Source organism: Zosterops lateralis (assembly GCF_965231275.1).
Source record: "Zosterops lateralis genome assembly, chromosome: 6".
Taxonomy (NCBI): domain Eukaryota; kingdom Metazoa; phylum Chordata; class Aves; order Passeriformes; family Zosteropidae; genus Zosterops; species Zosterops lateralis.
The window spans coordinates 17688275-17760363 of NC_139761.1; the positions used below are offsets into that span (position 1 = coordinate 17688275).

General features: G+C 39.0%; 1 protein-coding gene across 1 annotated transcript; it reads left to right on the plus strand.

Annotated features, from left to right (window-relative positions):
• The first annotated feature begins 4842 nt into the window (after positions 1–4842).
• On the plus strand, positions 4843–59834 carry KCNK10 (potassium two pore domain channel subfamily K member 10). Its single transcript, XM_083864238.1, has 7 exons — positions 4843–4929; positions 28076–28404; positions 37398–37515; positions 40823–40983; positions 53036–53222; positions 56373–56515; positions 58408–59834. The coding sequence occupies exons 1-7, from the start codon at positions 4878–4880 to the stop codon at positions 59017–59019; spliced, it is 1602 nt and encodes a 533-aa protein (XP_083720364.1). The 5' UTR covers positions 4843–4877; the 3' UTR covers positions 59020–59834.
• Positions 59835–72089: the final 12255 nt, after the last annotated feature.

Consider the following 72089-nt stretch of genomic DNA (forward strand, 5'->3'; position numbering starts at 1 on the left):
ACAGATTCAGTACTCTGCAGCTTTAGTTAATATTTTCTTACATGGCAAAAAAAAATCTAAAATATGCTACTACACTAATAGTGTGCATGCACTTTTTCAAATAGAACAAAAATGTGAGGGAACTACTACATTATAGTCCCTGCTGGCCATACAAAGGGACCAATATAACACGTCTGAAAGCTGGAGTCTGGCTAATGAGGAATGGGTTCTAGAAAAGAGCCAAGAATGGTGAAGATGATTACAAACTGTGAACTAGGTACCCCCCATCCTCTTCTGGCACTTAAATGATTGATGTGTTAGGATGTGAGAGGCAGGATCAGAATGTATTCTATTTAGTGTCACTGGCCAAAGGAGCTTCAGACAGGCAGTGGTGCCATCCCAGCATAGTTTATTGCTGATGTGTAGTTGCCTCAGGCAGATTCACTGTTTTCACTGAAGCCATTTTCGCCAATCAGTAATTTTTTTGTTCTGTGGATTAATCCATGAAATAAGGAAAACATGGCACTGCATGCTATAACTTAAAAAGTGATAAGAAACTCCATGAAATAGAAGACAATAAAAATAACAGGTTGCCTTTCCTTGCACAGTCGTGATTCCTAGTTAACTCTCTGATTCCTAATGACACTAAACCTTCTGAAAACTATTTGAGCAAGAAGTTTTCAGGTTATCCTAAAGAGAAGGCTTTAAATGTTCTCCTTGACAGAAAGCTTCCTAGAGAATAAGGAAGTTATAAAAGGATTCTGCACTGGATCATGTCCAAATTAGTACTACTGCGGAATGGGTCAATAGAATATAAAGAACAGGGAGCAAATCACTTGAGTTGCTCTCTTAGTCTGAGTGTAAATAACAACACTCCTGTGGCAATAAACTGAATGAAGAATAATAATCTTCACAATTAGAAATACCAGATTTCAAACAACTATATAGTTAACCATAAACTGAATAGTTGTATACACAAATGAGTACATTGTTAAGTGATGACACAAAGATTGTCTAGACTTCCATCTAGCCCTATCTTGTTTCTTCAGAGCATCTAAGAAATGGAACATACAAGTTACAGGTGATTTCTATCTACTATCAAGGATCAAGTCATTTTCTCATTCCTGCTCACTAGATTTAAGTAGATGTAAGATATATTTATGAATGTTTTTCTGTGGTTTTCTTCAAATTACATCAAATTCACTTCTAAATCATTCATGCCATATTACTAATGAACACTAAAAGGGCACTTAGCATTTTATTCTTTTTTTCAATGAGATGACTTGTATTAGAAAGTCTTTTTTCTATAGTGTTGTGACTGTCACAGGCCCTGTCCTGTAAGACACTGACTCTCAACTTCAGCTCTGAGGACATGAGGTCTGAACAATAAATGCTGAATGAGAAGTAAGAATTTAGGAAGACAGGTCAAATCCTGGAAATTCTTATCCAGGTACTAAAATAGATTTCTTTTTCTTGGTGGTCTTTCATTCAAACATTGAACGTTACTGAATCCACTTAATTTATAAAAGTTGACAGAGTAACAGCTTGAAACAGTATAGCTTCAAGGCACCAGTTCTCCCTGTCATAAGAATATGACATCACTGAGGGGTGAAAGGCCTTTTATTTGCATAAGATAATAGTTACGTTTCTATGCAGCAGCTGTGCTGTCAGTGAAAGATGCCAAATCTATCTCTGGAGTAACCTCATTGATTTTAAATGAGTTACTTTGGGAATAAATTGGCCCACTCAATAAAATTGCAGGTTTGAGGCATTGAAATAATTGAGCAAGTTTTTCATTATAATAACATGGTTAAAAAAAAAAAAGCAAGATGATTACATGATGTCATGTATTTATGTACCTGATAGACCAAAACTGATTTGCCACAAGGTTTTCCAGTCATATGGTAGAACAAGTATGTAGAGCTTACTGACGTTTTTTGGGAGTATGGGAACATTAAGGGCATATGAGAAACATGTGTTGTGTCATTATTATCTATTTAGAGTTACAGTAAGTCAAAGAAATATGAGATGTCTCCATCGTGTAATTTTCATGACAATTCCTCTTCTTTCGACAGTCAGGATGTGTTTCTGGAAATGAACCTGAAGAATTCACCTCCAGACTATAGATTTCTTGCATGTCTTAGCAGGAATTTAATACTGTCAGCTTATCAGAGGACTGTTTCAGTTAGGTGAGTTCTCAGTGGACAGGTGTCTGTGGCAGAATGCACATTTCATAACTGCTGATAGTTACGGCAGAGCGACAGGATAGTGCTTGGGTTAGGGTGACACAATTGAGTAATATTTGTCTGTATGTTAGGTTTTCCCTGGTAATGTACAAGGAAGATGCCAGTAAGGTGGAAACTTTTGCATGCTAAGGAAAAATTATTTACACCAATATATATATTATATACACGTGTGTGTGTAAATACATGAATTGTTATTTTTTGGTACATATTTGATAATTGATCTTGTTGGGGGTTCAGAAAGCTTCTGAAGCCTTTTAGGTTACTGTAACCATAATTCAAGCAATTACACAGCACAATTAGCAAAGGCTACCCTCACTTTTGTTCCCGCTCAGTTTGCAGAAGTAATGTCAACAGAAATCCCAAAGCGTGTTCAGAATGCATCATGATTTGCTTGCAAAGGAAATACCTTGTGCTCCTGATGTCATCATTGCAATCATCTCAAATTGAAGTCTGACTGAGCAGGCTCATTATCATTCTCACCATGTCCTCCCTTAGAGCAGCCTCTCCCTCCTCCTCCTGTACAGCACAAAACAAAACCCACAGGGGTGCTCAGATTAGGGGAAGGAGAAACTCCTAGCACCTCCCCTGAGAAAACTTGCTGCATTACTTCCATCTAGTTTCTTCAAACTACATGCTGCTTCTCAGGGCCCTGCACACCACCACTAAATGAAAGTGTGGGTTCCCCAGTACTGATTTCCTCTTCCTGTTTAGGGTTGAACAAAGACTGGGAAAAAGCAGGTATTTAGTTTCACAGTGTGGATATGAAGAGTGTGCCAACCTTCATAGTAAGAGTTTCCTGAGGAGAGTCACACATTTTGGACTGCTTTGAGTTGTTGTTTTTTTTTCCTTCACCAGGGCAGGTTTCTCCGTTTTGGTCTTACAGAGTTAGCTAACATTCAAGCAACAGATAGAAAAGAAAAGCAGAAAAAGAGCAGATGAGAAAAAAAGTACAGGGAAAAACACAGGGTAAAATTATCACAGGCGCCAGGGTTAGATCCCAACCATATTTCCTGAAAATTCAGAAGGTTTATGGACCTATGGACTGATTCTGGTATGAATCTCTTACCATGACATGTGAGACTTTGTGGATCTCTCCACTAAACCATCCTCTGTGGATGATCCCCTTTGCACAAAGAGTTGATTTCCACTGTGGAAGAGAATAGGCAGGACAGGGTTAACCTCACACAGTTTTCCTTCAGGCCCCCAGAGGGGCTGGGGTTTTGTTTTCCTGGCTAACGGAGGGGAGCTGGGGCATGTATTGTAACTGGGACTGGAAACCTTTCTGGTGTTACTAGCCTGTTTTATGTTTGAGGGAAAGCCTGGAGAACGAGAAAGAGGAAGGAGAATGCGGATTTGGAAAGAAGCAAGTGCCTGCTAATTGCACAAGTGTCCTCCGTTTCCCCGACGGCTCCTGAGAGCTTAGGGGAGCTTCGAGGGGCTTCCAGCCTCCTGCCCCCTCCCTGCGACTTGGCCACATCTCACAGACTGGCTGTGCCAGGCATTGCCTTGGCGCGAAGTGTCTATCCCTGTCCACAGTGCGGACTGGGGACAGAAAGGGGAGCAGGGGTCCCCTGGCTTTCGGGTACCCGGTCCTGGTCCCCAGAGCCTGAGTGGGCTCGGGCGGTCCCCCTGCCCCTCCCCTCCCCCTGCGCTGCAGAGCCTCTGGATGCTGCCGTACTCCTGCCATGTGCTGCCGCCGCCGCCGCGGCTGCTCGTAGCTTAGTAGAGCGTGTCTCCGGCTGCAAACTCCGCCAAACAAGCCTGCATCCCCCTCTGGGGAAGGATACCTCGTGAGTACAGCCGGAGCCTGCCCCCTCCCCAGGCACCCCGCCACTGCCTCCTACAAAGGGACTCGCAGGCTCTCCCCACCCCCTTTTTATGCCAGTGCAGAGAGGGGCTCCGTGAGTTCCCTCCAAAGCTATAGGGTGGCTCCCTCCTCTTCCTTCGTTTCTTCCTGCTCCAGCTCTCCTGGGCGAGCCGGGCTGCTGCTGCATTGAGCCGGGTGGTCCCCAGCCTCGCCCTGCCTCGCCCCAGCCATGCTGCTGCGGCTCACGCCCCACGGCTGACTTTTGCTCCCTCTCTAGTGCCCGGGGCTGAACTGAGGTGCGCTCATTTTTGGGGGATGGCTGAGGCTAGGGAGCTTGTGCACGTGTGGGAGGTGTCTCTAGGGGCGTGGGGGACTGGACGACTCCCCGATTCTTGCAAGCCTGCGTTCTATCCCTCCCGGGTCCCCCTCGGGTGGGCGCAGCAGAAGGGCTGCGCTGCAGCGGGGACCCCGCCACCCTGACATCTGCAGGTGGACTGGGCGAAACAGCTGCGGGAGCCTCCCCAGGAGCCGGCAGCACCCTGGACCCGCTGCCTACCTGTCTGCTCCGTTCCTGCTCCTCCAGATTCTCTCCGGTCCTCAGTCCATCCCTTATACCCCTCTCTGTGCTGGGGTGCCCGCAAACCCCTCCACTCCACTCCCCTGCCCGCCCTTCCCCACCTTCTTCGATTTATTTGTGTATTTCTTTCCCTGGCAACCACCAGTTTCCCTCTGTCAAACAGCGCAGGCTCCCTATAATTTGAAATTAATTTGTTTGACTGCAGCATCGAGACAGGAAGGTTGGGAATTTATTTAATTCTTTTTACTCCCCTTGCAAAAAGGAAGCGATGAAATTTCCAATTGAGAATCCAAGAAAACAGGTGAACTGGGATCCTCAAGGTTGGTGATTCTCTATTACTATCATACTACTGTAATAACAATTATTATTATTCCTTGTGTCTATTGACTCATAGGAGACTATGTGACTCCAAATGGGAGGAGACGTTGGATGTTTGTCTGCTTCCCGTGAGCACAGCTCAGTCTTTCTTGCTCAGTCCTATAGCAGTGCATTAGAAAATGCTACTCAGATATGGGGTTGGGTGGCTGCATGGCTAAAACCTCTTCTAGGTGTAAGTTTTACAGTTTTGTATTAGATATCTCTCTTGCTTCCCCCTCTTCCTTTTTCTTGAGTATTTTCAAGGCAAACTTGGCTGGCATGGCATCGATCTCTGGCTCACAGCATTGTTTGTTTTATCAGTGGCTCCTTTGTTGTTTCTAGTGATCATTGTCTCTGCTAAATGGGTGGTACAGGAGTGGACACAGATGTGAGTGCTTGTTTGGGGCTCCTCGATGGCACATGTTTGTTGGCAGGAGCAGAATGCCGCAGCAATATAACCTTTAGTGTGGACAGACCTTTAGTATGGATGGTATAAAATGACACTTTAAATAAGGGAGCCCACAGGGACCTCTATGCTCTTTACTGTACCCTATTAATGACTGATCAGTCCAAGTGGATAGTTTTATTAACTATATAGGTACATTTGGACTCAGTCTTAGGGAATGTGTTTGTGTGATGGTGGAATGAGATTTACGCCAGTGCAGTGGTTTTCAATAAGATGATCCAAGTAGTATTTAAAAATAAACAACAGTCAAATAATCTCTTTGCCTGACATGGGGAGGATGTTCATCTGCATCCTGCAGAAGTGACTGAAAAAGCTCTATTGATAATTTGAACACTGGTGTGTCATATTTCTGTGCATTGGTACAGGAGCAGAACAACTTGAAGCCATTGCTCAGGTTTGCAGCAGAACTGCCAGTTGCTGTACAGCAGTGCTTGCAGGAATTATAAAGTGATAACACGGGCTTTGATTATTCCTCTTTATTCCACAGGTTTGGTTTTACTGGTCAATTTGCCCATCATCCTCCATGCCCTCACATTTACAAAATGAAACATTAGAAACAGTTTCTCATGTTGTAGAAGGAATACAGCAGGACAATCTGCTGTACACACAGTTCAGGTTTAGTACATCTTTAATTAGGTGAAGGCTGAAATCAACACATCAGCCTCCTCTACCCTCATCCTCCTAATGAGCACATGGATAGTAGTGCTAACAGAGATTTGATTATTTAAATAGCAGTATATTTCTTAGCCTAGGGTCTAAATTCTTTGTGGTGAAAACTTGCTCTAACCAGGTGCTTATCTAATGTGGGTCTGATGCAGCTTAATTTAAATTCATTTAATGAATTAAAAAAAAATAAATTTAAATGTATTTTAATGCAAAAATCTCTTTCCTTCTTTTGCCTGAAAAGGCACACAGGAGGATGTACGGGTGACATTCTGTGTGTAGCTCCTTTGCTTGGCAATCAGCTTTAAGGCATATGGATCCAACAGGTGGTTGGCCACAATTTACTGATGTGACAAAACCATAGAATACTGGAGCAGTTAAAATACCCCAAGAGGTTTCCTCTCCAACAAGCTGAATGCCTGCTAAAATTTTCAGAATCCTACCAGCTATTTCCTCTCAGTGTATTGACTTTGTTAGGCAGACAGAAAAGATGCTGACGTATTGCCAAGGAGGAAGCAAAAAAAGTTATTTTCTAATTCTCCAAGAGACTCAGAAAATAGATAAAATATAGATAAAATTTGGTGGATTGAAAAAAAGGCAATTTGGCAAGGAAAAGCTGTCTAAGTCCCAATCCTTTAACCAACAGAGGAACAGTGCAGTGACATTGTGATCACATAGTCCCAGAGCAAAGAATTATGTGTGTAGAAGACAAGGTAGATCAGAGTTCTATTATTTTTGAAACAAAAATATATTTATGCAGATACAAATGTTAGCAATGATCTATGTGAAATAACTAAAAGCTCTAAAATGAATTTGATTTACAATCATATATGTAGTTGGTTCTCTGCACATACAAGAATAATATTATCCTATCATTCTATATAATATCTCTGCATCCTATATAATATCTCTGGAGTTAAGAGCTGAAGTAGCTTTTCTCAGACAAAAAGATCAATCTGTAGAAAGTTGGTGGTGAAGGAATGCAAAAAGCCCTAAGTATTAGTGCACAGCTCATGTCCAGTTAGTGTTCACACACTGATACCAGGCTCATTTCAGAGTGTATTTTATGATTGTGCACTGTTCTGGTTGTCAGCCAGAGAACATGCAGTTTCCATAGTTTTGTCTAGTAGGAATTGTGATAACTTGTTCTAACACTTCTTGGAATAGATCAACTGATGCTCCTGGCAAGCAGGCTAGCAGCCCAAGGACATAAATGAGAGCTATGGCATCTTTAAGGTTGTTTAGACCTGATTATTCCAGGCAATATTTTCTAGAAAGTATACACATTTCTAAAGGCTGGGACCCTTTTTGTGGAGATATGGCTGGCTTGGAATTGATGATATTGTTGGTTTGAACCCAGGTCAGAATTATAGTCATTGAAATGAATTAATGCTCAACTCTATAATGCTGAGTAAACTATAAATATTTACATAGATAAGTAGATTACGGGCTGCTGGTAACTTTCATCTGCAATAGAACTGGTATTAGTTCACATCAGCAAATATCAATATAGCATAGAAAGACTTTGTGGAGAGAAGATGTTTAAAGGAATAGAATTGACATGAAGAATGGTCTGACAGACAGGTAATGGGAGACTGATTTCTTAACCATTAAATTGGTACAAGCAGGTCTTGAAGCTGTGATTTTATCATGTTGTGTATTATCTTCATGTGTCTTGGGCATAAAGTATATCTCTGTGTTACATGTAAATGCTGTAGATTATCTATTTTTAGATAAAGCAAATATTTCAGAAATCTGGAAGTGTATAGGATCCAGATTCCTATGGTGAAGTCCCCATAGTACATCAGGCAATCAAACTATATGAGCCCCTTAACAAACAGATCAAACTCGATCACAAAAGTCATTGAGACTTGGCCTTAACAATCCAATGTGAAATATGCCCTAGAATTTGACATATATTGATTAAAACTCATGCAATTTATATTTAGTGAATGAATAGGGTAAGAAATGGCTACAAAAGCCCCAAGCGGGTATTTCAAGAATGTTTTAGGGACCACTGCATATGTTGTGTAGGAGTAAAGGATATCACAGTACCTGGCCTTACATTTTAAAAAACAAGATTGATACTTTGTGTTACTGGTGGAATCAGTATGTATGTACTCAATTAGAAAACATTTGATCTGCCAATCACTTCTCACGTTAGGTGCAATTCAGGAAAAGCAGTAATAACTGAAATTAGTGAAAGACCAGATTTTCAGTTTCATACTTCATACAACCTCTCATCTATACTTTCCAGAATATAAGATTGGATTTTAGCAGCATATGAAGACTTTAATTCTCATAATTGTCATCCATATCTCTCCTTTCTTGCAGTCCTCCTGCTGTTTGTTTCACCCACCTGTTTTCTGTGCTTGAATTAGCTCATAATATCTTTGAACATATATTTTTATATAGTACCTAAAACAGTGTGTTCCTCATCCTGTCTGAGACATCTGGATGTTACAGCAATATCAACTTTTTTCCTAAAAATTATCTGCCTAAAACTGATGTTACTTTGTAGAAAAAAAATAGATGAGACAGTTTCAAATAGGCTTAGAAATTATCCCCAAGTGTGACTGTCTTTTTGGATGAGGGTGAGATGTCTTTTTCAAGGGAGGGATGTCTTGTGATGCTCTTAGCAGGGAGCAAATGGAATTCAGTCTTGTTTGTTTCTTTGTGCCTGCAGTTTCTGCTGTCATTGCAGTGAGATGGATTGTCAGAGCCTTTTGGATATCCAGCTCAATGTTTACCTCAACACATAAGTTTTGGAACTCTGAAGTTTTCATTCAAGTTCCTCATCCTTTTGCAAGTGCATTGTTTGCAGTTTGAAACTCTAAAATCACATATTTATTACCATCCTCACATTTAGCATGGAAGTTAATGGTCTGTGGGAAATTCAAACTGTGGTTGAGAGTCTGGAGGTCCTCTTTAATTTTTTTTAAATACCGACACTGTTTAACCTTCAGAAAGCCACTTACCCTTGCTTGTCTTCCCTTTTTCCTAGACTAGAAAACAGGAATATTAATACTTCCCTAATGCACCAGGGTGTTGTGAAATATAATTAACTTGTTTAGAGCAATCTAAAATCTGCTATTGAAAGGAGAGCTTATGCATTGCAATTAAATGCTAAAACAATTAGGAGGGAGCAAAACAGCCTGTCATCATACACAGATCACATCAATTAAGGAATAAGGTTGTGTCTGTACTTTACAACTAGAGGAAACCAGTGTCACTTACGCTTCTTTACAGACACTGAACAGTCAATTGGGTTTCTCATTAGAAGTATCTAAACACCTTTGATATTCCTCAGTTACTGCTTCAGAGGGGCTCAAATTTTCCATAGGCCCTTTGTCACTGGCCTTGGGATTTCTCACTTCACCTGAGACATCCCAAGCAGCACTGGACAGCTCTGTGTGGGACAATGAGCTGAGTCTCAAATGCCTTCTCAGGATTGGACCATCTCTTGAGGACTGTTTGAAAAATCTTCACCCTTAGTACTCACTAGAAATTAAATTGACGCTGGTGGTGAAGTGTTACAAATTGCTGCAGTACCTGATTTATCTGTTCTGTTGTTTGAAGATACCAATGAAGATACCAAGAAGGTAAACTTGATTAGAAAGGCATAGATGAGTAGGATAAAGGTGTTGGTTTCTGTTCTCTGTTTCCAAGAAGATAGGTAAAAAGTAGTAGAATGCAACTCTGAGTTAAACAATATCTTTCTGCACTAGCAGAAGTTGTTTTTTACCAGCAGCTCAATAGATGAAGATTGTTCTGGGAAGCTGTAATGTATAAAAAAGTAGGTCTGATCCCTGCCAACGACACATGGTCAGAGGCTTCTGACCCTGTGGTAATTGTGTCACAAAGTCATATTGGCTACTTGCCCATCCATCTGATAGACTGGGACTCTGCTGTGCCTAGTAAATATGGATTGTAGAACACTGCAGGGAGTTTATTTAAATGAGATATCTGAAGGAGGATATAAATTGGACAAACAGGAGGACACTCCTAGAAGTGCATGGTGTGGGCATAATAGTGCCAAATACTGTAAGGTAGAAAATTTGAAGAGTTTGGAAAACACATAGAACACAATGAAAAAATCAGAACTTTACTAAAGGCTATGTGGAGCCTGCAGAGAAGACAGATGAGTACTGTGGGTGCCAGTGTGGTAAGAGATAGAAAGATACAATTGAGTTAGGAGGAGAGAAAGAAAGACAAGCAGACAGCTATTAGTTTTGTCATTGTTGTCTTTAGGATGCCCTGGTAATTGTGAAATGAAGGTTTCAGAAAAGTAAAATTAGTAGCAAGAAAGTGGCAGAGCAAAAGACTTGACAGCAGCTTTCTTAGAGTAGCAAAGGAAGACAAGTCTAGTCAAGGTAAGAAAAATGGAGGATAGGGTATCATTAAGACATCATCTGTGGTGTGAGGAAAAGGGAATGATAAAATCAAAGGCAATAGGAAGCTGTAAGTCTAAGATAGGAAGAGCAATAGAATTGTCATCAGTGGGAGAGGTTAGGACAGGATTATGATTTCAGTGAAGAATACCAATGCTCTTTTTAGCCATGTATGTACAAGAGTAATCCTTTAATAGCTTTTGGACAGAAAAGTCCCTTGGGCAGCTCTTGAAAAAACTGACGCTACCTGAAGTGATGGAGTTTGCCCTTGGGATGAAGATATATGATACCAGTTGTAATTGGGCAGGTTTTGGTTCAGCTTTTGGCATTTATGTGGATTTATGTAGCTAGTGTGTGGACTATATCAGCTTCAGACAGAAGAGTGCATGTTGACGGTGATACAATTAAATTCTTACCCTCCTTATTTAATCCAGAGCTAAGACTTTTACCACTCACTTCAGTGTGAGCAAAATGCAATTCTTCATTTTAAAAGAACTGTGTTGTTGCCACAGGCTTTACTGAGTTAAGAGTAAGGGAATGCCTGGAATTACTGGGAAAACAGAGGCCTTAGGTTTTGTGCTCTAAATAGGGTGAGCACCTGGAGTGAAATGGGAAGGGAAAAATGAGGAGGTCGATATAAGAAAGGGATAAGGAATACACTGGAATTCAAGGTAGAGTATTAAAGACCTCAGTGTGATGCAAGTGCCTAACCTTTATTTTGTAATAATCTCAGTGTCATAGCAAAGACCAAAGCAGAGAATATTAATGCTGAACATTGTTTTATATAGAAGTTTTATGTAGAAGTGACATTCAGAAAAAGGTTAAATAATACCCTTTAAAATACCTTTTTCAGAGGAATATCTCTGGCCTTTATTTTCTGTAGGAGTTAAAAACGTCCTGGGACCTGGCCTTTGTCAAACAGAGGCTGCCTATACCAGTTCTTGGGACATTGGTGATACTGTTGTTGTTTGTCTATAATGTAATGGAAACATGCACCAAGATTAATCTGCTGACTTTTATAAATGATGTGCATGCAGTTCTCACTGGTTACCCCAATGAGATAAAACAACAGGTGAGAACAGCATATATCCTACACCTGTGTACTTCAGGGTGGTAGTGCCAATCTTTTTTAGTCCATGGACCACTACTTTCTCCAAACATACTTTCTGGGCTGCTTTTCTCGCAATCAAGTATCAACTCTGAGTATTTAAACAAAATTGTACTTCAAAATTGAACTATATATCTCTTACCATGTTAATGAGTCACAGAATTTAGGAACTGTTTCCTTGGTTTGGGAATGCTGAAACCAAGAATTTGGATTTCATCTTCTTATTTAATTGCTAATACAATTCTTATGCTATTACAAATCTTACTGTTGGCAAAGTGTCTCAGGTACATGTGTTATTATATGTTATCCAGTTGTCCTAAAATATGAGCATAGGAGAACATTGGTGCAATTTTGAGTTTAGGGTAGAAATTTCAGTGTGGTGAAATATATATATATATGTATATATTTCATGAGATATATATATATCATTGTGTTGGAAGTTGAAATGAAAGCTAGTAAGGTGATAGAATCTGTTATCAAAACCTGTATGAAGGAATAAAAAGTGAAAGAGAATGCACAAGCCTTAATTGTATTTTTTTGCTTTTAAAATGGAAAGGGAACATCCTGCTGGAAGCTGGAGTTGTGACAAGAGATGTGAGTTACAGCATATATGAAAGGGCTTGAAACACTTAGGATATGGAGTCCTGAATTGGAGTAGTAATCAGTCACAGAATCTGGGTGTGGTTCAATTTCTTTTTTGAAATCCAGACATGCTTAGGTCTAGAATTTTGTAAGACTTTGCTATTTTAAATTTTAGAAGGCATTTGAAAAGAAATAAAGATGTAACTAAAAGAGACAAAATAAGTTGTTTCAGGAAATCTGGATTACAAAAGAGTGGGTCCAAAGTGTGACAGGATCAGATTTGCTGACAGAAGTGCAGAAAATGCAGAATGAACAGAGTGTACCTGTGGTAAGGCTGAAAATACTGTGAAAAGAAAATAAATGTGTGGACATAAAGATGAGTTTGGCTACCTTCAACTAGAATTCACTGTTTTCAAGCACATGATGTTATTTCTGACTTTTAGAAGTACGGATGTATCATAGTTCATATTTTAAAAATCCCTGAAATATCTTCGTGTTCTCTATTGGTGACTCAGGCATGTATCAAGGTGTTCCTCTGTGAGCAAAACTAAATCACATTACAACTGATCTCATGGACACATTACAAAATATTTTTATCTCATGAATTAAGTATCTGTCTTAGATGATGATCTGTTTATTTGACTAGTCTTTCATTGGAGAAACACACCTAATGTTTCTTCCATTTGTTCCTCTATTTTGTCCCCAGATGGATGCATTTAATAGATCTTTAAATTGCTTCAGTTCTTTTTCTGGTAATCTGTGTATTATGTGTGACTGTGTGCTACTCTTTTTTGCTGAAGACAATAGACTGTTTTGCTAGCAGGGGATGACAAAAGATAACACCCTAAAGAATATTCTTAGAAAGCAATAGAAGTTATTATGGTATCAGTATACAGGATCATCACAGTGCTTTAAGCACCAGGCTTTGAGCACCTAGGTTTGTTAGAGCCATATGTTCATATCTCAGCAGGACTGACTCATCTTTTCTTCCCTAGGAAGAAAAAGCGACATGCCACTGACTTTGCTGGATGAGGATTTTGGATTTTGGCATCTTACACTTGTGCCACTGAGTTTTTGAAGATTCAGTGATATGTTGTTGGAGGGTGTTTGGATAATTTCTTACTTGATACTGTAATATAACAACATTAGCATGATTTGAAAACAGAAAATACATACTGACAGCTTGTCCAGGGCTTTTAACCTCTCAAATTTCAGCTTAGAGAAACAAAAGACAGTCACTAGTTACTGTGTGTGAAAGATCTCATTGATGAAAGAGTTATGAAAGAAATGGTACTGCAGAAGTTCCCAGCTGAAATGCAGGAAATAACGGGAATATCTCAGATGTTCTTCTGGGTTAAACCAGATCTGTGAGGGCTTATTCAAATTTTAACATTGCTAAGTTTGGATTGCACAAGAAAGCATTGGGCAGAGAGGCTTTGAGTAGCAGAAATCATGATAACTGCAGAAACAACACCAGAGTCACCTCTTCATGATCCTTCAGCCTAATTTGTCTTCGTAGGAAATAGTCCGTTTATTGGGTTACAATGATATACTGACATGTAACTTTGTGACCTGAATTTCTCATTGCTACCAAACATTTTTTGTTGATTCAGTTTTCTAAAAATAGACATCTGCTGACATTTAAGGGGCTTTAAGGTAGCTGAGATATTTGTATAGGTATAATGATGATAGACTTAAGGGAGACTTCTGCCCTTCTGGAACACAGCTTAAGGCCAGTTAGGTTATCCCATAGCCTCTCACTTGGCAGTGGGATGGGCAACTGAATTACACCATTTGAGTATGACTTAGTTGGAGAATAAAACACCTAAATATAAGTGGCTATCTGAAATTCTAGGGAATTCTAAGTTTCTAAGGACCTGCTATGGTTAAGGGAGCAACAGTCAAATAATGTTATGGGAGCCAGGAGAATTTGCAGTAAATGTCTGGTTTAGGGTCAGCAGAGTCTCTCTAGGCTGTGCTGGTCGATTTGACCACATCTCTGTTGACAGATTAATGGGATGTATTCCAAGTTACAGCCAAGTAAAGAAATGAACACAACGGTTGTTTCTACTAACTTACACACTGAAAGTGTGAAAGAAAATGTGTATATTATAAAGAATTTAGAATAAGAGAATATAAAAATGCCTGTGCTGAATAAATGCTTTTCAAACAGCAGGTTCCTCTTCCTTATGAAAAATATTTTCTGCACAGATTAATTCTGTCCTACCTGCCTTATATGTATTCTTTATCATGTTCCAGAATGGGTTTTAAAGTATTTGAAAGCTTTCGTTTACTTTAACTAGGAGTACTAATGTGTACAAGAACTTAAAACAACAAAATAGATTGGATACTCAGGTTATGCAAATAGTATAGCTTCAGAACTAAAAATGAACCCAAGCAATGTGATTCTTAAAAGGTTTCTGACCATTCCTACATGGAAAAATCCACTTTTATTTCTGTTGCATAGAAAATTTGAGAAATTATCACTTAATTGAAATGGTAAATCACTAATGGGATTTAATAGAATTCAAAGTATTTTTCTATAGATCCCAATCAGTAGTCAGATGGGGGGAGACACCACTAGCCTGCTGTCCAGTCAGTGGTGCTGCTTAAGTCCCCTTCTCATGGCTGAGATAATCAGGAAATTCCTTCACTCCACTGTAAAGCTGTACCTTTGGCAGACAGCCAGCATCAATCATATTTCAAATATAGCTTAGATAGCTTCCTTCTAGGAAGGCCACCATGGCCTTTACTTTGTTGTCTCTTCCACTTCATTGCTTTATCACTAAGTTTCTTTCAATAGGAATATCCTTCCCTTTGTACACAGGCCTTCTTATACTAAATTCCAAGACTTAGGTTTCCTTGACTATTTGGTCTGGGTATGAGACAATTGGCTGAATTTATTTTCTGAATCTGTGAGATAGGATATTTGGAAGATCTCAGCCAAACCTCTGACCCTACATCATCCTGTGGGTACTTTGAAGGGGAGCACACTGAAAACTTGTGTTGGGAGATTCAGACTCTTCCTGAATGTTGCTGCAATCCTGGAACACTTCCTATTGAGGAAAACTAAACAGCTTGTTTCATACAAAGCACATAATGATGTAATGAAAAAATTTGGTTTAGTCTGTAAAGAGAAGATTATGGATAAATAGTAGCATCATTGTTCAACCTGTCTGTTGTTCACTGAAGGGTGAAATCTGCAGAGAGCCAGAGAGCAGCTGTTTATTCCTTGGTGCTTTCACCATACTGACAAAAAAAACAGGTTTTCTATATGTTACCTAATGAGGAAAAACAATGACATGGTCATTTCTTCTGACAGGAACTCTTTTTTGTCTCTACACCTCAAGATCTTGAGCTAAAAGCACTTGCTTCCTATTTGGAAGAGCAGAGACCTACATGAACTAGAACTCTCAATTTTTATCAGGAGCAAGAATTACCAATCTATTGCTAGGGAAACAGGTTTTAGCATGATCTATTGGTTTTTGTCTTATTTCAGGAAGAGAAAGGTGAGAATTTTTCACGGGTTTCTCCGTATTCAGTTTCTCTATAAATAGCCTCATAAAGCTGATGGTAGCTCTGCTGCCAATGAGTGTGTTGGAACAAACACAGTCACCAATCTTGAAGCAGGAAGGCTCCATATTTGGGACTTGCCCCTGTCAATCACTTCTAATCTCCCCTCAATACTTCCTGCTCCTCATTGTATTGCTCTTCTGCTCAATTTTTCATTCTTCTGAAGTTCATTGATGAGCCCTGTCACACATGAACCTGGGCTCAGTATTGGGGGCTATGCGAGGGGTAGTGCCGAGAAGAGGAACTGGGCAGGCAGTTCGGGATGTGCTACCTCCCATGCTGCCAGCACGGTTGGAAAGAAGTGAGGGACAAGAGCAGATGGATGGATTTGGAGGAGGGCAGGGTGGAAGAGAGGTCAGGAGAGAGAGAAAGCAAACAAGGGAAACAAAATCCAAACTGCCCTCAGCAGTGAGTGTACAATCTCACTCCAGCACAAGACAAACCTCTATCAAGTATTCGTCTGGACTTGGCAGCTCTGTAAGTAGTGCTACAAATGGTGTCAGCAGCAGTGCATCTTCATGTGAATGCCAGTGTTAGCTAGGAACCTCCCTGAGGACTGCTGTCCTGAAGCCAAACAGAAAAAACCCCTGATGCTTTCAGCTATTCCTGGAGTTCATGTCCTGCCTTAGCACATCCATTCTTTTGTCCAGTGAGCTGTCACGTATGCATTAGAATAGCGCAGTGCCTGGGAGAGGGAGGAGGGAGGAGAAAGTATCCCAGCATCCCATGACCATGACTTTTGCAGAGATTTTTTTTTTAATGTCAGTGGATAAGTCCTGGCAGATACCTGCTCAAACCAGCCTTGGGCTTGCTGTTGTTTCCCTGACATTTGCATAGTCTCAGTAGCAGGAGCTCTAAAGCTGTGTTTGCGAGAGAGTAACTCTTGTGCAGTCCATTTTGAGTTCACGGGCACACTCAGACTGCAGTTCTGACAGAGGAGAGGCTGGGTCAGAATCTGGAGGTTCTTGTAAATAATCATCTAGAACAGCTTACATGTGGCTATGATATTTTTCCTTTATAACCAACAAAAGAAAGGAATCTGATTTATGGCTGTCTATTAATTTTGTAACAGATATAATGGGATTCTCTAATGTATGGTGGAAAAGAGCATGTCCTTAAAAGGACTTGAAAATTTTCTAATACATTGGTGAAAAATCATTGTACCTTTTTGATGCACGTATATTGAACAGCTTGTTTAATCAACTTTTGAAATTACTCTTGAATTTAATTAATTTGCTAAGTTCTCTATGGCAGAGTTTCCATGAGACAAACTGTGAACACATACATTGTTATTTCTTCTCATTGTCACAGAGGTTTATCTATTATTTGTGAAATGCTATGAGATTTGGCACAACTGATACAAATAGGAATGTTGAGGTGTGATTAACTGTTGTACATTGAAGGGGAGGAAAAGGATTTCAAGAGCATTTCTTGCCAGGAGTTGAGACTAAATTGTCAAGATGAAAGATTTTTATTTTTTGTTTAATATACCTTTAAGATTCCATTAGGCTTTTTTTACAGATTCTGGATGTTGAATACAAAAACATTAGGCTGTTTTTCTCTGTTACCCTTCACTGGTAGCTTTTCTTCTTGGATTCACAGGGATATGCAGGACATGGATAATACTGACAATTTCTGGCAGGTGATTTTATGCCCTGTGCTTAGATACTTCCAATGAATATATTGATGGGTGTTCCCATGCTTAGCTCTCCTTGTAGCTAGACTTTTCCCTAATATAGATTCCCCTACTTCTTTGGGGATTAATCTGTTATTTCCTGCACTGTTCTTAAGAGCTCTAGGAAAGAATTCATTACTCTCTTTAGTTACTCAGTGTCTTATTGTCATTTGTGAGATTACACATCACTTTTTTACATATAATCTAAACAGCATTTTCATTTATATTAAGCAAGTACTTTGGAAGCTCCAATGGAAATTGATGTGAGCTGTTGAAAAGATGACTATGTTGACTATTAATAAGGACATATACAAAAACTAATTTAGGAACAAACTTATTGGCATAGTGAGATTTTCTGGGGTTTATATGGTTAAGGACTCTTAGATTTTAGCCCTTCAGACTTCTTATTTTCCTAGGCCACGATTGTGAGTTTTCCCTTTCCCTGCTTTGAAAGATCCTGTGAGATGCTTGAACTGCCATTCTTCTGTGCTTTAAAACATTCACAATTAGAAATGGCACTGTCTTTCAGAGATAGAATAAGCATGAAAATGGTATTCAGACCCTCCTCTCTCACTACACTTTCTTGACTAAAATTAAATTTGCTGATACATACATTTTTCTATCTCTTTAGGGACAGTAAGTTCAGAATTGCTAAATTATAGAATAGCAGAGAATTTTACAACAGCCTCACAAAGCAGAGGGACATGGCATAGCTCAGGGGAGTGATAATTGCATAGACTTTTTAATCTTTTGCATACTTGTTTTAAACTGATTAAAACTAGATTAATAAGAAGTCCAACTTGTCAGGTCTACCCAGCACCCAATTTCAAGCCATTTAGCGTCTACAAGAAGATTGACGTTTTCTTATACTTTTTTTAGAATTCTTAGAGACATTGTGTTGTATTGTTACGTCATTGGTTACGTATGCATGCACTTCCTGCCAGCATGAAATATTTAATCAATATGACATTTAGCTTTATGTGAAAATGTATGCTTCTGGCATCCATTTTTCTTAAATGTGTCTAGAAAGTGAGTGATATAAAATGCTTATGTTTGAGAAGGGAAAACTAGAATTAAAGATGATAAAAAGTGAAAAAATCAAATCCACTCAACAAGACAAATGAATGTTTTTGTTCCAAATTGACCTGGCTCCAGTAGAGAATGATAAAAATGCATTATTGTTGGAAGGATGTTTGCTGCCTCTGTAACTAACTCCTGTTCATCACTGTAGTTTAAATCCTGATCTATATACATTGATATTCTTAGTGTTTGGACTAATGACTTTTTTCACCAAATCCATATGCAAGTAGCTGGTGAGACTCAGAGGAAAAAAATTCCTCAACAATGCAGTCTGAGTTGTATCCTCATCTTTATTGCACCTATGCAAACTCTATGTGGTGAGTTGACCTTGGCTGGCTACCAGATGCTCACCCAGCAACTCTCATTCCTCCTCCTCAACAGGAGAGGGGGAGAAAATAAGACTGGAAAAGTTTGTGTGTTGAAATAAAGCCAAGGAGACCAGTTAGAGATTGCCATCACAGGCAAATGGGACTTGACTTGGAGAAAATTTATTTGATTTATAGCTAATTAAAATAGATATGGGTGGTAAGAAATAAAGACAAATGTTAAAATACCTTCCCCTGCTTTACTTTTTCCTAGCAACTTTATTGCTTCATTCCTGACTCTCTTCTTCCTCCCCACCTCACATGATGCATGGGGGACTAGGAGCAGTGGTTTTTGGTGGGTCTAGCTCCTCTAGACTGCATCTTTCTCTTTATACTTTTTACTTGCTCCTATGTGAGTCCATACCATGGGCTGTGGTCCTTTAGGATAAACCTTCTCCAGCATGGTCTCTCCACAGGTAGCAGAACTTCAGGAAATATCAACCTGCCCTGGACTGGGATCCTACACATGCTACAGTGTGAATATCTGCTCTGGTGTGATCCTCTCCATGAGCTCCAGGGAAATACCAAATCCATCATGATTTCTTCCAAAACTCACAGGCTGCAGGAGAATATCTCCTACAGCTCCTGGAATGCCTGGTTCTCCTTCATTGACCTTGGTGTTTTTAGGATGCTTTCTCACACTTTTCCCCTCATTCTTCAGGTCTGCACAATATTTTCCTTTTCTAAAGTATGCTTTCACAGAAGTGCTACCAGCTTCCCTGATGGGCTCAGCCATGTCCTGTTGTGGGTCTGTTGGAATCAGCAGGAACTGGCTGTGTCCCGAAAGGGGCAGCCCCAGGCCTTCCACAGAGACCACCACTGTAGCCACCCTGCTCCCATCACCTTGCCACCTAAGCAAAATGCACTGTCATGCAGACCAGATAGCCAGGTACTTGTTTCTGTCAGGCACTTGCTGCACAGATAAATGGGAGCAGTATATTCTGGTAGTATGACAGTAGAAACTGGAGAAGTTTCCCTCAAGATTTGTTCTTCGGAAAAAACTGGTTTCAGATAGGAGTGAAATTGTTCTTCCGTGGAAGGTAAAATTCATTCTAATTATTTACTGCATAACTAAGTTCTTGACACTCAAGAAGCTCTTCGGGGAGAGACAAAAGGCTTAGATTCTCCTCAGTTCTGATGATTTACAGTACCACCATCACCACCACTATGTGAAGACTTGTCACTGGAAAGCTCTTTCTGAAGAGACACCTTAACTCAGGCCATACTGATTTCTTAATTTCTACCATGTTCAAATTTAGGCTGTTCAAGATTTTATTTTTGCCTAAACTATAGTTTTCTAATGAAAAAGAATGAAAAACATTATAAAACAGTGCCTTTTTGTTTTCTTATAATAACTGTTCCGGATTAATTAAGTAGCTGGGGGTATTCCAAGAGCTATGAATTAGTATGTTTCAATTATAACTGATGCAGCAGAATTTTGTAGATTTTTTTGGAAGCTGACTGAGAATCATCACTTTGAGCACTAGATGGGAATATATGACAAATGGTACAGAAATTGCAGAACCCTTTTGGTATAACATACTTCCCAAAGCTGCTGCCAAGGATGGCAAAACAATGGTCAGATATAATTCCCTCGGATACATATTCCTGACATTTCTCTCCCAACCAACAGAGACGACTCAGCATTATGAACTTTTATTCTATTTTACTAGCATTACCCTATAATAGGAAGCAAACAGTGCCTTTATTCCTTATGCGTATTTGTCAGCTAACATACTCCTCCCTTCTTACCACCTCACTGAGGAAAAGAGGCAATTGGGAGGAATCAATGCTACTTTTCTTCTAACAGCACAACCAATCTATTTTGTTTAACATGTATTTCCCTTTCTGCCTTTACCTGTGTCTCATACTCCATGGAATTCCTTGCTGCTGATGACTGCATTTGCAGCAGACGGCTGAGATGTTGCTGAAGTCAGCAGCACTAATGCTGCATTAGAGAATCCTCTTCAGGGAAAACAGTGCTAGATTTAACCCAGGGGGTGCTGCTGCAGTGAAAAGCTCTGTGCTCAGAGGCACTCCATGTTTTCCTAACAAACAATATGTCAAGCTTTGCTTTCATGAACAGTAAATGCAATAGTAATGCTTCTCACTTCAGTGGCAATTCTCAGCAAAACACCATAGAAACAGTAAGGTGAAACTCCCCTTGGCAAGCTTGTGATGACTTTCACTGCTCAATTTGTGTACCTTGGGGATAGGCAGAAGGACCAGGGCCATACTGGTGTAAAACATGTCAGCACTGATAACAGTTTTCTTGATCCATGACTGTATGAGTCCTGTGGTCCCCAGACAGCAATTCTCATTATTCTTATTCCTCAGTCCAGAACAACTGCCACAGGGATACTTGTGTTCTGCCCCATATGTAATCATAGCCTGGAGGCAGGATTTTTCTCCCATTTCTTGATCACAGCTGTAATGTCACCTGTTAATTAGCCAGCATCATGCAAAGATGCTGCACAAACACAAAGGCCATTGCCTACTGGGATTTTTAGTTCTAAAAGCCAGACTTTATAAACCATCATCAGTTTTTTTGAATACCCAGTTATAAAAATTCAGCATTCATTGTGCTAGTTAAATGGATGCTCTCTACAAAACCTGTTAAAAACCACAACAGAAAGAGATGAATAGAGGGTGAGGGGGAGTGGTCTAACAAGCAAATCGGGTAGTGATTTGCCATATCCTCAAAATGTAAAATTTTGATGATATAATGATTTTTTTTGGTAACATATGGATAGAAACTTCAGTGTTTCATTACTTTCACCTGCTTTCTGTTAGACCATCCAATTCCCTTCATTCGCAGATCTGCATGCATTTTCTCTTTGTGGTATATTCTTGAGAAGTTCATATAGGTCATAGCTTAATACACTGATTGCCTCCACTATTCCTCTAACATTTCTCTTATACTTGCTATGACTTCCAGGCACAGCCGTACTATCCTAACTCCAGCAGCCCTTATCTGAAAGAACCTGGGGAGTTTGTGGGAAATATTTGAGATTGGAAGCAAATGCTAGATACTCACATCCCCCAGGAACTTCTGTTTGGAGATGAGCAAGAGCCTTGGAGTGAAAGATTGATATGTTATCCATTGGTGGGCTGCTCATTTTCCTGCCTTTCTATATTGTTCAATCAGGAAGCCTTTTAATGTTAAATTCAGTTTGTGGGTATTTCAGAAGAAGGACTAGGGGAGGAAAAAACCCTATTGGCCTAAATTGAAATAAATGACTTGAAAACAATTATGGCCAGTGAAGTATCTTTATCCCCCAGTCCTTTATGATCCATTTTAAAGAAGGTGGATCCACCTACACTTAGTGGTCAGTGCAGGAAAGCTGTAGTGGACTTTATTAACACCTCACAGATATTTCTGAGCTTTGATGCATGAGAGGTCTGTTCTGCAACTTCACAGGACAATACACTTGACAACAAAATTGCATTTCTATATTAGATCAGGAAGAAATGCTGGCTTATTAAGTAGTGCTGCAGGAAGGATGTAGAAGTGCCAATAACCCAATGTAGGATCTTGTAAAAGCTGTAGGGAAGACTATTTGCTCCTGAATTTTCTCAGTGAAACTGGACTTCATTATGAGATTACTTTATAATTCTAACTAAATTTCTATTTTAATATAAACATAAGAAAGGCTTAATGAGAAATTTTGGATGTTGACCATGAATGTGTTTGAAGAATGCATAATTTTCTTTCTTTAAAGAAACTTCCTGTTGTATTATGAGGATTTTGGGGAAAAAATATTGGTGCATACCTTTAGACATGCATCAACAAATCTTTTTACTTGAGCTGAAAGTATTTTGTTTCCTTCCTTTGATGGCACCACTGGGAGATGAATGGGAGATGGGAGATTAAATGTCCAGTTTCATTTTTGATCAACTCATGTTTCAAACTTAAAGCCTGTGGCTGAGTTTATGAATGTGTACGTGTATATGGCCTCTATATAATTCTGTGTTGAATCCTGAGAAAGTGGCATTTTTATTAGATGTGTCTATTATTCTCTCATTAAAATGTACATACATTGCCGTGTGCCTGTGTAACACAGGAATGTGGAAGAAAATGAAGTACTAAGTAAGACACTATTAAATCTGACTTATATTTTTCACAATAGAAATTGTGACAGCAGTAACACAGAGAAGGACGTGTTTATTTAAAAAAATAAATATTTGGTTTAAATAATTTAAGAAACTCTCCTCCAAAACCAGGTTTCTTTGTATCAGCTATGTTCTTAGCATATTGAGTGAGATAGTTGCCAGGCAGGATACAGGTCACTGTGGCAAAGCCACATTTTGATGTTTTCATAGTCAAAAGTCAGTTGAACATAGACTGTCACTGAAGAGTGAGGTAAAAAAGTTGCTGAGTACCCCAGCCTTCTCATCTGTTGTTACCAGTTTACCAGTGTTGTTTATCAGGGCGCTACTGATGTTTATCAGGGGGCTTTGACTTTCCTCTTCTGGTTAACATACCAGCAGAACCCCTTCTTGTTATTATTGGTGTGCCTTGTGAGGTTCAGTTTCAGCTTTGGCTTAGCCTTCCTTACCCCATCCCTTCATCTCCACTGATGTCCTTGTCTCCACTGTCTGTGCATTTGTCTCTTTACCTTTAGTTTGACCAGCAGTTCCCTACTCAGCGTCACCTATACCAGTCTCTTGCCTTCCTTGTCCAATTTCTTTCTCCTAGGGATTGCCAGGCTGCCTTCCTAAAGGAACACCCCATTATTCTTTTCAGATATTTCCCTGGCATTTCCCTGTGGCTTCTGTTAGGACTCCCTGGCTCATATCCCTGAGACTGTGGTATGGTCCAGGGTGGCTAGCACAGTTCAGAGTCACTGCAAAGAACCCTCCCTAGCACCCTGTCCCTCTATCTGTCTATTTTCATATCTTCTCACTTTTGGCAGGGACAAGCCTCATATTGCCCCTCTACCCCCTCACAACTAGTTCAAAGCCCTGCCAGTGAACTCCCCTAGCTCCTGAGCAAAGACTCTTCCATCATGGAGAGAGGTGAATCCCGTCTGATGCAGCATGCCTGGGGCTGTGAAGAACCATTCCATTGTCAAAACCCCCAACATTTTGATGATATCAGCCGTGGAGCCATTGACTCAGTTTGTCCATTTCTTTCCGTGTTGCTGCCTTCAACTGTAACCAGAGACCATAACCCACACCCCAGGTTCCCTTAGCAAACATCTGAAGGCCCTGAAGTCCTTTTTGGTCACCCTTGGAGTATGTGCTGCTGTTTCCTGGGCCCCTTAGGTGGCAGATCGGGAAGGACAGGGGCCTGCTGAGGGCCGTGGCAGCCGGGGAGGTGTCCTGGTGATGTCCATGCCCCGGCCCGCAGGAGGGAGCGCACCCTGCCATGGGCCAGGCCTGCTCACATCGCTGGGCCCTCTGCTCTCCTAGGAGGGAATTGCCTACAACTTTAACCAGTTAAGCTTTATCCCATCATCTTGATGATGAGTGATAGTTTTGCTTCCTTAATTCTCATCAATATTAGCAGAAATCCGAGGTATTTAAGCTCTTCACATGTCATTGGGAGCCCTGGCAGTGATCACCACTATGAACGCAGGTAATGTGTTGATCTCAGATATGAACAACTGTACAGACCCTAATATTGCAACTTATTATTTGCAGCATTAATATCTTCAGTTGTTTTATTTTGGAGGTTATCCAAAAAATCAGGAATTTACTTTTCTTTGCTTTCTAGCATCCTTTTACTGGGATAAGGCCTGTTTTGAAACACCAGAGCGCTCATTTGAGGGTTCCTGTACCTATGAGATTAGCTGTCAGCTAATATAGTGCATGCGTGTGTATGGATAGCTATCATTGCTTTCACTGAGGCTGATTAAGTTTTCTTTGATCTGATTTAACAAACGTGTGGATGAGGCTCTGTTTGGGGAAAAGCCTGTTCTGGCAGCAACTTGCTTTGAAATAGCAAGAACAAATGAAGTAGGGATTGTTCTGCATTTATTTAATATGTTCTCTTCTCTTTTGCTCTATGTTTGTCCTAAACTGTGGTCTAAACTGTCTCTGCAAATGCAAGAGTTTATGAAGCCCTTTATTTTTCTAAGTTGTATACCTCTGCACGTTGTTGAATTGTCAATGTAATTCATCCTTTGATTTTAGTAAAACTACTTGTTAAACTTCTGGAATTTCATGTAGCTCTTATTTTCAGAAATTGACTCTCCCAGGGCACTTGCAGAAAAGTAAGCGCTACTTTCTCTTTTTGCAGTTGATGAAACCATGGTTTAAAGGCAAATGGTAGCACTTTTGTGAGAGTACAAGTTCACAGAGACAGTGTTCCAATTAGAAATCCGGATTTCTGACTTCTTACTAAATGGTTAAGTCACTAACCCCACTGTCTTGTAAAGAGTGGGATAGCTCCTCGATGGAGTATCTACACTGTTCTTCCAATAACTAACTCTTTCTTAAAATGTCTGCAGTATTGACTGCAGTTGGCCTTGTGCATTGGCTTTGTAAGAAGACCATTTCTGTTACACATCAGTTGCTTAACTAGCTGCTTTAGTACAGTCTTCTTGTGAATTTATTTTTATAATATAAAATACTTTAGGATCAATAGTTCTACATTCACTTAGGATAGCTATTAGTAATAGCAGAAAATGAAAAACTAAGATGGTTCTTCTTCTCTTCTTTTTAGAGATAAGCAAGCTGAGCATAGTAATCCACTAAACTGTTAAGATGACAAAATATTTATAAGAACATTTTATGTTCTCTACTGTGAACGTCCCATCTTGTTCTTAAATCAGTACAACACATTTTTCTTAGAAGACAAAATCAAACAAGCCACGATTTTACTGTAAGGCTGTTACTAACAATTTACCAGAAACATTATTTGAATAAGAAAAGACATTTATACTAGCAGACAGGAAAAGAAAATTCACAAATACTATTTTAATGATACCAGTTCTTGACTTCCATCTTCTTGACTTATTTTTGTCATATCAAAGGCAGGCATTGCTTTCCACTGAGAGGTTCACTCAGTCTGCACAGGCCTATTCCAGTTGTGGTAAGGTGGATACCTGTTTCAGAAAATTCTAGCATTCTGCCACCTGAATTCTGCTCTCTTCTTACTGTGTGAGCCTTGGATCCTGATGCTGAGTAATCTGAAGAGTGAAAAATCAGCCCTCAGGCTGATTACATCAGGCTCTCAGATTTTGTGTTGGTTTACAGTATACACAGTATTATGGGCTCTGAGCAATTCAAATTGTATGAATTCTATGGATTCTATGGAAGCCATGTTACACTGGGTTACATCAGCTGAGCCACTTCTGTGATTAGTTCAGTAAGGAGATGTTGTGACTCAGGTTTAAGGTACTTGCCTATAGAGAAAGGGAAGTTCTAACTGCTTCATACAACCTCTATATTCTATGTTTCTTTGGCATACTTTTCTGGTGTTTCCTGCTGAAATTTACTGTATTTATTGCAATAATATTTTCAGGAGACTTAGAGAATAAATGTACTGATATCTTACAAAAAGTGTGACTTCTTTCTAATATTCTCACTCTTCTTCCTATTGTCACATGAAGTTCTTAATAGTCACATGAAATATATCTGGAGGTAAGAGAAAATATCCTTTTAAGTTTGATGTCACTCTATCCTGGGTAATAAGTATTGGGAACCATAAAGGTCTTTTGATGGTCAAACTGAACAGCTGTACCACATGGTGTTGCAAAACAACAACAAAAAATGAAACCACAAAGGCTTTTGCTCTGATCCTGAATCCTTTCTAATCTATTTGGTATCTGGAACCTCTAAATCATATATGAAACAAAATAATAACTGTAAGTGTAAAACAACTACAGATTCTGTAGTTTATTGATTATCAGGTAAGCTGGAAGCTCTATCATCCATGCAATGCTTCAGAATTCTATTGCTTGTAGGAAAACATGAGTGTAATAAACACCAGAGTTCTGAAATTATTCAGTATCATAAAATGGTTTCTGTTGGGAAAAAGTTGTGGCCTTCTTCAGACTCAACATATAATCATGTTGTAGGTTTAAATTTTAGAGAATGGGGTTACAATGCCACTCTGATGGGATGTTGTAGATCTTTCTGCTTTAATTTCTAAGTGAAACAGCAAAGACACATGAATAAGTTCAGAGAATGCACCTAAAGTAGCTGTATTTTAACTGTAATCTGATTTAGGTCTTACATGCAAAAAATTAATCTGGTTTCAAAGAAATTACAGGCCAGTGGCAGCTGCACCATGGTGAGATTACACAGGAATTTTGTTTAAAATGAATCCAGCATCTTCAAATCCTACGTCATTCATGGTACCATAATATCAGTGGATGCTGAGGAACCCAGCCCCATCTTGCCATTGGTAACACTGGCAACAGAGAGTGGGGAAGTGTGAGGATGAGATACCTGAATTATTTGGAGGTGACCCAGCTTTGGTATCTTGACAGAGTGGTCAGTCTATTACGTCCAACTGGAGGTCAGGACTTGCTAGCTCTGATATATTGTAAAGGTCATCTGGGCAATACAGTGTCTCAGTCCGGAGACTGTGAGAGGTCCACAGTTGTACTTGGTGTGTAAATTTGACCTCACACATCTTGTATGCTCTAGCTGACACATGATTTATGCTAAACTTTGTGAAGCTTCCAGGCTTTAAGGACGTTTTAATGAGTGATGGTTTTGTGAATTCAGGTAAGTAGTATGGGCCAGTTTATGTTAGTGAGCCAAATAGCACTGTGGTTTGCAAAGCATTTTCTGTTTCTGTCAATAGCAGGTCAGGGAGTGATCAGTGTTCATTAGCAGTTCAATTTCTTAGCACTATTAATACTATTAGTATTATGATTTAAGGATGCAAATCACTGCCAGGGTCCTTCACCAAACACCACCTTGTGTCATTTATATCCTAACTGGTCAGAATTTTCATGTTCATTTTGCATAAAAGGTTTTCTGCATATTTCTGAACTTTTTGCACATGTAACTGGCCTGTCCAGTTTAGAGGTAATGGGTGAAGTTCTAGAGGTAATGGACAAAGCAAAACTGTGTGTATAGATGGACAAAGCAGATATAGAACATTCCAGATGGGAAAAACCATATCTATGTGAAGAACATGATTTATGTAAAAGCTTGAAAATATTATTTAGGGAAGGTTTTATGAAAATCAGGGTCATACCCTAAGAGATTTGATTTTGAAGAAGATATTCTGCTTTGTGTTTCAGTGGCTGTTCCCTCACCAGTGCCAGCTTGTGAGCCTGAGCCCAAAACTAACGGACATTACCCATCTCCACAATTCTCTGTGTCGCCCCGAGCCACTATTGTTGCTGCCATGGAAGCCCCTTCTCAAGGCCGGCACAAAGTCATGGACTGGAGAGCAGTGGTGGCCATCTTTTTCGTGGTGGTAATTTACCTAGTGGCGGGAGGACTCGTCTTCCGTGCCCTGGAGCAGCCCTTCGAAAGCAGGCAGAAGAACACAATCGCATCGGAGAAGGCTGTCTTTCTCCGGGAGCACGTCTGTGTAACCGAGCTAGAGCTGGAGACACTCATTCAGGTAGGCCCTGTGAAGAAGATGGTACTTCTTGGAAGTTAGGAGAAACAGCTCAGTGGTTTATTTGACTAGCTGAGTTGGTGGGGAACAAAATTGTTCACAGAGGCCTTGGAATGGACAGTGTGAAGAGCAGGCTGTTTCCTAGTCATTTTGAGGTCTGAGAAGCAGAAGCTATGTCTCCAGAATACTGTAAATATAGAACCATAGAATCCTAGAATAAGCTTGCGTTGGAAGGGACCCATCAGGATCATTGAGTCCAACTCCTGACCCTATGCAGGACACCCTAAGAGTCATACCATGTGCCTGAGAACATTATCCGAGTACTTCTTGGACTATGTCAGGCTTGGGGCTGTAACCACTTCTCTGGTGATCCTGTTCCAGTGCCAAACCACCCTCTGGGTGAAAAATTTTCTTCTGATATCCAACCTAGATCTCTCCCAACTCAAATTCAGGCCATTTCCTTGAGCACTCATCACTAGTCATGAGAATGAAGAGACTGGTACTTGAATTCACCAGGATAATGAAAGATGTATGCAGAGAAAAGCAGAACCTAATACCTGGAAAAAATTTTTGAGAGAGGTGACAGATTTGCAAGACAAATGCCCTCATCTCTACAAATTTTCAAGTGGTCTTAAGTTCTTAATTCTTTCTCCAAAATTCAAGACAGCAACTGGGAGAGCACATAAAACAGGACAGGTGGGATTTTTGAAATAAATATTCAGCCAAGAATTCTGAACTTACCAGTTTACTGTTGTAATTTTTAAATAAATGAACGAGGATGAAGTATACAAATCAAAATAGAAAGTAATTGTCATTTAAAACTTTGGAATTTTTAGTCTGATGTAGTATGAAAAGTTTTAGAATCAATTTTGAAGGAAATTATTATCAAGCATGCAAAGGTAAATGGAAAATGTAATATCATGCAAGAAAGGTCTATCAAAGATAGATTTATCTCTCATTGATTAAACTCTAGACAAGGAAAATATTACGGATCTTACAAGACTTCAGTAGAGTATCTTCTGGGATTCCATGTGGAAGCCTATCAGTTAGCCCAGAGAAAACAAAGATTAGATAAGAAATGTGACATACCTAAAGAGTATATTCAAACTTCAGCCTCATTTTTCATGTCCGAATTTGTGTCAGCCTTCAAAGAGCACAGTGTTTCCCTTTGTGGTCTTGCACCAGAGCTCTATTGATTTCAGGCTGTTTGAAACAACATAGCTACTCCCTGAATTCTTGTGTTCACCTAGTCAGCTAAAAATCCCTTCCTGTAGGTGAGTCAAATTTATATGCTCATTTCTTTTAATAAGATGTTCCAGTATCTCAGTGATGTGATAGAAAAGGCCTTCTCCTACTTTTCAGCCTAAACTTTTTTGCAAATAGATGTGGTCTCTCCCTCCTGTGCTCTGTCTTCACAGAAGACAGGACAGTTCTGAGTCAAAAACTGTGTAGCTGTACCTGTACCTTTGGGCAGCCTGGTGCTACAACTAACAAGAAAAATCTGCTTTAGCAGGAAGTAGTATTGCTTGGATCAGGGATAGCTTGGATCACATCCTTGATCTGTCTGCAAAAGACAGGTGAATGTTTGGTTGGCAGGATTTAGGGATATTGGTTCAGACGTGTTTCTCTTGGCAGTGTTGCAGAGATCTGTATTTCCCTCTACTCCTTAGAAATAATGACTAATGGATGTTTTGAAAACACTAAAAGCAAGAAGCTTTTATTCACTTGGTGGGATTGTCACCAGTAAAAGATATGCAAAATACATTCTTTCCAACCAGAAAGCAGAACTCGTGTAAGGTTCAACAAGAAATGCACCTCAGCAGATTGTGGAGTTCAGCATACCAACTCCGGTAGTAATAGCCCTTATTCTCTAGCCTAAGTTATGGACCAACACCAATTCTTTATTTTACACAATATTTTTCTTCTTTCACCTCAAAAGTGGTGATACGAAAATAAAGAGCACACATATTCTCTCATTAGATATTCTGGACAAATTGTATTATCTGAGATTTCAGTATGTCCTCAGGCATTACAGTGGGTGACTGGAAGTCATTGTGCAAAAGCAAATTAAAATGAGGTTAGTAGCTTAGGATGTGAATGTCTTAAGGCCAAGTGATGTGAAATATTGAAATAGATTTGTCAATAAACAATATGTTTCTTTGGATTCTTCTGTATGTCTGGGGGTGAAACTGGCTCCAGGAATGAAGTTGGGTATGCTTATACAGAAAATTGATTGTAACTGACTTGCACAGAAGAGCAGTGAATGAACTTGCTTGGAGATAATGTCAGGGAGTTAGTGCTGACCTTCCACAGCTTCAGGTCGATGATCTCAGGAGTGACATCCCCCTGGCTGGCCCAACACATTTCTGCATTGCATCAAATGCTGTAAATGCAACGGCCTTTACAGCTGTGAGTTCAGACTGATGTGGCAACTTCCAGGGGTCCTAGCTGCTGTGCTGTGTGTAGTGTACCACTAAAGGGACTATCCATAATTAATGTTATTTGACTACCTGAAAGCTCTTGGATGAACACAGATCATACTCTGCAGAATGACTTGGTTGATTCACTTCTGTGCTTTGGAGAATGTGGAAAAATACAAAAACGGAAAACATAGAACTAACTTGTATTATTTTACTGTGGGGATGGCTCTGGAACAATCTTCTAAGAAGACCAGAAGAGTATAATGGTCCTTACAAGACTAATGATGGAGAAATGTATACCTTTTCCTAAATTTCCTTCTTTCAAAGGATTCTGCTTTGGGAAGATATACAACACTGTATGAAGAAGCTGTTAAAATTTAGTGGGGATGAGATATCCTTTTCAAATTTATCTCCAAAAACCTATTGCAAATATTAGCACTGATAGCAGAAATGTGAATTTCTGAGTCCAGGCTTGGAAGTTCATTCATAGACTTCAGAAGAAATACAGTGATGAAAGCAGTGCAAATTCTTAGGAAGATTTGAATTTTTAGATTTGAAGTTTTAAATTTGTCTTTGACTGTTGGATTTTGATTGAGCTCTATCTAATACTAACACAAAGATAGGTAATTTTTTCATAACAATGTCAAGTGTTTCAGAGTGCAGTCCAAATTTTCTAAAGCCACCTCAAGTGGAAGTTCTTAACTGCAAATTTTTAAAGCCCATTTCTTCATCTGAAGATATTTGTTGCAGTGAAGCCAGTACACTGTTTAGGGCTGTAGGTGATCTATAGCTCAGCAAAACAGTGAATACCAGATTAAGACAATGACAAGATTGTGTGTTCTATCTTGCTACTTTTGAGTTTTCAGAGTTAGAGAAAATGAAACCTAGAACATGCTAAAAGATAATGAAACTTCAGGTTCTTCAAGTACATTTAGCTGCATTGTACCTATTAGATCAAATAGCAGGACTTAGGTGACTGGACATAGAGTTGAAAAGAAAAATAACATTAGTAGATACATCTGCTAACACACTACAAACCTTTTAATTTTGTTTTTATGTGTTATAAAATAATCTTATTCGTAGCTGTTCAAAACCAAGTCATCCTGCCTTTGTAATAATGCACACAGAGATTGTATAATGGGGAGGTGACACTTCTCAGAAAGATCAGGTTTTATCTATCATTAGGAGAGATAGGAAGACCATCTTTGTTTTTTGTCATAGTAATTCCCATGGACCTGATAAGGGCATTCATGCTCTGTTTCCATATATCCTGTGCATTGTAAATGAGTAAAAACTTGCATAATGAGCCCTGCTTTCATAATGAACCCTGCAAAATTATGCAAGATAGAATGGCTTGCTACTTAAGAACTTACTTATATTATTGTCAGGCTGCTTTCTTCTTCCTTGTCCATTGGGTTTAATTTAAGAGTGTGAGTGATTACAGCATATATGTATATTTAAAAAATCACCCACCTGGTAACTAAGTCATATTATTATTGTCCACTAATGACTACAGCAAGCTGAAAAGGAAGCAGAGCTGGAAATAAGCTAGTCAGGCTTTACTTCCTAATTATGTTAGTAAGAATTAATATTTTGCATAGGCACTTTGGATTAGTGTTCTGAACCAGTTTTGCTCTGAAGGTAAGTAAGAAAGGGAACATACTGCAGAGATGTTTCATTTTGCTGCTGCTTGCTTGGTTCATTAGTGTCATAAGCCAGCTTTTCTTTCCAGGCTGCTTCCATGTCAAAGGAAAAGAATTTTCATGTTCTAGAAGAAAACTCTAGATAGAACAGGCAAAAAATAGTGCTTTGAATTATCTATGGAGAAGGTTTGCATGTTTCTGAAGACAAGAAATGACTGTTTGATCTGTGAAGAAAAACAGTGGTAAGTATCTGATTATTGAACCTTCTACCTGTGCCTCTGGAGGTCATCTTGTCCCAACTTCTCTTCTGCCCCTATCTTTATTTTACCCTATTCCTCCTAAAAGGATAAGAAAAAAGGATTCAGATCTCTTGGGTCCTGTCTTAGTTGGTGCAGGCACCCTGGTTGGTAATGTCAATCCAGAGCTGCTCCAGCTGTGTAGTAGGAGACAGACAGAGCTTAAGATGCTTCACAAGTCTGCAGCTGCCCTGCAGCTATGCTGCTTCCAGAATTTAGCTGACATCTTTGCAGGGAGCTAAACCTTTTGGGCTTAGTTCTCTGTGCATACCCCTTGTTGAATGCTGTAGGACCTACCTAAAGGTAGGAAGGACACACTGCATGCAGGACTATCAAATCATGCTAAGTGTAAGTAGATCACTCTCTGGCTGATTGGTTCCTAAAGTCCTTTGTGGGATAGGCAAAAATATTTAAGGAATAGGCTTTGAAAGTTTGTTACTTTTGATTCAGCCTGAAAAAAATTGCTGGCCTTGGTCCTTAGAAAATGGTGTTATGGAAAATGAATAAATGTGAATTTATTATGAGGGTCCCTAATCACTGTATAAGGGGTGGTGAGAATAATAGAGAGTTAGGGAGTATAGAAAGAAGTTATTAAAGTATTAGTTATTAAAAGCTGGTTGCTAATGAGAAGCATCCTAATAATCCTAATAGAGAAATATCAGAGCATGAAAGGCAATTGAAGCAACTCTTTGTATACTTGAAAGGAATCTGCTTGGAAAAAGAATTGTAGAGGGAGATAATAATTATTGGATTAGAAGGATCTGTTGAGAGGAATTAATAGAGATAGGCAAAAAAAGAACAAGAATTTTCTTTTCCTATCGTATTCCTATCCTTGATAACACAAGGGTAGGTACATCTTTGACTGTCTCATCACTTGAGAGGGATATTACACTGGTCTTTGAAAAAGATTTGTCTTCTTCATACTTGGGATCTAACTGGAGAAATTACAGAAACATGAACAAATGATCCAGAGAAAAACCTTTCTTCATGGGGAAACAAGAAGCAGTCTGTTTTGCTCCTATCTCCTCATCACCTGCACTGGCTTCCACCTAATCTTGTTGCTTATGCAAATGGAATTGATGAAGTGTACTGAGATGCAGTTTGGTTTCACTCTCCTTGGGAATACAGAATTCAATTGTCCCAGTATCACCACAAATGCTGAGCTTCTGCTCTGGGATTTGCCTTCAGGCACATGCAGACCATATCACCATGTCTTTTTGTTACAGAAAGACTGTACTGTGCTGATACCAAAGGGACAGACAGTAAAACACACATCTATGCAATGATAGGGAGCAAACCAGAAAATTGTGATCAGAAATACGTTTGTAAAAACAAATAATATCAAGTACCTTTATTTACTTCAGTAATTTTGTCACTCTCTTCACTCCTACCTGCTGTTGGCTTTAGCATACGTCCATTACTTGAACATCCTGAAAGACAATTTCAGCCCTTTGAGGTATTTCAAATTATTGCCTTCCCTAAAATGGGTGGCATTTCAAAAGAAAACATTACCATTGGTTGTAAGTTATTCAGTAAAGAAGATTGCACATTCAATTAATAAACTATACTGGAAAAATATTGTGTTCTTGTATACTGTGCTTGTAGCTCCTCTGGAGAAAGAAAAAGGGATCAAGAAAGGAGCAAGTGTGAAACAGCTTTTGGTTCTTTCATGACCTGTTACTTTCAACAATACTTCAACTATAAAAATAGCTGAAACTACTAGTTTAAAATATCATAAATATGTGAGGTTTGTTAACATAGTGTTTAGCACTCTGGAAATTAGCTTTTTTTCCTACTCTTTGATAACCTGAGGATGCAGCTCTTCAGGTCATTGCTGCAAAGCCTATCTGAAATTCCAATGGGAAATTGTAAAATTTCATTGTGTGGACTGGGAGAGTCTTGACAGTATCGTTGTTTGAATTTTGTGTCAGTTTTCATCTAGCAGGATTTTTCTGTGTTGGTGGACTTGTAGTGGTAGTAGTAAGGCATCCTTTTCTCATACATGAGCTGAAATTGGTTGTTTAAGTGCCGTTAGCTGGAGGCTGCTGGTTGCTTTTCTTTGCTGCTCTCTTTTTGTCCTCCATTGCTGTATGCAAAATACTATGTATTAAAAGACAGCATTGGAATAGTTGGATATTTATAAATGGATGATGTCAGTGAAGCTTTAAAGAAAAAATGAATTTGTTCTGGATGAGAAGGGAGCCTGAGAATCTCAATACTATCTAAGGCAACAGGATACTCCTTCACTTCAGGGGTTAGTGCTTGGCCCTGAACGAGTTGCTAAACTGTGTAAACTCAAGTGTGATTTAAGTGTAATTAGCTTGCTGACATTAATACACTCAAGGGGAGGGCAGACGGCATTCCTTGGCAGAAGTAATCAGGGTAGCTGACAGTGTGTCATGGCCTATTTAAACGGGCAACCTGTCTGTTATGCTGATTTATGCTGTTCTCCATAAACCAACAAATGATGTCTGCTTTCACACCACCTGCAATATTCCAGCAACTGGTACAGAAGCCCTTCCAAACGGTTTGGTCCAAAACACGTCAGTTCTCTATATCCCTATTTCTTGAGGTATAGACATGTGCCGAGGAGCCCTGGCTTTCTGCCCACATGAAATGAAAGCAGTCCAGCCTAGAGCTTGCTCATGCTATAGTTTCACAATCAGCTTAGCCTGGTATGTAGTAGCTCTGCTTTTAAAAAAGGCTGTCCTGTACTGATCTCTTCAGATGCAGCTGTCTCTGTTCTTGCCCATACGCCTTCCCTCCCACTCCTTTTACTTTTTGTGAGGCAATGTGATGAACAACTAAAAGCTGGGAAGCAGATTAGCTGAAACTTACTCAGGCTAAAAGAGCAGTAAAGAAGCATTTATGACCATGAAGTCACTTGGAAATATAGGCTAAAAATGAGTCAGAAAATGGAAGTTGAAGAAAAGAAAAAACATGGTATATGAGCCATTGATGGAAAGAGATTAATGAGGAGAAAAGTGTATCATGAAGGCTGGGGAGAGAAGCACTGTTAAATGGATGCATTTAAAAGTCAATGCTAAACCCACAAGAGAATATGAGATTATAGAGAAGATCAAGAGAGAACTCATAGACATGATCAGGTAAGAAGTGGGGCAATGATAAAATAGAATGGATAACTTTGCTTTGCACATGTACTGTATAGGAAAAGGTGAAAGAGAAAACCACCATGAAAATTCGTAGATCATAAATCAGAGGGAAAAGAGAACTAGTTAAGGAAATGGAACAAGAAAATTCGAACCTGTGTTGATAGGTGGGAATTCTCCGTTGAACAAAGCCAGAGAAAAAGAGGATGCAAGAGGTAGCACTTTGCTTCACGTGTTGAGCTCAGCAATAAGTTCATTAAAACTACCAAGGCTAAAGATTGGTGGAAATATTTAGGAGGAGGAGCAAATAACAGATAGAGAAGGAGAAGGTTTGGCAGTAGTGTGAGCAGCTGATGACAGCAACAGGAAGTTAGATTGGATCAGAATGGGAGAAAAGCAAAGAGCTGGAAATTTTAGGAGGCAGAAAAAGACAAGCTTGGTTCTTCTGCAGTAGTTTTATGGAAGTTGGACTCAGCTGGGAACACTTGGAAGGGAAAGGCAGTCATTTCAGCTGATATTCTAGAGTAAGATCTGAATTTCTCTATGATGAAGAATAGCTTGCATAAGATCTAAAAGCAACTTGAAAATACATACTGAAGGGCATCTCAAAAGTCAACTTAGAACAATTCAGATGACTATACCAGATGCTGGTGAGAGATTTATTTCTGTGCTTTGGAGGCTGATGCATTTAGCTCTGTCTTCCTTTGGACTGTAAGGCTGCAATGAAGAGTGAATGTGCATGTCCCCATAATACAATATAGTGCATTTTTAGAAATTGCCAACAATCATTCACAAGGCTGATGTGTCTGCCTGGTTTGATTCAGTCCTATGTGGGACACAGGACAGTGACCAGGAAGCAGTATAGCTACCTCAGCTTCTATCCAGATTATCCTTCACTCAAGCACTGTTTGGGAGTCTCTGTAACATGCTGTACTTGTGGGCATGAGATCACGTGTAGTGTGGCAACTAGGAAGTTTGAGCTGATTGCAAAGTTTATGATGCTTCCACAGGTATCTTATTTGTTCTTTTCAATCTGGGTATATATATGCCATATTTTTTTCTTTAGTTAGCATAAAATACAAATGACTTAATAAAGTACTAATTGTCTGGGAATTTAAATCCTTGGCTGACTAGCTCCAGTTGACTTCAAAAACATTTGTATTTACCACCTTTCTAGCTTCTTCTAACATGAGCTGTTCCTACTGAGGAATTTTTCCTTTGGCAGTAGTTGCTACAAGAACAATATTTATGGATGAATTTGTGGTGTTGGTCCTCTACTTCTCAATTGCTTTGTATCTTTTGTCATTTGTTTATGCATTGTATCTTTCTTCCACCTTAATGGATATTCAGTTCAGTCGTATATTCAAATTATGTCTACAGAAGAGGATACTATATTTTGAGCACATATTAAAAACTGAAATTGAATCTGTTTTCATGGTCCTAGAAATTTCCCTTTGGAGCCTATACCAACTTGCATAGGATACAGTAAGACATGCATAATGCTGATTCTTTGTATTTTCTTTGCAGCATGCTGTTGATGCTGATAGTGCAGGAGTCAGTCCCATCGGAAATTCCTCTAACAGCAGCAGTCATTGGGACCTCGGAGGTGCCTTTTTCTTTGCTGGAACGGTCATCACAACTATAGGTATGTTAATTGTTTATTTTTTAAAATACATAGTTACACTGAGACATGGATAATGAAATAAATTTGAGGAAGGTAGACAACAAAGAAATAAAGTAGCTGAAGTTATCTAAAGTTAGCTTCTGTTAGCAGAAGATATGACTCCAGCATGTTTCAAGGGCACTGAGTCTTTGGATAAGTGTCAGAACCTGTTTACATAATTAGAGTAGAATAATAATGCTGAGCTGAAAACAGGTAACAGTCATGGAGGCTTTATAACCTGTTCTTGATGTAGATGCAGATGGTCTCAATTTTCACTAAAAAGATCATGAAGCTGTACCAAATTAAGTATTTTATGGCTGTTGGGAATTTGTATTTTTAATATTATAGATGAATTTTCTCAGAAGTGTAACTTTCTTCCTGAGTACATCAATTAAGTTTGGCTTATGCTCTTTTTGTTTGATAGAAGCAATTCTTCTCATACCCTACTCCTTGTAACTGGAAATGTATTCTCATAAGTATTATATCCTTTGTAAAATTCTTACTTGCTTTCATACTAACAATTGGAAGGAATTCCACAAATGATACATTGTGTAAAACACCTACTTTTTTTTCCTTCTAGAATTCATGGCCTTGATCATTGACACATTTCTCTGTATTACATGAAGAGTAGTCTGAACTGCTCCATTCACTTGTCTTGAACTACTAATTTCAATAAGATTCAGACTCTTATAATCTCATGCATTCTATCCAATGCATTTAGTATTTGATCTCTGAGTGTTGGCCTTAGATATGCTAAGGTTTTTAATCTCTCCTCTCTGAGCCAGTTCCTCTCTTGAAGAATGTTCAACAAGATTGGGTTTCAGAAGACGGTCCTAAGGAAAAGGAGAATAAACCAATAACATTGTTGATAAAGTTAATCTGCTGAAAATTATACAGTAGTTTTATAATTTTAAGCTTGATTTCAGTGCTGTCATAATAATCAGATCAAGAGATCTAATTATTTGGAAATCACTGACAAAATGTTGATTTTTATTTGCATTTTCTATGAGTATTATTCTGCTTAAATATTGTATGAAGTGCTTCTCCACATTACAGCTGTGATGCACACACTGGTGATTGTACAGACAAATAACTTGATAATCACACAACCCTTCAATATAGTGTGAGAATCTGACTGTCGTGGTGTCAGTGTCTCTCTGCCTCGGCCAGCCCTGACGCCTTGACAGCAAAGGGCACGGTTTGGTAGCAGGATGAACCTCACCCATCCCTTGGGTTCTGGTTTGCCCAAAGGGGCCAAGCGACAACAGCAGGAAAGAAAGAGGGAGTCTGCTCAGGGTTAAATACTGGCTTTATTCATCCCCCAGTGGGGATAACCTCAGTTCAGGGTGTCTGCCTCAGCAGAGACCCCTCAGCAGAAGTGACCCCTTGGCAGAAGCAGCGGGAAAAGGCGGGAAACCCCCAAAAGTAACATCTTTTATTGGGGTGTGGAACTCAGGGATGAGTTTGAGGACAAATCAGGGACCGTGTGGGTATGGCTCTGCAGGTAAATGACACATATTATAACAAATCAATAACTTGGGGGGGGAGACAGCCAAAGTCTTGTCCCATCACTCGAGGCCTTCACTGGAACTTTCTAGACTTTTGGGAGAGGCCCCAGAGTGATAGACAAGAGCCAGGGGCTGTATAACTTATAATTGACACATAACTGGGGTTGGGGTAAAACCAAGAAGGGTTGGATATGGGTGACATGGGGCAAACCATTACAACTTACAAAAAACAATATAAAACAAGGAACAAATACATACATAAAACTGATAGAACCAAAACCACACCACTACATCTGACTAAATTCTGTAGGTTTTTTATGCTGGTAATACAATAACAAAAAAAAAATAATCCTGTGGCAGTTGCAAGACTTGCTGTGGTGATCATCTCTAACAGTAGAGTCTGTGCCTTTGGCTCTGCCTTTTCTTTGCTGTCAGAGTGAGGGGGGAAAGAGTGATTGTATAGAGTGTACAATCTGTGTTCCTCTATATTTAGCTACATTACCATGTATTTTTGATGGTAGCATAAAACCAGCGGGTGGCAAGAAAGAAAACATTTCTGATTCATATGTAAGAAAACCCTCCCTTGATATTTGTTTACTCAATAGACCCAAGTGACAAGCTTTTAAATTGCTCATTAAATAAATGCTGCTATATAGGCATAGTTTATGCAGGCATCATTGACATCTGCTATTTAAATAACTTATTGAAAAGGCCTTGTATTTTTGCCCATATTTGTTTTAAATTCTCCATGAATGAGGTTTTTATAGGCTGCATAAAGTCTGTGTATTGTGTCAGAGCATGAAAATGGTTTTAGTTTATCGACCAGAGACCTGTTAGGGCTCCTCTTAGGCAGAAACTCAGCAGATTACCTCAGTTCAATGGCCCATGCAGCTTGGATTTTCATGGAATTTTAGGAGAAATCTGGCATGATGGCTGCACCTGTGAAAAGGACAGTAGGTTATGGGACATGCATTGTTGTGTGTCAGCATAATTATTTCAGAACTATCCCATGACAGAGACATATATCTGGTGCCAGTGTCCAACCCAACAGGAATAGGACCTGACACTTTCATAGATTTCCTCCTCTCTTGATGCTTTATTGCATCAGTGATTTGTAATTTTGTGATAATTTTTAATATTTAAGTAATTATTTGTAGTTAAAACCAAAATCTCTATGACACTTCAATCAAAATACCTGATCTTAAAAAGGTGCAAGTATTACTGCCACAATTCTTATTGTTTTTTTCTCTTTAACATTTTAACAGAAATACCATGCCTACTGGAGTCAAAATGCTTTACTGAAAAAAGAGTTCAAGGGCAGATTTGCATAGTGTGGGTACAGTTTGGAGGCTGCTGTGTAACTAGTCAGTATGATGAGGGGCTGAGGAAAGTATGAGCTAACCACTGAAAACGAGCCTTGTCAGGTGAATCACACTCCTGTCAGGAAACCATTGGCACAGGCCGAGAGGAGCAACAGCATGCAGGCACCAGGCCAGCATGGAGGGGTTTTTGTGCTGTGACATCAGCTAGATCCATTAAGCAAACAGCAATTTTAGATAAACTGAATCTACAGAAAATATGGGGCTGAGGCTTTAGAGAAATGGAATAACAGAGGGTGGCTTGCCAGGAAATGACATGATGTCACTGGAAGTTTATATATAGGAATTATAGGTGGAACAAAGGTGTGCCTGCAGGAAGAGCAGTTTTTAAAAACCTATTAGTTTGTTTTCTAAAAAGCTGTGTGTAAGTTCAGAGAGTCTGACAATTGTTTTTCTCCTCAGGGTATGGGAAGATGGCCCCAAGCACTGTTGGTGGCAAGGTTTTCTGCATCTTGTATGCCCTATTTGGGATTCCACTGTTTGGATTCTTGCTTGCTGGGATTGGAGATCAACTTGGAACCATCTTTGGGAAGAGTATTGCAAGGGTGGAAAAGGTTTTCAGAGTAAGTTCACTGACAGTTTTTTGCTTGTGTTGTATAGCCTGCTCTTAATTTTGTTGCTGTTACCTGTGGCATTTTTTACATGCTGAACACTATGAAACATTTACATGTTTAGTTGAGATGATAGTTAATGTCCGTAAAGATCTCTGCAGTCAGTGGAGAGAAACAGACTTCTCTAGATGATGATGCAGGGGTTATATATCTGACTCTAAATTTCCTTATTGACATGTTGCTGGGAAATGTATCTCATAAGTTAGTTTCCTTATAAGGAATTGTTGTAAAACAATCTTCAAAACACCACAAGTTGCTTTAGATATGTACATCTATTCACTGAAAATGGAGAGAAGGAAATGGTTCTCTGAAGGAACAGGGCTGTGGGATAGGTTCTGACTGTTACTGATACAGCCTAAAAGACTTGGAAAGCAGGGTTGCTGTTGTGAATGTGAGCCTGGGAAGAGAGATGGTTGAGTGATATGCCTTCAGTGCAGGGTGACAGATGTTGGAGTAGATCTGCAGCTCTACTACGAAAACTGCTGTAATGCCACTGGCTGAAATCATGATCATTCTTTGCCCTGGCTATGATGAAGACACCCCACCCTAAATTTTTGAGCAGACTTCTTCATGCGTAATTTCTCTTTATGTTGCCAGTACCCTCTGCTTTTGAGTCTGAATTGCTGTAAGCAGTTCTTTTGCAAGCAGTGCCACAGACCTGGGAAATGCTGTTGCTAATGATTCACTTCAGGGATTCTCTCTTTGAGGCAGAACTTGTAGAGATGACCTGTGTGACACTTCCCTTGGAAGTGGCATAACTGGAGGTAAGTCTTTCCACAGATGGAGTGGATGAGAAGCTGCCCAAGCTGGTTAGTTTAATAGACATCTATTTCTAAAACATTCCCACAGGTGAGAGCAAATTGTTTGTAACTGTTTTTGAAAAGAATTAATTAAGTATTAGACTGAAAAATGAGTACTTTCCATTTTGATTAAATGACTTTTAAGTGTCCCAGACCAGACATAAATGGTATTTCAGAATAAATGTAGAAAAAGGTGACTAGTGATTATGGGTGAGTAAGCATGTACATGCCTGTCTGGAGAGCACTTCAAAAGGATTACATTTTCATTTAATGAAAATAATGCTATTGAAAAGTGTCTCAGTTCAGTTTGGGAAAAATGCAGCTAAGATCCCTAGTTTATTTTTTGTCTACCTTTTTATTACACCTGCTTCACTTCAATGGAATCTCTGAACATTCTAGCCTGCTTCTGCCCAAGAAAAATGACAATCTTGAAGTCATGATATGGATTGAGAGTCAGAACATTTTTGATTGATTTTCAGCTGATTATTGTATTTCTGAGCGACATGGACAAGACCATTAAACTGTTGATATGATAGTTTATGATTGAAATAATCAAAAAATTACAGAGTAAATGGGGCTGGAAGGGACATTTGAGATCATCTAGTCCAGCCTTCCTGTTAAATCAGGGAGTAAAATACTAAAATTAAAGTAAAATACTTTGCTTGAAGTATTTTAAGATTCACAGATGTATGCTGTTACTAATGTTTCACACAGTATATAGCTCTTTGGCACATAATATGAATTCTTTTGGTATTCAAAATTTTCCTTTATTTTCCTGAGTTAATGCAGTTACTTGTTGCTTAAAGCCATCCAAAGTATTTGTTTTCCTCCTTGGTATTTTGTCAGCTTCCAAAGGAATTTAGAGATTGTGGTCTTCTTGTTTGGCCAAGATGTGTGTTTGTTCCTTTTGTTTTGATTGTCATAAGTCCGTTACATTCCATTACATCTATTATTCTGTGATTTGGTGAGCAGGGTTATACATTATTTCCTTTGTTACTCTTAGTAATGAGTTTCAGCTATTTGAAATATTTCTGATAGAGTTTAGAATTTACATGCATCTTAGTAACTAGCCTTAATACCAGTGGTTTCACTTTAAGTGATTATTTACATACCATTTGGCATAGGCAGAATATAATAATAATTATAATTTTAGTAATTATGTAATTTATTATCACATTCTATTTACACTGTTAGTGTAAATATAAAATTTTGGACCTAATCAGATGAAGCCTCAGGTAGAGTAACAGTTTTTAATTTAATCCTGAGCACTAAGTAAATTTTAATTCAATGTGTAACTGTTGTTACTTATTTTGTAACTGTCTCCTTAATGAACTGAAATTCACCACGTTCGTGGGTGTAAAACAGCCTGCTACCACCTTTAAAGAGAGGACATAAAAGTTAGGAAAGTAGTTAAACTACTATGTAACTAGAAGAAACAAACATAGGCTAAGACACCAAAAAACATAATAAACCGTTGAGTGGTGTGCCTGACAAATCTTCTGGAGGTAGCTGAGAAGTCATTTAGTGCATCAATACTCTAGAGAGAGTACAAACTAGTTGCCTGTATTATTTATCCTCACAGGCAATTTGGGATAGTCCAGTTTCTTGTAGAAAGAATGGAAAGAAATTCAGTGTGTGCATAATGCATCAAATTTCCATGTTCATATGTCTCAGCACTCTGCCTCTGTATGTATCCAGTTGCCTTTGTTTGTGCCCTTCACTCTTACGAATGTTGGATGGCTGGTGTCAGGGCAGCCAGAATTCCAGAAATCCTTGCAACTTTGTCATTGCCTGTACAGGTGGAAGGGTCTTGAAGGCAACTTGATCTCGCATTGTGGTTAGGATAATTTCTGAATCTAGGTAAGACATGGTACGCACACACTGGCAGGTGGGAAGAAGAGGAAGAATTTTCTGTTGTCACTGCAGTCCTCTCACCCAAAGCATTTCCCTTACAGGTCTCTTGCTCCATCCAACAGTGTATCTGTGAGCATGGAGCCTATGCCACATTAGGGAAAGCTTGCCTCTGGCATTCCTTGGCATCTGGAAAGATGGAAGGAGAATTCCTCTCAGATGACATGTGCTAGTGCATTTCTGCTGCCTCTGACATGACCTGTGCAGAGCCCCACCAATTCTACCTTAATTAACACCACAAATTAGAGCCTAGGAATCCAACATGTATCTACTGCAGCAATCAGCCCACGCATTCTGTGGGAATTTTAAGAACAATTTGAACTACATAAAGTGAGAAAAAAAATCTGCTCTTATCAAGTACACACTACCCCGACAGTATTGACAGAATATTTCAGCAGAGGAGCTGGGCACATGCCACCACTCATCTTCTAATCCAAAATGTTATCATTATTTCAATGTGTAACTAGCCAGGAAAACAACTACTCATTTATGAGTAGGTAGGGCTGGAGGTATTTCATTGCAAAATAATGCTTTCTGAAAAATAGAACTTTTCATGTACCATTTTAGGAAACAGAGGCACTGGCAGGATGATGCTATGCCAAACACCATGCATTGAATAGTTTATGCCATCTGTTCTACTGGAATGATTATATTTGGTACGAGTAAATAAGCATCAACCAGGTCAGAGACATAAACCAAAGCTTCCCTCACAAAAGCCCTGTCTTCTCAGCTCCTGATTATTCCTGCATGTTCTATCTTCAAAAATCAGAACCTGGGTCTCAGTCTGTTTTTACATGCATGCAAGTGTGATTCCCCAGAAAATGAATATGTACAAGGCAACCAGATTTACTATATACACAGTTCACAAGCATCCAGTTTCTGGGTCCAGTGATTAATCAGTCCTCCCAGACCACGTATAAGCACATATACAGCCAAAATTTAATTTAAAAGTTGATAATTCTTATAGATTTTCACCCAGTGAAACTTTCCAGACACAACAGAAATAAAATATGCATTTTACGGTGACATAATGCCATGAAAGTAGTATTTTTATCTTACATACATGAAGGATCTTATGAACAATCTGTGAATGTTTCTATAATAATCAGTAGAACAAAGCCCCATTCTTTTGGCTTGCTCTGTACACACAGTGTCTGCAAGCATCTAAAGATAGAGATCACTCCATAAGCAGAGTACACAGCAGCTGCTATTATCATGAGTTAAATATAGGCTAATTCGGATAGTCTTTTTTCAAACTTTGAATGAGTGTTTAAATTGTCACCAGAAGTAGATGGGTTTAGCATAACCTGAATAATCTTCCCTTATTTAACTGTTTAGTAGAGATCCCAGGAATTCAGCCTGGGCACAATGTGTTTCTGAGAGCACTCCAGGATTTTCTGGCTTCTGAGGTGAAGCCACTGTGAGCAGATCCTGAGCTTGGTTGCTGCTTTCACTCCTCTGGTTTCCAGCAGGACACAGAGGACAGGTCTGGCAACAGAGCTGGTAGACTGTGAATTGCAATACTGGGATGTGAGCAAGCATCCAGAGACACGAGGGGTGGCAAGGCTGCACCACTGAAAATAAAATGCTTTGTGCAGAAAGGCAATGCCTCTGTAACTTGTGCTTCACTGAACGAGGGACTCGTCAGAATAGACACATCTGCTACTTGTCTTTCCTCTTAGAGAACATGTTTTACTCTAGTTTTCAGAGACATGATGTGAAAGTGGTCTACACTTAATATTTTTTCTGAAAGATAGCAGTACACATCACCTAACCTTGGAATTGTCCTAGGAAGAGTAGTTCTTTTAGTAGTAGTTGGCAGATAGCAATAGCATAGCTGTAAGGGTAGTCCCATTGAGCCGGTGGAAAGCTTTATTTTAGCATTTGTCAAAGCTCTACCTTTCCTAAACTTTATTGTTTGTTTTTATGAATACACCTGATCACCTCTAGCTACTCTTTCACTTAAAGATTCAACCTCTTTTTAGAGATTTTTGGCTCCTCTGATGTCTTACTGCAAGAGTGACAGGAATTGTTTGTACAAATTCCTTCCCTGAAAATGAATGGAAAACAGAATCTGGGGAAGAAACAGTATAAGACACCAACTGTGTAGAGGAGGAGCACTTAAAAATACAGTCTTTTTTTATAGTCTCCCCTCTGTTCATGGATTTGCTCTGTTCAAGACAGTCTTTTAAATTTTGTTTAATTACATCACATTACAATCCAGCATCAGTGTGTTAATATATCAGCTGCTAAAAACCCACTAAGGGTATTAATACTTTATATATATATATATATATATATATATGTGTGTGTGTGTGTGTGTGTGTGTATATATATATATAAAATATAATTCACTGCTGTTTTCTGTAAGGGAAGAGGTGAAATAATAATGAAAAAATATTCACTTAACAACTTACACAGAATAACTGTCTGATGCAGTGATCCATCTGCCATCTGCTGGCATCCTGTCTGGACAGAGCTGTCAGGACAGGGTGTGAAATTCAACCTACTGTTGCACATTCACGGTAGTATTCCAGAATTATACAAGGTTTATTAGCTGAGAGTTCAGGATTCAGAACTCAACCTAACAATTTGCTGAGTTATTTCCTCCAAAACAAAAATCAGTGATTGTAAAGGTAACTTACAAACCTAGAACAAATGCATGTAACAATCTCAGCTCATGACCTGGTCTTTTGCCTGTCACACCTTAAAAGTCCTTCTAAGAGTCACATTTCCCTGAGCAGGGTTAAAATAGAGGTGCTGTAGGCTTGATGGTGAGGGTTGTGACTTCATTACAGGTGGTGGCTCCTCATCCACCAGAACCAAATTTGTCTCTGAATTCTGTTTTATGTTAACACACTGTCTTGAATATGTTGGGTTTATTCTTTGGATCACTTACCCCCTCCATTATATTTGAGCTACAGAAAAATTTTTCTGTATTTTTCTAAGTACTAGTAAGCTAGTACTAAAAACTTAATCAGAACATCTATGGATCCCAGATTTTGACATTATAGGCCTTCTGATTGGGTATTTAATTTAGTTAGTGATGCTTACAGCTATTCCACTTCAAAGAAAGCAACTTAAGCGTAGCAGACATTTTGCTAATTTTGTTCTTATCCTCTGGTCTTTGATGGTGACGATGGCAAGATCAAATCCATTCAGGTACAGGAAAGCTATGTAGAACAATCGTTATTAACCTTCTCTGTGTGGGGGAATATAGGCGTAACTCAGATGTGAGTTGAAGGAGGGAAGGGAGGAGCAACACATTACAAATCCTGCCTCTGTAAAATTGCTTAGGTCTATGCCATCAGCCTCTGTTGTCCTTTGTCTTCTCCAGTGTTTGAGAAAAGCATATATATAGACGGATTCCTCTTATTCATTTTGTTTATTTGCTTCTTTCTTTTTCTCTTGGGCTGAATACAGTTCAGCCATAACAGAGGTTTGGGATCACAATTTTTATTTTTGTAATAAGCAGCATGCAGAAATTAGTTGGTCCATATCAGAAAGCCTTATGTGTGCTTTCTAGTGAGAGGAAGAAGATCGGAAAGGGGTATATCAAGCCTAGAAAATGTCTCAGCATTTCTGCATGTTCATGACACAGTACTCACATTATGACTGCAGCAAGATCCATGCACAGAGATTTACAGAAATTACATTAGAGAAAGCTGCTGCTCTGTGAGAAGATTGTTGCATATTCCATCTGGGTCTAGACAAACACCCCACAGAAGTGTGGTTTTATGGGGAAAAAAAGATGTAAAAAAAGAAGAAATCCTTTACTCTGATCTGTGTCTTGTATGAGTTCAGGATTGTCTCTCCCAAGCTTAGTAATAAATGTGACTGTTTACAACTTTTAATATCTGTCTTCCCTCTGGTACTGACTATGGTTAAAAAGCAGAAGATGGATTCATCACCTTCTCATAGCAGCATTCTTTATAAAACATGGGAACTAAAATTAGACTGAGGCACCAAGAGATTAGAGTGTAGAGGAAGCCCATATCTAGTAGAATGGTTCAACCCCCTTTTCATAACCCATGGAGCTGTCTGAAATGTCATCTATATTTTAATATATACTATAATTCTGCTACTTGTTTTCAAGGAGTGTTGTCTTCTTCACTGATGTGGTAAGTAGGTCCTGGCTGGCAGCAAGCACCCACACAACCATTTGCTCACTCTCCTACAATGATGGAGAGAACATGGGAAGAACAATAGAATGTTCTCTGAGAAACCTCATGGGTCAAAATAAAGACAGCAAAGTCACTTACCATGTACTCTCACAAGCAAAACAAACTTGACTTGTGGAATTTAAATTAATTTATTGACAATTAGCATAAAAATAATTACTGAGTCGTGTTTGGAAACAAAATCCCCACAAACATTCAAAATGCATTTCTTCCCCATTTTTCAAGCTCAGCTTCACTCCTAGGCTCACTTCACTCCAGGCACCTCTCCTCCACCCATGTGGGTCACATTCAGTCCCTCTGGTGCAGCAGCAAATGGCACAGGGGTTGGGGTCAGAACACAGTGGTTTCTCTGTTGCTCTTAACTCTTCCTCTGTTCCTTTGCTGGTCCTCCATGGGCTGCAGGCCCTGCAGTACCTGCATTGCCATGGAGAAGCTCCCACTCACCTGACCTTGTTATTCCCTTGTTCTCTCCTCAATTCCCTTGTTTTCTACCTGTCCAGCATTCCTGCCCTTTCTTAACCACACTTTCCCAGAGGTGCCACCCTTTCATCTCAGTGGCTCAGCAGTGCCCCAAGGTGGGTCTGTTAGAGCTGGCAGGAACCAGCAGTCAGAGAACAGAGAAGAACAAAATATTGTTATATTGTTCTTGGATGTTATGTACAAGTCGGTGATATTTAAAATTCATTTAGTTTCAGTCTCATTTGGAATGCGAAAGAGCTAGGACAAGTTACAATGAAATCCACAGTGACTTACAGGCAGCAAAGAGTGACCAAATCACTGATGACCAAGGAGCTCTATGAGCTGGTGCTGTGCCAGTCTTCCCATACAGCCTGGTGAGAAGGGAATCACACCTTACTGAGGTTGTGCCATGCTCTGGACCAGGACAGGCTTTCATTTGGCTGCACTGAAAGAAGCAGTGAACCTATGACTGCCTGCAGCATCTACACTAGCTTTGCAAATGTATTTTGACTAAGGACATATCAAATGTTTGTGAGCTGATATATGTGATATTCTGGTTTATGGCTTAAGTACAAAGACTGTCATTCCTAGTGTTAAAATATTTTGGTCTGGAAAAAGTGATTTAGAAGACAAGCGGTTTTAATTAGTGCATAGGCAGAGACAATCTGTTCTGAGAATAGTTGGCAGCATGGGGAAGGGCACAGAGTTAAGAATAAATGAAGGGAACAAAAGAAATATTAAAGAAATGTGTTTTGTTTAAAATGTGTTTTCTCTGCTCCAAAATACAGAGCCTTTTGGAGAGATGGGGACAGCATTTTCCTTGCAAGTGTATTACATTATCTCTAAAATCACGCCATTGTTCATCTAGCCAAAAATGTAGCCAGCTTGCCTGGAGCCTTGGGGACATTTGTCAGGAATTCAGGAAAGGAAAAGTCTGGAAGGTGGAAAAACCATCTGAGCTCACTGTGAAGGAGCAAGTGTTTCAGTACTATTTTTGGTTCAGTAGTACTGTACACTGGAGGATCTTTCTATGAAATGAGAGGTGACACTACAGAATAACGAGAGATGACACTACAGAATCTTGGAATAAGCTTATATGAAACATGCTGTTCATGGAAACATATATGTTCCACATATTTAGCATTTAGTCTTGTCCGATAAATGATTGCAGCTTCTTTTGATCCCCTACTTAATGCCTCCTGCTCCTTTTTCATAGGAATATATATCAACTCTATGGTCTCATTTATCAAACTTAAAAACACTCTTTGGTGCTTTTATTGTCAACCATCAGGTCAGAAAAACTGTACCTCGGTTAATTTGCCTGAAGAAAGCAGGAGACATAAAATAATGCACTACACTGGCTTTGATCTATTAGGACAGATAGAGAAAAAAGAAAGTAAAAAACTCAAGGTTTATTTTAACTCTTAAAATTATTAGGTAAAACCAAAACTACTAAAACCTCTGTGTATATAATAGAAAATAAGGAAAAAGTAAAGCTGCAGTAACTGATGGAAAATTCCACTGATAAGAGTGTTTTCATTGCTCTGTCTGTCCTTACTCCTCTTGGCCCTAGAGCAGATTGACAATAAGTTGTTTGAATTTGTGTGAGAAAGATGACATCAGTAATGTTGCCAGTTTAGCATTTAGCCACCTTAAGAATAAAATAAGCACTGTCATTGGAAAATGGAAATGATCCTGATTGGTGTGCAGAAAACTCTCAGTTCTTAGATTCTTAGATTACTTCTTTGATGTTTTCCAGATTAGTTCTAGGTGGATTTAAATTGGTCTCATTAGCAGGCACTAATTTATTTATATTTGAAGAATGTCTTACAAATTACCTGCTTCATCACTGTGGAAAGAATTTGTGGGTAAACAAATTTAAAAGGAAAAAAGAGTGGAAAGCATCTCTTTTAAAGGCATTTTAATTTTACTTAAACAGCTGTATGATCAGCTCCTTTCCTGGAGGAGAGGGTTTGTTATTATTTCTTTCTGATACCTATAGAAAAGTCTGTATTCATGCTGCAAAATGGGTTCAGATGACTTCTTAGCCTGGCAGAAGTTGCTCAGTTATTTGACAATGTTTGGCTCCAAGCTGAAAATACTGTTTGAAAGAGAATTTTGGATGAACTTATCCAGATTTCTCAACCTTTAGTGTTATATAGTATGATTATTTATTTGTTTGTTTGTTTGTTTGCTTAATTATTTTAATAATGACTTGGTGTAACACTGCAGTGGCTTAAAATTTTGTAGTATGTCATTATTAAAATGCACATATTTGATTAGTAAGTACAATTATGCCTTAGCATTTTTTAATCTGTAGCAGTTAGACTCTGAATTTCCTCTGAATGCATACCTAACTGTAAAAACACCCTCCCTTTTCATGCCTATCCTGCATTTCATGTGTTATTGTTCATTAAGTAATTCTTTTTCTTAGTCTGGCTTTTGTGCTCTTTTCAGCAGCTTTAAAAATGCTGTGCCTGATTCACCATTGCTTTCTGCCTTCATTTGTACCCTCAGCTGCTCTGCTTTTGTCTGAGTGACAAAGGTGCACAATTACCATGAGTCAGGCCTTTTACAGATCCTTTCATTAACATTGTTACCATTTTTACTTTAAAAAAACCAACAACCTTTGGCTGAGTTTATTGCTCCTGAACAAGGGGATGTCCTGAGCATTTGTTACTGATTTGAAGGCCATTCTTTTCATTCCCGTCTCTCTCATGAGACAATTCTGACACATACTGAAAAGCATTTTAATTTTTGCTAGGTGGGGACTGGAGGAGGAATTGCTATTCATAATTTTGATGCTGGACTTATTTTTTTGTTCAAGGATTCCCAAGAGGCACTTGTCTCCTAACTTGCACAAGGCAAGGTTTTCTGACATTTCATTTTTACATATCAGGAAACTGAAGCATTTAGTAGAAGTAAACAAGTTGCCTTGGTCAAACTAGAAAATAAACATCAATTTGGTTAAATCCTCACTCTCACCAAAAGGCAAGGGTGCCAATGTAGGACACTATGTAACATGATCCATGGGATCTGTTCTTTTCCTTTCATTACTCATTCAATAAGTCCGAAATCCTGCCATTGTGAATTTGTGTCCGTACCTCTCAAAGAAGATAGATCATCCTTTGGTATTTTAGCAAAGTGCTCAAAATGGCTCTTTGGAGAAAGAGGCAATAAGGAGTGAATTCAGATTTTATATTTTTGTGTTGCTTTTCCCATTAGTACTTGGCAGTTTCTTCCATGTCTTATGTTTGGCATTATATTACTAATCTGATCGAACTATTTGTATTTGTCCAGACACAGAAAATAGTCCACATACACATAAATAAAATATTAAGTGTAGGGCTCATTTGAAACACTTTAAGAACTAAAAGTATCTATGAAATATGACATTTTTATGCTACCTGGTTCTGAATGCATCCTAGATCAGAGGAGTATTTAACAAGGTTCTGACACTGCACCTCTAAAAGAAATCCTCCTGTTATTAGGGGAAGCACAGTATTGCTCACAAGCTGGTTAGATATTAACCAGTTCAGGCAATATCCCTTCTATTTATTACAAAGATAACTTCTGAGATCTTATTTCCTGTCTAGGCAATGCCTTAATCTGAAATGAGATCTCATTTCTGGGTTAAGGGAAAGGCTTGATTTGGAAAACTAATTTGGAAATATGACTTACAGTGACCACCACGTTGCTTTTCCAGGATAAATAGAGAATTTATGCTGCCACTGAAATTAATCCACAATAAGGTTTCTAGTAATTTACAGGTTTCTCATGCAACTTTATTGGATGTTTAGTTTATTCTCAGCAGAGAAAATCTGAAATAAATGTGCCAGATTCAATTGCGTTAATCCAGGCTTGCATCAATATTAATAGAAACAAAATCTAAGTATAAATTAAATATAGTAGAGTTTATATTATTTAGGAATGTAAAATATTACAATTACACTGACTATATTTGAATTCAGTTTATAGAAGCCAGTAACATACTCTCTGTTCAAGAGCTTTCCAGTGTGAATTTACATAGGTAATTTTATCTCAGGCTGTTTGGTATTTGACATAAATTCTTTTTTTTCTAGATAATACAGCTTTCTATTTTTGAACAGGAGATTTAACCTTCATATTTGTGAATGAAAGCTGGAAATCCTGAGTTTAGAAAACCCAAAGCATGAATTATTTCTACATAAAATTGCAGCTTTTCAGTGGGGGAAAAGGGGTTTATTTTCATTTTAATCTTAGTCCTGTTCACTGAATGCTTGGTGCTGGTGAGGCAATGTGGGTGTACACATACTTGTATGGAGGTGTGAATGTGCACTTCTTCTTATGCATTGAACCTCATATGGAGCATATTGATGCCTTTCTGAAGCTCAGGAATGTTTTTCCAGGTGGTGTTTGGGGTAGATTAGTCACTTCCTAGTGCATAGAAAATGGGAATCATAACAAACTGGGGCCAGACATGAGGGTTTACTATTACCTGGCAGGACTCTCACTAATAGGGAGAGAGGGTTGTATTACACCCAACAAGCTCACAAAAGGCAGAAAGAGACATACCAGGTGGCACCAGCACAATCAGTGTGTCATTCACAAAGAACACAGTTCCAGAAATCCAGTCAAACATTTTCTTTTTTTTCTGTTATTTCCTTTTTCCAGAATAAACAAGTGAGTCAAACAAAGATCCGAGTGATCTCCACCATCCTCTTCATCCTGGCAGGCTGCATCGTCTTTGTGACCATTCCTGCATTTATCTTCAAATACATCGAGGGATGGACAGCCTTGGAGTCCATTTACTTTGTAGTTGTCACTCTGACCACTGTTGGCTTCGGTGACTTTGTAGCAGGTGAGCAGCTTTGAGCCAAGGTGCTGAGCACAAGGACCTTGGCTCTCAGAATTTGTTTTCTGATATAGAGGGGAGGATTTTCACAATGTGTTATATCCCAGTGAAATGATGCCAGGTGTTTCTGTTGGGATTACTGTGCGGTACGACACCAGGCTGATTTAAGGTCCAGGTGCCTTGCCATTTGTAGATTGTGAGCCTTCAGCAGTGTAGATAACAGGAGCCTGGAAAATCCTGATTAGCCTTTATCTTGCAATGAATTATGCAAAAGTAAAATTACTTTCCTGCTGAATTAAAGATTTGTATTAGTCCATTAGCTCTCAATCTGAGGCTGACTGCAGAAGCAAGTAGCCCAAATGATGAATGGAGGAAGCTTTGACTGAGCCATAGGTCTGTGGAATTTTCTGGTCAGGTGCAGTAGTGGGCTGCTACTACAGGAGCTGCTGCGTTTCAAGACCTGCATTCTGTTTCCTAACCTTGGCATAAATTTTGACATTGTAGTTGCCCTGTTAAAGAAAACTCTTGTAGGAGAGAAGGACTAATGGGGTATGTATCTCAGTGCTTGGAGGAGACTCTCTGAGATTAATACAGCACAAGCAGGAACTATAAATATCTACCCATGTACAATTTCCAAAGAGGGAATTGAGACAGTTGGCTGGAGAGATAAGAGACACTTTTTTTTTTTTTTTTTTTTTCACATAACTGCTTTGCTAACAAAAGGGTGGTTAAAATAAGTGGATTTTTTCCCATCAGTGGATGACCTCTACTCCTTATTCCTGTTAGTGGTCCTAATTAAAGGTATTAAGTTGTCTGTGCTAAAAACAGTCATATTGTGCTTCTTAGTCCCTATAAACAGAACGAGTTAAAAATATCAAATAAAATGACAAAATTTTTTTTGCTGAAGAACAGTAGACAAGTCTTTATAGTAGAGAAGACTCTACAAAAAGACTCTCCTTTTTTATGACAAACTGGCATAGAAGGCATGAATTATTGAGGAAAAAAAGTCACTGAACAAAGAAAGACCCAGATATAAAAAAGAAAGTTTTACGATTATTCAGTTACAGAAGTGATTGTGTGGGCTTTGTCCATTTTAACCACTTAGACCTCTAAAGCAATTCACTGATATTCTTTGAGGTATCACAGTGTGAAATAAAAATAATTTACAATTTCTTTCTTAATAATATCACATTTCAGTATTGTTTAATAATGTGAGAGTAAAAAAGCTCTGAATATTAAATTGTTCTATATGTACTTGATTAGGAGAATATAACCCACAGCTGGGTGGCTACTAACAAGTAGGATTTTTCAAAAATCAGATGGAAGACCCTGAATAAGAAAACTTCAGAGGCATTTTCATGATAAGAGTATAAGGCAGGTGATCACCAGGAGATTTGGGATTTATTGCTCGTTTTGAGAGACATTTTCTGCCCCTTTTATTTTCTGCCACTTTAATCTCTCAGTATCTCTGTTCCTTCAACAGCAAATCAAAAATACTATATCTTAATGGTTAAAACAGTGTCAATGGAGCTATGCTGGCTTATTTCACCTAGAACAAATCCCAGCTCTTTGGAAACTGAGAGGTTTTTGTACTACAGCTGGAAATAAAATTGTGCATGGAGCCTGAAAAAGCCGAGTATCTGATAGGCTGAAAAAAGTGGTCTCATACTTTCTCAGTCACCTGATTACTCTGCAAGATAGATCTGGACAATCTGTTTCCTAGTGAGCTTCCTCAGGGACATGTGTGATCAGAAGAGGCTTCTTGTACCATAGCAACAGCAGTCCCTACCTCCCATTGTTTCAGACTCTTAAAGACTGGAAAAAAAGAGTCTTAATGCATGTGATTCATGCAGTCTGTGGGGAGAGATTAACATCAAAACCAATATTTGGGTCCCTGCCAATTCTCAAATGTCTGACCTTCCACAGGGGTTTCCAAACACTGTAACTACACTCAGATTGAGCCTTGATAAAATTAAAGAGTCATAAAAGTGTCTCAGATTGCGAAAAGAAAAAGATAAAATGCTGAACTGTGTTGTCTGGGGATTTTAACAGGGAAAAACTCTAAAATCTCTCTACAGTCGTACAGAGGTATAGGTGTCTAGCTCTTTCTAACCAAGGCTGGAGTCCAGGAAATATGCAGACCTCTGCTGGGTCTCCTGGTAGGCTTGCTCTTCAGGCAGGGATTTACACAGGTACCATTAAGGTGATCTTCACTTGCATTGAGGGATATGGTGGTGCCCATGGGGCTCTGCAGACTCTTTGCTGCTCACTCTCTTCCACTCAGGGCTGTGCCTGCATCTTATTGGCTCTCATTCTTGCAGTGTACCTAGCACTGTGATGGGACTGAGAGTCTTGAAAGTGAGGTTGTGGTTGCTTTCTTTTGTAAAAATTTTTGTATTTTACTCTGTAGTAGACAGCAACCTGGCCACTACTCCATTTATTTGAAGGTCTTTGTAGTCCATTAGGTTTGTCAAATGTATAATTTCTTATTTTGCCTGCTCATCCAGAGACTTGCAGGAAGAACAATATGGTGTATTTGTTGCTTGATTTGATCCATATCTCCTATGAAGTCACTGGTCAGAAAATGCATCCCTCTGAATGATACTTAAGCAGACTGTATAGCCTTATTTTCAGGGCTAATCGATGGTTGGTCAGATACCCTGATTTGGATGATAAAGCTACATGTCTTTTTTCTGCACACAGATCTCTCAATCCTGTAGCTAAACTCAAAAAAGTCTGGAACCTCTATAACTTAAGGGAGTTGATCTTTGAATTTTTTTAACTCTGAGGCTGCAGGCAGTTCAGAATAAGGAAGACTAGCTGTATTAAACTTTTTTTGTGGGGCATGTGTTTGTGCTGTTGCAAGTACTATCAAAGTAGAATTTCAGAGTTGCTTCAGTGTATGAGCAATACAAAGGAAAGTGTTTGCTGGGTGTTCTGGCAGGTCACATAGCAGCAGAACAATAGGTAATTTTGAAGACTTTTAAATTAAAACAGACTGGGTTCTTCCCATCTGACAGGCTTCTTGTCTTATCAGAACTACAGTGCTGTTGACAAGAGTTAAGAAATACTTTTAGGTGTTTTTCAGAATTGCCGATATTTTGTAATAATTTTGGCACCTTGTGATTTGTAAGCATAAGTGTATGCTTATTTTAGGAGGAAATGCTAACATCAAATACATGGAGTGGTATAAACCCTTGGTGTGGTTCTGGATCCTTGTTGGCCTTGCCTACTTTGCTGCTGTCCTGAGTATGATTGGAGACTGGTTAAGAGTCCTGTCCAAGAAGACACAAGAAGAGGTATGATCAGTAATTTCTCAGTGGTTTTTCATTTTGTAAGAGAGATTTAAGTGCCTGATTCCTGCTTGTTTAAATAAGGATGCCTCTTGCATGACCAATGCTCAATATGCCCTGTGGTTTATTCACTGTCTGCTTTTTGTATACAGTTAGCTCTGATCTTTAGCTCCTTCACAAAGGAAGAGAAAAAAGCAATGAAAGCAACCAAGGTTGTTACACATCTACCAGTACTCAAAAATACACAGAACGCATCAGTAGGAATGCAATTATGAAATAAGATGCCAGCCTTTACTCTGAAACTAGCTATGAAATTGTACTAAACATTTCAGTGTTCTCTCCTTAAAAATTAGGAGATTTTCCTGTCTTTTCCTATGCTAGGGAGTATGGTTCTGAATAAAAGTTTAGATTCAGGTCCCTTACTGTGTACTCTCTTTAAAAATTGAAGAAACTGAGTAGTCAGAATCAAGGAGAACATGACTAAATTCACTCATAAACCTCCATGATTCAAAGAGGATACTGCTAATGATTCACTCAAATAAGGGTGGAAAATAGAAAGGCAATTGCCATGACTCTAGAGCTGAAGCCTGTAGTGGAGGATGTTAGTAATATAATTTCAAATTTCAAGGCAGTCTCCTTCTGCTTTTCTAGCAAAGCTTACCTGACAGGGTTAAAAAAAACAGCAGTCAAAATTTGGCAGGGAGATAGTGCTGTTTCTAATTTTTGAAGGCATCTAAACCACTTAAGACCCAGTGCATCCCTCATGCATCTCCATTAATAAAGGGGACTGCAGAGAGTGTGTATGTTCCGTTGATCATCAGGCACCTCTAGTGGGGAACCTGGTCACTCACATGGATGCAAGATGCCTTCTGCCACAGTGCTAAATGGACACCTGCACATCTGGCCTGCAGAAAACAAGATGACTCCTTGTGGGTTATTGGATGCAAAAACTTGAATTCAGGCTGCAGCAGCAGAAGCAAATCACTGATCATGGTGGGCTCCTGCAAACACTACTCTTGACTCTGTTCTTCTTTAGCTGAACATTGAGAAAGGCCTGCTTTAACTGGAATATTGCTCAGACATTTATCTTGATTTTTCTCATTTTGGAAGGCATATTTATTGAATACAGCCGTCACTTGGTGCTTTATTCTTAGCCATTATTCCAGCCTCCAGTGCAAAGGAGTAAAACAGAGAAAGACAGTAGGACTTTCAAGGATATGCTCATAGTGCCCATACAGAATATGTGTTGAAAACTCCTCCAGATGGCTTGACAGTGGGGTATTTGGACAGTTGTGCAATGGAAAGCTCCATTAAAGACAGCTACATTTGTCCCTGAAAATGAACCCTAGACTGGAGGAGTCAGAGGGCCACTTGAAATTATCTAGAAGGTATTTAACATCAACTGGTCTGTGACTCTGTGGCTCTGAACAGAACCTTCAGTGGGACTGAAGCTGCATCCATGAGCAAGACAGGAAAACACATTCCTGTACTGCTGCACTGGTTGTTGTGCTGTTCTGAAGCATACTGGTTTAACTATATGTGATTAACTTTGCCCACTCTTGACCATCTACTGCTGACATTATGTGTCAGGAATTTTGTTCTTAATGAAGAATGGATTAGCATGAACATGTCCCATCACATAGCACAACTATAAAATGTGTGGGATGGCAAAGTGACACAGGCAGATGACTTCTATGTCACAAAAGCCATCAGTTGGTGTTTAGAGTTTGCCCAGTGTAAGCTCTTTGCTACAGAAGTTTGGGTCCAGATGGATGCAGTGGAGATGAGACCACTCCCGTTTCATGCCAGAGAAGAAAGTGTTTATGCTACTGTTATACAGGAAAGATTTTTCCTTTATTTATTTTTTTAATTAATTTCTCTTTCTTCATGTTGTAAAGGTTGGAGAAATAAAAGCCCATGCAGCAGAGTGGAAAGCAAATGTGACAGCTGAGTTCAGAGAGACGCGGAGGCGGCTCAGCGTGGAGATCCATGACAAACTCCAACGGGCAGCCACCATCCGGAGCATGGAGCGCAGGCGGCTGGGCCTGGACCAGCGAGCCCACTCCTTAGACATGCTCTCTCCTGAGAAACGCTCTGTCTTTGCTAGCTTGGAAACAGGACGCTTCAAGGCCTCCTCTCAGGAAAGCATCAACAACAGGCCTAACAACCTGCGCCTTAAAGGGTCAGATAAGCTCAACAAGCATGGGCAGGGGGCGTCTGAGGACAACATCATTAACAAATTTGGATCGTCCTCTAAGATGACCAAAAGGAAAAACAAAGACCTCAAAAAGACCATGCCTGAAGATATGCATAAAATTTATGAGACCTTCAGAAACTATTCCTTGGATGAAGAAAAAAAGGAAGAGGAGAAAGAGAAGATGTGTAATTCCAAGAACACTTCTAGCACTGCATCTCTGACCAACTGCATCCAGCACCACTCAGACCTGGAAAATGGAGTGATTCCCAATGAAGCCAAAGAAAGGGAGCATAAAAACAAAGCGTTACTTTAAGACAGAAGTTAAATGTAAAAGATGCTTGACTTGAATTAACAATGTTGGTGTTTTTATATACATATATATTGAGACACGTGCCTTATACAGACTCCCTATTCAGTCTGAATTATATAGCATCGAAGAATATTTCACTGTGCCATAAAGACTCAAGCTTGCTCTGCCAAAACAAATCAGGAACACAACACTGCAGAATGGCAACAGAAAGCTACGCACATGGAAATTTCAGCCTGTATAGGATTACCAGGGCAAGACACAAAGGAAGGGATTGAACCATGGCAGTATCACCAGAGGGCTCCTACCATGGTGTGATATTAGACAAAGGGCAGCTATGCAAGAAGAGCCTCTGAAAGGGAAGAAAAACAGTGTATCTTTGTAACAGAGTATGCATCCATAAAGCCTTCCCCTGGTAATTAAAAAGAGGAGAAATGATTGGAGTGAACTAGAAACCTTCATTAAGCTTAGTTTACGTTTTGGCACGTGATCCAAGCTAGATTTTTTTTCCTATATTTGAGTCAGATGCATTACCTTTCTAAATGCCAAAAGAATGTCCATGGACACAGCCAGCAGCTCTTGGGTGCTGGTTGGAAAATCAACATAGACATAATCAAGGGTTGCATTGATCTCTTCATAAAAAAAAAAAAAAAAAGGAAAAAAGAAAAGAAAACAAAAAAAAATTCTGTAGGTATTTATCTTAAGCAATGAAAAAAAAAACCAAAAAAAAAAAGAAAAGAAATGTGGATTTTTTTTCTCATGTGGAAAAATTCAATGTAAAGTCACAGGAAGTAAGTTCATATGAAGAAAATACAACATCTTATGCTATGTTGTTTAAAAGAAGAGAAACATCAATTTAATGATATTTGGCCGAAAGTGTAAAACAGTAGGCCAACGCGGTTTTTTGTTTTTTTGTTTTTTTTTTTTTTTTTTTTTTTTTTTTTTTTTTTTTTGGAAAAATTTCTCATTCACACTTTCTACCACTGAAAAACTCCCTTCTATTTTAATGCTGTAAGACTATATGGACAGAAGGGAAGCTATAGCTTTTGCATGTCAGCAAACGGCTGTTCTCTAGTTGAATCTGAATTTTTAAAAATAAACATAAGAGCATTTACATGATTCAAATGAGGGCCAGGGCTACCACAGAATCTCAGGGCTCTCTGCTCCCTTTTGTTGGGTTTGGTTTAGACATAAGCTGCTGTCACAATCTCAAAAAAAAAAAAAAAAAAGAAAAGAAATTTAGGAAAAAAAAATCGTGGTAACCTTTTAAGTGCTTATAGCTTTAAGTGCCATTAATGTCATATTTTGTAACTTTTTAAACAAGTATTTTGAATTATTTGGTTTATTTCCTTTCCTTTCCTTGTTGGAAATTTTCTCTCCCTTTTATTGATAAAAACTAAACATGAGCTCTCTGCATTTCTAGACTAAAGTGTAATATAACTAAACTGCGGGAATTTTTAAAAAATCCTTTGTGCTCTCTGGGCATATGGATATGAAAAAGAGAATTGTGTCTAGACTTCACAGTAAATTTTCAAAGAAAATGCTGCAAAATAATTAAGGGGAATTGCAAAACATACTAAATTTTTTATAGTGTCAGCCTGTGGGCTACTGGGTGGGCCATTGCAGATAGAAGATTTTGCATGCTGGAAATGAGATACACATGATTGTACCAGCAATGCTTTCCCTGAGCTTTCACAAAATCCTAAATATTCATGCAATTCAAACTGTAGGCCTATAGGTAAGGTAAGCATGGATGTTGATTGCAGAGACTCTTGCAAGCTAGTCAAACATGCAGACATCCACAGGTCATGCAGACATGGACTTTTGGAATTGCATGCTGATGTCTACATACATAAAAATGCATGTATCATTCCCTGATACTTTCTGAGATTTTATGCACAATAAGACAACTCAAAATCAAACTGGCCACCAGAATTCAAGATTGCCATGGCTATGAACGGAAGCATGGCTGTATGAATGCAAATTTTGAGTATACATATTTGTATATCTAATGACTCTTCTGGATTTACAGGAGTGAGCCAAATTCCACTAGTGCAGAGGAGGAAAGAAGTTCTTAGTTTGTTTTTCTGTGGGTTCACTTCTCTTGAAATGTTTTATCGTCTTTCTAATTTCATTATCTGTCTGAAAATCAAGGATGAAAATGCAATGTTTGAAAAATTTCAGGTCATTTGGGATTGCTCCATCTCAAAAAGATCCAAGAGAAATTGAATTCTGCTTATTTCACCAGTGAATCTTTTAAGGGGCAGGGCTGCAGTCTGGCTTCACCTTACCAGAGGCAGGGCAGTAAACCCAGGTTCCACTTAACTCCAGAACTGCCGTGGCTTCTGGAGACTTTTGTGCCAGACTGCCCTGTGTTTGGCTTCACAAACACACAGATGGTGGCTTGTGACCTTCCTCACAGCTCATCCTTCTCAAGCCCCTGGCAGACATTAGCAAGATGCAGGTCTCCTCAAGCACTGGAGCTCTTTACCCTGCCTGTCACTGCTGGTTTTGGGCAGGCCTTGAGTGCCACATACGAACAAATGTTCTGAAGTCTCATACATGAGCATCTAATTCCAACACTAATTCTGTAGTGCCAGGATGGATGAAGCATATCTGGATGTACTAAGGTTGTTCAGATCTGATGTTTTATTGGTAGGAGGTCAGGAGTGAAAGCTACAATTTAGATTTGCATTTGAATTCCAGAAAAGGTTCAGAAGTGCTGGGACATACAATTTGGGTCTGAGAATTGAAGTGATTCCTTGTTACATCATCCTTTGCATCTATGAAGGATCTGGCACCCAAAAGCATCTCATCTGACTCTGAAAGCATGAAATACATTCAATTTTGCAAATAATTTTCTTTGGTTATCAAATGCCAAGATCAACATCATGCATGCAGTGTTATCTGCTCTTCAGATGAGTTCTCACAAGAAATGCTTGCCTGCAATAGAAAAGTTCTGCATAGTCACACAGACATCTGTAAGGATATGGGAGAAGCATTTTCTGTATGTGAAATATAAAGGTTAGCCATAGCTAGAGCATTTCTTCTGATTAGGGTCAGAGAAAGTAAAGTCTGTCTTATAGGGATTGTCTATGTGAGGAGGGAGGTGCACAATAGGCAAATCACAGAAAACAAGTCAACATAGAGAAGTGAGGAGGCAAAATCTGTTGGGCAAATTCAGAACTGTTTTCTCTGATGCAAGAGAAGGACAATGACATCTTGGCATAATTTTAAACTTAACTTTCTGAGTTCTCAGTCTGTCCCCTGTCCAGATTCTAGGTGATGGTGTGTGTGTCTTACTGTAGTTTCTGTGTGGTCATGCCATATAGGAGTCCCTGGGTGACATTTTATCAGCTGCTTCTTCAGCATCCCCTGGTTTGGGATATAACTGTTCAGGGACAAAAGGTGATGCTCAATAAATCTCAGTGAGATACTGAGCAGAGCATTTGATGACCTTTTATATGAAAGCAAAATGCTCTTTCATTCCTCTCCATTTCTGTGTCTGTGAAACTTGCTGAGAAAGTTGCCAGGCTATGACAGGAGTAAATATTTTCTGCTGGATGATTGCTTATTAAATACCTCAATATACATAATTTTTATTACAATATGGGAAGTGCAAATGGTGTATTTCATAGGAGGCCAGACAGAAACATCTAGGCACCTAAAATAACATTTTAATGAGCTAAATTGCTTTTCCTCTTTTAAAGGGCATCCCTTGGTTTTAATTATCTGCAACAGCTTAAGAGAGAATCTCAGTTAAAACATCAAGTGTTTTTATGGCTAAAATTCTCATCCTCTGGCATTTAGCAACACCTGTAAAAAACTTGTCATGTTATTTCTAGTGCAGCCATTCCATCATTATCGAAAAGTTTTAGGAAAAGTAGTCTGAACCATATCCAAAACTTCTTTCTCTAAATTAGGTCCTTTCCCAGCAGCCTGAAAATAAGAAGTCAAATAAAAGGGTGTGTTACTGACTTTAACTCTCCGGTCCTGCCCTGAGCATAACATGACTTGACACAGGAATTGGGCCCTGAAAGAACAAAGGAAACATGGATTTTTTTGTAGCTGCAGCCCTCACACACAGAGGATGACTCAGCTGCTATATGCCTGCAGTCCCACTTTCCATTGCCTTGTGCAGGAGAATTCTGATATGCCACTTTGAGAATCCTTCTGAACCATTAGCCATCCTAAGCATTGCTGAACTTTTGCAGATACTGGTTTTCAGAAGATTTGTAATTTCATTACCATTTAATAGGGAACATTATTTCTAATAAATCCTAGAAAGATAGTAAATAAAATACAATAATCCCCCTCCAGTGATTTATATTCATGAAACCTGATTTGGATTGTGGCCATGAAATTATAAATCACCCGAGCTTCTGCTGCCTGGCTTAAGGATGTGTCTAGTATAGTCTGCTTCCTCCAAAGCCATTAATGGACTACACCAGAGACTTTCTGCAAAAATCTCTAACCCATAATAAATGAAATTATGTCTGAGTTCAGGTTATTAAAACCTTGTCCTTAAAAGCCCTTCATTTTTCTGTAGTATTTGTATTTATGCTGTACATGGGCTGTTTGTTTGCCAGCTTTGGTTTTCTCAGGGGTTTATTTGTGTTGTCAGGTTGCATGATGTCTGCTACTCTCACTTTTCCCATTGTCCACTAGAAATAAATTACTAGTAAAGACCAAGTGTCATGTTATGTTGTGTACTAACCTAGAACAGGATGTCTCCTACTAAATGGATATGAATTTGAAAAGTAACTGGGGACTGTTTCAGTCCTCCCTGTACATTTACTTGTTCTGAGATATGTTTTGTCTAATCTAGGCCAAAATCTGCCCCTGTAAGTCTGTGCAGTAAAGTGAAGCTTGCTTGTTATTTTTGAGCTTTTTATAGCAAAGGCCTGCTGTTATAACACATCTCTACTGTGCAATTTATACTGACTGGAATGGCATTATATCAATACTAAACACAAATAAGCTCAGCTTCAGAAACAGTTCCCTAGGCATTTAAATATCAATGAAAACACAAGGCAAATCAACACAAATCTGTGGAACTCAAATAAAGGCTTGTAGATTAATGTATGGAACTGGTTGGCTGAAATGTATCACCAAAAAAATGTAAATCTGAAAATTCCTTTGAGTTGCTGAAGTTTTCCCAAAGTTCTCATCTCCTTTACTATCAGCAACAATTGCTCTCCTTAATACCATTGCTAAACTGGATTGTATTTTTTTCCTCCTGCCACTGCAACTACAGTTCATAACCTTGTTGATCTCTGTTGCCTTGTACTGTTGAAATCACTGAGGAAGCAGTTGTGAAATCTAATTTGTAGTTGTCCTGATGTAGCCAGTGCATAGCCTGTGAGCTGGATCATGGTGGGATGGGAAGGTCACTCTAAAGGCCAGCCTTATCCACCACACTGGTGAGTTCTCAGGAACCAGATGAATGGCCCCATGCTAACACCCCTCACGTGGCAAACATAACTGGGACTTGCACACAGATTTACTGGTGATGCGTCCTCACTCCATGTAGGTACATGCATGAGAACTCCTTGTGCTTCCTGCTCTCTTATTCCAGGTTGTATCTGAGCTAGGAAATAACAGGGCTGCTGCTTTTGGGGGAAAGTGGACATTTCTATAGCATTTAGTCTTTTGAGGCAAAGAGGATCTGCTTCCCCTTGCTGATGTGGAGAGCAAACAAAGGCAGGTGATATTTGGCATATGAGAGAGAATACTTTTGTCTCCCGAATACATTCTATCCCCAAAGTCCTTTTCATTGTGAGAGTTAGATGCTCTCAAGAGGAAAGCTAATGGTGCCTGTTGTGAGGTGTAAGCCAAACATACCAGCTTTCAGCCTACCATTTAGCAGTTTCTCAGATCCTGGGTTCATATAGTAGCTTTAATTAGAAAAAAGCAGAGTTTGTGTCTAGATCATATCTTCCCAACAATTTAAATTTATTCAGGGCAGTGTATCAATGTAGTTTTAGCGTGATTTTTTTCCCAAGTTATAATAGAATTTGATCTGGACCTTGGACAGTACTGAGAAACCACTATTAGTCATTTTCAGGTTTTCATTTAAAAAAGAATTCTTAAAATTTGGGGAAACATTTTTTTGGGATGCTGTTCTACTGTTTTTTCCTGATTAACTTCAAATTATACTATAAACCATCAGTAAAACCACTTGCAAGGATATTCTATCTACTTTCTTTTCTCTGTCCCTCTTTCACTCTTTCTGTAAGATTCAATGGTGCTTTAGAAAGGCATTCTCAGAAAAATGAAAATTTCAGAAATGTCATTACCAAGGTGCAGAGCAGAATGTGCTTGTACCAACTTGACAAGTTTTGCTGCTATTGTCTTTATTTTATGATGTAATGTTTTAAAAGATTAAAAAAAAAAAAAAATTGCAACAAAGACCATCCAGATGAAAACACTTTTCCTGTTGATTCTTTTTTCTCTCTTTCTGTTGTCTTATCATCCAGTAAGGGGAAAGGAACTGTAATTAACCTCTTTCGTGTATCTCTATAAAACTGTGCATTGCTGGTAATATCACTTTTGCTGGACCTTTGAGCTTGTTTTTCTCCCTTCTACCTTTTCTCCCTGGGTGTCTAATTTGGGAAGGCATGGTCTGGGCTAGTTTCAAAAGAGAGACACAGATTTCCAGCCATACTTCTACTCAGACATTTCTGCATTTAGTGGCCAGTCAATAGGGAAGCAAGAAATCAGAACTTTCTTTACATAGAAATTATTTGCCAGGATGACTCGAAGTTATGGATGAAGACATCAGGTGAAGATTTTTGACCTTGGGAAACACAGACATGGTTGGGCTTGTCTTTTACTGTGAATTCTTTCATCTTTTTGCAGCTTTTTTGATGTTTCTTTGTTGGCTACTTTCTACACTGGGCCTCAGATTCCCTCACTGTCTTGTTTTTCCTTTAGCTTGGGATATTGCAGCACAGGCCAGTCCACTCACAGAGAATGCAAACTCTTGAACTATGGTTCCTTCTGTCAGCAAATCATCGTGATAAAAAATTCAGTTATCTTGATTCATTGTTCTGCATAGTGTGAATAAAGATCCCTCATGGCTGAGCTTTTTCTTGACTTTGAGAAAAAAAAAAAAAGGAAAAAAAACCTTCTCTGGACTGAGCAAAACAATCTCCCTTGTATTTGTGCTATTTTTTGTATGCTGTTTGTGCTACTCAGTCCATATTGATTTTTGATACTTGTTGTGTATTAACTGTGCATGTCAATACGTATTTCTCCAAAACTCACCTCTATGTCCAAAATTCTCTCTCTTCCCTTGTGAGCATGAGTCTTTTATTTGGACCCACTTTAGCTACCCTGTATCACTCTTACTTTTCATGCAAAAAAGGTTATTTGCATTTTCTAGCTTATGCACATTCTGCTTCACTTGATTTCCAGATCCAGACTTTATCAAGCTACAGCTGTTTGCTCTGACTTTGTGACCTATTGCCTGGGATATAGAGATGGTAATGAAATTTCTGGAGTGCTCCAGCAAACTGATCTATTTAGCAAACTGACCCAAGTCACTGTTCTGAGAGGTGATTGGGAAAGACAAAGAAGAGAAGAAACACCAACAAACTAGCAAAAAAGAAAGGGTGGATGTGTGAAAAATTGTGAAATACCTTTTATTTCTCCAAAATCTCTATGCAGCATGCTGAAGGTTGCACTACTGTTCTTTCTCAAAAACAATTTTCTCGGTAGTCTGTTTTGCATAATAGTGACTATTTTTGAAACAAAATTTTAAATGGTAGAAAACCAATTAAAAACAATTGTTGCTTTAAAAACAATAAATTAGTATATAGTAATAAAGTAACATGCTAAAAGTGAATAGTTCAGGAAGGAGTATCCCACAGAGATGTCACAGCACATTTTTTGACCTGGCAGTTGTCACTGCTTTCTAGCAAAGCTTTAGATCATTTCCACGAGGCACCCTGGAGACTTTCCCCACTGAAGGAGACTGCTTCTGGGTCATCCCTTCCTTTCATTCTGGCAGAAGGTGCTGATGTTTTTTTGATGCAGAACTCTTTTGACAATGCCATTTCTGAAGCAGAGCAATGTAAATGTCATTACTGAACACAATTTAAACAAGACGGATGGACACCATAGGTTTGACTTGAAGCAATTAGCTAAATGGATCTGAGCCACTATTTCCTTCTAAGTCCAATTATCTGACTGGGAAGAATAAAGCAGTAAATTAAGATTGTATTACATTCCAAAGCATGTGGTGACCATGAATCTTGGATGTGCACGTGAAGAACGTGCTTCCTCCTTGCATGAATATCTGGGCAGAAAAGACACAAAAAATTCCACAAAGGACAGAGGTTGGTCCTGCACATCTCTTCTTCCTACAAGGGTTTGTGTGAAAGAAATACCCAGTGAGTTGCAGAGCACAGGCTGGGAACATTATGATTGAAAAAGAAACAAAACAGCACATAAACTAAAGCTGTTTTGCAAAGAGTCATTAAATACAGACAGGAACCTCATTAGATAATTTTTATGATGTCAAATTACAGACCTGGGAGTGACTTTTAAGATGTTGCAGCAGGAAAAGCAAGAGCCCTGGCAATCACTGTCACATCTGTCAAATTGTGGAGAGGCTGGAGCAGGACTAATCGATAACTCCTCCACAGTGAACAGAGCACAGGCGTTTGAGGGATTAAGCACAAACGAATGATGACTCGTGTGTTTTGTAACAAGGGAAATAATAGGCACTATCTGAGTAACAACAAGATTTCAGGTGTGCCTCAGGTGCCAAGATACAAGCTGTGCTGTCAGATTTACACCAAAGTGTTTAATCCTCCAAATGTGGGTATCTGTAAGACAGCAGCCTACTCAAGTGTTTAGCCCAGACTTGATCCTAGAGCAGGTCCATCTTGTGAGGAATTCATGCTGTGCTGTGAAGTCAGTTATAGTCTTTCATTTCCATTGTTCAGTCTGATATAGCTCAGTTTGACAAACTAAACATATTTTGTCAAGCTAAGGAAAAAAACCCAACTGAATACAAAATAGCCACACATATATCCCCTTAAAGGCTGCAATTGTCACTATTTTCCCCTTGGATTCCTTCAGCACGGCTGCCTGCTGGGAATGATTTATAATAGCATTTATAATGTTTAGAAACAGCAAGTCTTGCTTTTCGAAGAAAGGTGTATGACTGCATTTCTCACGAGAAGGAAAAGAGGAGGAATCTCTCTGAAATCTGGGTTTGTCTTAAACTGGAAAATAATTTTTTTACTATTTTATCCTGCAACTATGATTTCCTTTTTAGCAGGAAGTTATTTTATATTCCATAGCTTAACAAGAGCTTTAAATGAATAATTTCATTCCTGCTTTTGATTGCTTAAGTTTCCTGCCTTGCTAAGCCTTCACTAATCTATGAAAACAGGTGGCTTCCTCTCTGTAGAACAGACCTCCCTCCCTCAGGCTGAGTACTAATAAATTAGCCCTGCCCAGTTGCGATCCAGTATGAAGCAATCCGAGCTTGTTAGCTCTTATTTGGCAGTTCTCAAATAAAGCAATTTAATGCAACAGCAAAAGCGTTCAGGCTGTGCTTGGCAATTTCTCTTGCCCATCATTAGTCACACATCCCTCCCTGGATTTCTAATTCCTGGTTGTCTGCTCCTTGCTAACACTCATGGCAAGGGGCTTGCCTACAGTAAGTTAAATCTGAGTTCTCTGTAAGGGGATTGCTGATGCAAGATTTTTTCGTGTGGAAGGTCAAGCTGTGAAGGCCAAGAAAATGGAGGTATTTTCTATAAATATGATAGTGACCATCATATTTGTGGTCCTTAGGCTCTTTGTCTTAAGCAATAATCATCTCTGGTGTGTGTGTGTATCTCTGAATATTGGTCTAAGCACACCCATCTGCTATTAACATGTATAGTACGCTTCTATTAAGCATCCAGATGATGAGCAAATGAGTACACTGGGGATGCTCTCAGGTGCTGAAAGAGGTTCCAAAGAAATAAAGTGTTATATGTCTAACCTTGTAGCTCAAGAAGAGGAATTAGTTAAGTTTCCACTCTGTGTCTGGTGGTATTGCTTAGTTATTCAATCAGTTTGTTGGTCAGTCTGTACAAAGAATCAAAAGACCTACAGGTGCCTATAGGACCCAGAAAAAGAACTTTGTTTTACAGTGCTGTGTGATTTGGAAAGGAAAACTGTCTTATACGGAGAAAGTGAAGACTCTTTGGAGGAGGTTTTCATGTCCATTAATGTAATCATCAATAACTTGTGTCACAATCAATGTGTATCTGGGGTGCAGAAAGTCAGAAAAAGTTGGTTGAAATGTCACCCTGTCAAGCCACAAATCTGGATTTGTTGTGGTCCCTTGGCCAGGCAAAGATGTGAATGTATTACCAACTGTGACATGGGCAGGCGTGGGGACACTGCAGGGCCAGCTTTAAATGAGGAGTACTGCAGAGTAGGCAGAAGTGGGGTTTCTTCTGCTGTGAGCAGGGCCCTTCTTTGGCGTCTCTGGTCCATTTAGAGACAGAAGTACTCACTTTACTTCTGAGTATTTTAACAACCATAATGGCAAAATTCCTACCTTTTCATTGTAACGAAAAATTCTGTTGTATCTTGATGGATACTAGGAGTAGATTTCCAGATAAGCAAACTCTGCTAAATGATAAGACTTGGTTTTTAAAATGTATTTTAGGAAAGTAAAATAGGGAGTAGATTGGATTAAGGGATACTATGTTTGGATCAGTCTTGAAATAGGGATTTGATCAACATTAGATGCAAAACTGCACAAGCCTAGCAAAATACTATGGGCTAAAGACAGACTGGAAAAGAGATGAAATCTTGGTAAAACGAGAGCTCAGAATTACTGATCCTTCAGTTCAAAAATAACCTCTGGACGACAAAAAAAAAAAAAAAAAAAAGTGCCATTTGTGGGTGAAACCAAATTGTAGTAATATCTTCTCAGTGAAATACAAAAGCAGGAAAACAACTCCAGCCGAATTCAATTGGAATTAATTACAGTTTCAGTCTGAAAGCAAATGTCACATTTAAAATGAACTTTTCCCTGTAAGTTAGAGAAGCCATCTATTACTTCAAATGAATCAAACAAACCACAAAAAAGTGCTTATAAAGGGGAAAAAAAGAAGCTTTGTCTTTTTTGGTCTTTTTCCTCCCTTTCAGATGAATTACCAACATAGAACTCAACTGAATTTGGTTTGTCAACCCAAATGAGAAGTCAGATGGTTTAGCCAGCAGGAGGCATATATGGCTCAAGTAGGAGCAGGCTGGTTCTTTCCTGTTGTACACTAAATTTCTGGGCAGCTCTGAAGCCTGGTCTCACCAGTGTACATTGAACACAATCACTAAATCAACAGAAAAAAACAAGCTCATGTTTTGGAAACAGACTTTTCCCATTAGGAGTTTAATGCAAGGAACCAATTTTCAATTGAGCAGCCAATGCTAAGGTTAGGGCATGTATGAACTCCTGAGAATTTAAATTATTTTGGTAGCATAGAAAGTGCTACCTGCGTATTCATTTAAAGTCTAGACAGGGATGTTTTCTTCCTTGAGACTTTTGTTTCTGCTTCATATTTAATGTACGCTGTTGTATTTTTGAAGTCAGAGAATTTACATGAAGCACTAGGAAGATAGGAGAATATGAAGTGCAGAAAAAATTGTAGTGTTGTTAGTGATGTGATGATTACCATTTACTTATTTTTTTTTTTCCCCAGTGGAACATTTCCTTGCCAGATATCATGTGCTAGAAAATAAAAATTAATTATTGTCAAAATACTTAGGAAATATTCTTATTCCTACTTTGTAGCATAGGAAATGGATTAGATAATTCAGGTTACACAGAAACCTGTGTCCAAGCAAGGGTTTTAACTCTAACTTGTTACTATGTGCACTGGTAGCTGGCCAGCCATGCTTTCTTGACTCTACCATGGCTCAGGTAGAGCTTTTCCTATAAATAAACTACTGGATTGAGCTTTGAGAATAGTCCATGTACTCTTTTTTAAAATTAATTGCTAAATTGTAGTCAGGCTTTCACAAATTAATTAACTCACCTTAATGTCCTTTTATGTCTGCTTTATGGGACAATTTTTGATTTACATCACCTCATACTTGTCATGGGGTTTCTGTCTCATGACGTGTGTTATGATCAGTTATCGAGCGCTTTATCTTTCATATTCACCACATAAACCCTGGCCTTATTTACTGAAAGCACTTCCACCCACACTCTACATTGATCTTTTCTCATGTGCTTTTCAGTAGCATTAATCACATGTGCATCGGGAATGATTCACAAGCACTGAGTACCCTTGAGGGGTGCTGCAGGGAGGTAAGGCTGTGCTATTCCTCCACTCAGAGGGCAGAATAAAGCACAAAAAGTCTCTCAACACCATGGGTTCAGTCTGAGGAGTTTGGGACTTGAGATTTTACTGTAGTACTATGTAGCACCTTGGGGTATAACAGCTCCAGGGGTAAATATCCAGAAAATGAGGATGAAACAGATGCTGATCACCTTAGAAAATCTTGGTTATATGACTTCAGCATTTCCAAGGAGAGATAGGAGGAAGAATGCAGTTTTTTATGGTGGCATTTAATTTCCTAAACCAAGAGACCTCTTTTAGTTTCTGTATCAGAGTTTTTGAACACATACCACATCCTGGAAGAATACAAGTATTTTCATTAAAGCAAAATGCCTGAGGAATGACACTTGAGACTGCTCTTTCCTTCATTTAGTATTAGGTAAGGCATCCAGAATGCTTGCTATCACAGCAACAACCTTTTAGATGCCAAAGAGGTTACTGGATTTGTCCTGAAGTTCTTTCCAAGTTCTGAAAAAGATCATCAGGTTAAAAGCCTGGCATATCTTGAACCATGTTGGAGCAATGGCAAAAGAGGAACGTCAGTGTATGACAATACTAATCTATCTGTAAAAAGGAAATACAGCATAGTTAAAGAAAAACAGTACCATAATGCAAATATTTCCCTGGTAGGAGAGTGAACTTTTGGTGATGTATTATGGATAGCCAGCCTTTCTGTTCCCTGGGCGTATTACATACTGCTGCTTTGTTTTCAAGCTG

Coding starts and splice junctions, on each gene's coding strand:
- KCNK10 (XM_083864238.1), top strand. CDS start 4,878: ATGAAATTTCCAATTGAGAATCCAAGAAAACAGGTGAACTGGGATCCT. Junction 40,984..53,035: donor GGGTGGAAAAGGTTTTCAGA/GTAAGTTCACTG, acceptor TCCTTTTTCCAG/AATAAACAAGTGAGTCAAAC. Junction 53,223..56,372: donor CTTCGGTGACTTTGTAGCAG/GTGAGCAGCTTT, acceptor TGCTTATTTTAG/GAGGAAATGCTAACATCAAA.